Source organism: Anomaloglossus baeobatrachus, chromosome 7, assembly GCF_048569485.1.
Source record: "Anomaloglossus baeobatrachus isolate aAnoBae1 chromosome 7, aAnoBae1.hap1, whole genome shotgun sequence".
Lineage (NCBI taxonomy): Eukaryota > Metazoa > Chordata > Amphibia > Anura > Aromobatidae > Anomaloglossus > Anomaloglossus baeobatrachus.
The window spans coordinates 16,981,432-17,053,520 of record NC_134359.1 but is presented as its reverse complement, the minus strand read 5'-3'; the positions used below and the strand labels follow the sequence as shown (position 1 = coordinate 17,053,520).

General features: G+C 48.0%; 1 protein-coding gene across 1 annotated transcript; it reads right to left on the bottom strand.

The window, feature by feature from the left end:
• Positions 1 to 19,032: 19,032 nt before the first annotated feature.
• WNT10A (Wnt family member 10A) lies at positions 19,033 to 63,063 on the bottom strand. Its single transcript, XM_075318728.1, has 4 exons — positions 63,005 to 63,063; positions 62,607 to 62,869; positions 47,648 to 48,021; positions 19,033 to 19,522 (listed from the first exon to the last, which is right to left on the bottom strand). Exons 1-4 carry the CDS (start codon positions 63,061 to 63,063, stop codon positions 19,046 to 19,048), a joined length of 1,173 nt encoding a protein of 390 aa, XP_075174843.1. The 3' UTR covers positions 19,033 to 19,045.
• Positions 63,064 to 72,089: the final 9,026 nt, after the last annotated feature.

The window sequence follows — 72,089 nt, the reverse complement described above, 5'->3', positions numbered from 1 at the left end:
GACCTCACATCCAGCCTATATTACTGGGAGAGACAGACAGACCTCACATCCAGCCTATATTACTGGGAGAGACACACAGACCTCACATCCAGCCTATATTACTGGGAGAGACACACAGACCTCACATCCAGCCTATATTACTGGGAGAGACAGACAGACCTCACATCCAGTCTATATTACTGGGAGAGACACACAGAGCTCACATCCAGCCTATATTACCGGGAGAGACACACAGAGCTCACATCCAGCCTATATTACTGGGAGAGACACACAGAGCTCACATCCAGCCTATATTACTGGGAGAGACACAGAGACCTCACATCCAATCTATATTACTGAGAGACACACAGACCTCACATCCAGCCTATATTACTGGGAGAGACACACAGACCTCACATCCAGCCTATATTACTGGGAGAGACACACAGACCTCACATCCAGCCTATATTACTGGGAGAGACACACAGACCTAACATCCAGCCTATATTACTGGGAGAGACACACAGACCTCACATCCAGTCTATATTACTGGGAGAGACACAGAGACCTCACATCCAGTCTATATTACTGAGAGACACACAGACCTCACATCCAGTCTATATTACTGGGAGAGACACACAGACCTCACATCCAGCCTATATTACTGGGAGAGACACACAGACCTCACATCCAGCCTATATTACTGGGAGAGACACACAGAGCTCACATCCAGCCTATATTACTGGGAGGGACACACAGAGCTCACATCCAGCCTATATTACTGGGAGAGACACACAGACCTCACATCCAGCCTATATTACTGGGAGAGACACACAGAGCTCACATCCGGCCTATATTACTGGGAGAGACACACAGAACTCACATCCAGCCTATATTACTGGGAGAGACACACAGACCTCACATCCAGCCTATATTACTGGGAGAGACACACAGACCTCACATCCAGCCTATATTACTGGGAGAGACACACAGACCTCACATCCAGCCTATATTACTGGGAGAGACACACAGACCTCACATCCAGCCTATATTACTGGGAGAGACACACAGACCTCACATCCAGCCTATATTACTGGGAGAGACAGACAGACCTCACATCCAGCCTATATTACTGGGAGAGACACACAGAGCTCACATCCAGCCTATATTACTGGGAGAGACAGACAGAGCTCACATCCAGCCTATATTACTGGGAGAGACACACAGACCTCACATCCAGCCTATATTACTGGGAGAGACACACAGACCTCACATCCAGCCTATATTACTGGGAGAGATACACAGACCTCTCATCCAGCCTATATTACTGGGAGAGACACACAGACCTCACATCCAGCCTATATTACTGGGAGAGACACACAGACTACACATCCAGCCTATATTACTGGGAGAGACACACAGAGCTCACATCCAGCCTATATTACTGGGAGAGACAGACAGAGCTCACATCCAGCCTATATTACTGGCAGACACACAGACCTCTCATCCAGCCTATATTACTGGGAGAGACAGACAGAGCTCACATCCAGCCTATATTACTGGCAGACACACAGACCTCTCATCCAGCCTATATTACTGGGAGAGACACACAGACCTCACATCCAGCCTATATTACTGGGAGACACACACAAAGCTCACATCCAGCCTATATTACTGGGAGAGACACACAAAGCTCACATCCAGCCTATATTACTGGGAGGGACATTCCCACATGAGTAAAATCTGAAACTTGGATTAGGCTTCAATCTGTGTATTAATGGGAATCTGAAACTGAATGAATGTAGAAAGATTACAGATTGAAATTTAGTGGACTTTTATTAATATATAAATATTTTTATTTTTGAAAGGTGTCCAGAGCCTTTAAGGAACAGTAAATGGAGAATCTCTGTGTTGTGCGCTGTCCCTTTAATAGCTGCTCACTGTATGTAGGAGTTTTCTAGGACAATATCATTAAAAAAATTATAATTTGTAATTGGACTTTTAGGAAACATTTGGTGCAATGTAACAATAATTTTATTCATTTATATAGTGCTAACATATTCCGCAGCGCTTTACATACATTGGCAACACTGTCCCCATTGGGGCTCACAATCTAAATTCCCTATCTGTATGTCTTTGGAGTGTGGGAGGAAACCGGAGAACCCGGAGGAAACCCACGCAAACACGGGGAGAACATACAAACGCCTTGCAGATGGTGTCCTTGGTGGGATTTGAACCAAGGACTCTAGTGCCGGAAGACTGCAGTGCTAACCACTGAGCCACAAGACTGCAGTGCTAACCACTGAGCCACCACAAAACTGCAGTGCTAACCACTGAGCCACCACACGACTGCAGTGCTAACCACTGAGCCACAAGACTGCAGTGCTAACCACTGAGCCACCACAAAACTGCAGTGCTAACCACTGAGCCACCGTGTCGCCCAAAGCAAGTGAAAAACAGAAAGAAACATATCCAAAACAAGGTGTCTGCAGAGTCTCTGCCCGGACTCCAGGCCTTGAACGCCTTTTCTTCTAGAGATGCATCACTCTGCAAGACAGGAGGGCAGACAGACGGATAAATGAGCAGTGTGCACAGATCAATGGACAGGTGCATGGGACATGGCGGATCTGAGACCTGCTCCACCAGCAGAGCTCAGCGCCAGGTGCACGACTGGAAATCCCAGCTGATTATCCTCCAGGAGAAAAAAGGCTCTGGGGCGGGGGGTAATCACCAGCTTCTTTGAAGGAGTTAATTGCTGTTTGATGTAGCTCTGAAATCGCACCCATCTCTACAAGGCCCGAGCCGCTGAGATACACAGTATAAAAGGTGATAATATAGAATTACGTATGGACGCACCATCGCGTAATGAAAAATCTCTTGTGTTTAATTTTTTTTTCAAAACCTTTTTGGCTGTCAATGAATGGAAACAGAATCCTTTCCACAGCTGAAGGTTTGCTACAATAGAATGAAGTCTAGGAAACCCTCTGTCACCTAAATAGTCAGGGGGACTCCAGACTGATACATTTCAGTTCACATATCTCGTAATTATCTGTTGGAACAGATCCAGCAGCAATCCGTTGGCCAAAATTGTGCAGACACAACTTTTTGTCCGTTTTGAAAATGTTGATTTTTTTCAGGATCCATTTTTTTTAAGCTAAACCACAAAAAGAAGAATTATCCCCCAAAAATTCAGAAAAAAATCACAGCAAAAAAGGGCAACATTGTTTACCTGCCCAGGCCTCAGAAATAAATGCACTCACAGGATGCAGCAAAACCCCTTAAGGCTACATTCACATGACAGTTCCGTTATTGTGGTCCGCAAAAAACGGTCCTGTTTTTCCATGGATACATCTGTGTGACAACCGTTTCGTTCCATATATGGTCCATGTGTCATCCATGTGACTTCCGTCTTTTTTTGCAGACCACTAAAAAACCGGAAGGAGCGCTACATACTGTCCACGGTATCTGGCCAGATGCTCGTCCCCATATATAGTCTATTGGGAACAGAATCCGGCACAAAGGGGTAGAAGCAAGTGCTACATACTCACCAATCACCGGGCGGCTCACACTGCTCCCACGGCAGCTCTTTTTTCTTCATGAGCCGGCCACTCATTAGGCTCATACATATTCACTGCTTCCCTGAGTCACCGGCGCCTATGATTGGTTGCAGTCAGACTTGCCCCCATGCTGAGTGACAGCTGTCTGACTGCAACCAATCACAACCGCCGGTGTGCGGGTCTATGGCTAGTTTCACACTTGCGTTGAACAGTATCTGTTGCATTGCGTTGTGTGACGGATGCAACGGATGTGTTGCATATAGTGGCTCCACCGTGCGGAGCTGCCGCCCGACCACCGTGCGGAGCTGCCGCCCGACCACCGTGCGGAGCTGCCGCCCGACCACCGTGCGGAGCTGCCGCCCGACCACCGTGCGGAGCTGCCGCCCGACCACCGTGCGGAGCTGCCGCCCGACCTACACCCCACCTATTGTCTCCTCCCCATAATCCTATAGAATGTAAGCCCGCAAGGGTAGGGCCCTCTTCCCTCTGTACTAGTCTGTCTACTGTAACTTGTATACGTATTTTGTATGTAACCCCCTTATGTACAGCACCATGGAATTAATGGTGCTCTATAAATAAATAAATAATAAATAAATAATAATAATGCAACGGATGCTGCAAAACAACGGAATCCGCTTTGATTTTTTTTTTTTTTACAGTCGCCGGGTGATCAGCTGATCGCTCCCCGTAGCCGGCCGCCGGGTGATCATTTGATCGCTCCCAGTAGCCGGCCGCCGGTTGATCAGCTGATTGCTCGGCCGCCGAGAGTGTGTGCGGGGTTGAGTGAGGAGTGGGTCGAGCCGAGCGGGGCCATGGCGCTGAAGACAGGTGAGTGTGCGTGTGTATATGTATATGTGTGTGTGTACATACATGTGGAGTGGAGTGCGGGAGGGGGCGGAGCCATGCGGGGAAGTGTCGGGCTCCCTGCACACGTAGCGAGGGTAACTATCGGCAAAGCACTTTCCTTGGTTACCCGATATTTACCTTGGTTACGGGTGCAGTGAGCCAGAGAGGGCATGTGCAATGAAGTCCAACGGATTGCGCTGCTCAAAAAAAGTTACATGCTGCGTTCCTCCCGCCCGGCACAGCGTCAAAATAACGACGCTGCGTCGTCTAGCGGATGCAACGCTGACACTTGCGTTACAGTGCGTCGTCCATACAAGTCTATGGAGAATAGCGCAGTGCGTTAACGGACTGTGCTATTCTCCATAGTGACGGACTCCGCTGAACGCAAGTGTGAGAGTACCCTATAACGTACAGTAATATAAGTAAATAATTAAAATGACAGCGTGCAATCCCCCCAAATTTGATTACCAGCCAAGCTAGAGCCTCATAGCTGGGAGCTGGTATTCTCAGGCTGGGGAGACCCATATTATTGGGAGCCCCACAGCCTAAAAATATCAGCTAGCAGCCGGCCGGAATTGCCGCATACATTAGATGTGACAGTCCCGGGACTTTACCCAGCTCTTCCTGACTGTTCTGGTACGGTGGCAAACGGAGTACTATATGGGGTTGATACCAGCTGTGTAATGTCACCTGGAATCAAGCCCAGAGGTTGTTTGTGATGTCACGCGTCTATCAGATACCCGACATCACTAACCCAGTCAGTAATAAAAAAAATAGACGACAAACAAATTTGAAAAAACACTCCCCAACACATTCCCTTTTTCACCAATTTATTGGAAAGAAAAATCAAATCCGGGTCCGGCATAATCCAATAAGAAAGTCCCACAACGATCCATACCATAGTCACTGTCCCAGTCAATGAATAACAGAACGTTCCCCATTGGCTAGGAGAGCCGTGCAGTGACTTGAGCTAACATCATTAAGCCAGGTCACTGCAGGGCATGACAAGCGCCGACGTCATGAGGTTAGCGAGGTACAATACCTGGGTGATGAAGTCCGCTGCACTCCTGACGTCAGCGCTCGTCTCTGACTTCCATTGTCCGCCGCGTTCACGAATGAAGTATCGTGAGCAGCTGTGACGTCACCGCTAGTCACAGTCTTGGGCCGCCTGCAAGACTTGATGTGAGAATGGAAGCTAGTGACAAGTGCTGACGTCAGGAGTGCAGCAGAGATCATCACAGCAGGTAATGATGTGAGCTAACCCCCTGACGGCAGCGCACATCATCCCCGCAGCTGTTCACACACTGCAGTGTGAGCAGCTGCGGGGCTGGTGTGGGAGCGGGACACAGACTGCAGGGGCACCCAATGGAAGTGCTTCCGTGTGGCTTCTGAGGATTTTGTGGACCCATTGACTTGTATTATGTCATGGTCTACAATTACGGAACAGAATAGGACATGTCCCATAATAACGGAACGGACATACGGCATCCGATGAGGTTTGTGCAGGAACTAATGCACACGGAAGTGCTTCTATGTGCCATGCAATCCTACACAAAAGATATTGAAAAGATCGTCCTGTCCATGGGTCCGCAAAAAAACAGGAACTGAACAGGACAAACGGAACAGTCGTCTGATGGAGCCGCCATGCACACTCTATCAGTCCATGGAGGGGGTGAAGGCTTAGCATTAAAATTGCACACAAATGGCTTATATAGGGCGCCGTTCACACATGTAGGTGCACAGTGTTGCTCCATCAGTGTTTTGCACCTGTTGCCTCCATCTTTATTAAGTGGTTTGCTGCCTCCTGTCAGTGCACTTGTTTCTGTGGCCTGGGCAGGTAAACACTGTTGCACTTTATTGCTGTGAATTTTTCCAATTGTTTTAACATTGGAAAACAGATCTTCTATTTGAAACTGATCCAGTAGAAAAAAAAAAATTGATCCTTTACAAATGAAACTCTGAAGATAAATAGCGATCAGTTAATGGATCCGTTTTCCATAGAATCCCAGGTTACACCCCCCCCCCATATTCTGCAATAATCAATATTTTCAAAAAGGACAAAACAGTTGTGTTTGCAGAATTTTGGCCAGCGGATGGATCTCTGCTGGATCCACTGTCACGGATGATTCCTGGACGTGTGAACTCAGCTTCACTTGCACATTGTAACAAACTCTCAGGACACAGTAGGGATTTATTTCACAGCATTTATATTTCTGAGGATCTTTTACGCTGGATGCAGTTGTTGCAAACTATGGAGTGTATTAGGGCTCATGCGCACGTAACTGCAGAATATTCTGCAGCGATTTGACAGCACATGTGCGCATCAAATCGCTGCAGAAACACTGCAGAATGGATGCAGTTGTTTTGTAAAAAAAAAAGCCGATTTCCTGCGCTCTGGCCGCTGCCCCCACCATAGACAGAGCGGGAGCTGCATCCAAAGAACACAAATTAATTGACATGCTCATTTTATGAACGCACGGATTTGGGTCAAAATTTTAGCACCCAAATCGCTGCCTTCATAAAAGCACGTCACATGCACGATCTACATTAATTGTGCAGGGTGAGGCTGCTTTCACACATCTGTTTTTTGCCGAGCGGCACAATATGGTGCTCTGCAGAAAAAACGCAAGCATTTTTTTTTGCCGCCTGTTGCGGTTTTTCCCGCATAGACTTGCATTAGCGCCGTATTGTGCCGCATGGCCTTGCGTTGCGTCCGGTTTTCGCCGGATGCGGCATATTTAGCCCATGCGGCGGCCGGATGAAACGTTGCCTGGCATGTTTTTGTGTGTGGCAAAAAACCGCATCCGGCACGATGCGGCGCGATTCACAATGCAAGCCTATGGACGCCGGATGCGGCGTCCTGGGCAAAAACCGCATTTGGCCGCAGGATGCGGTTTTTTGTCCTGCTCATGCTCAGTATCAAGCCGCATCCGTCAAAAACCGGACGGGCCGCATGGGAAAACTTATGCAACGGATCCGTTTTTTTCGCCGCATCCGTTGCATAGGTTTTTGAGCCGGATTGAGCCGCACTGCAAAAACCGGATGTGTGAAAGCAGCCTAAGCAAGACGCATGCATTTACGCTGCAGTGCAATACGCAGCATAAATGCATGCAATTACGCAACGTGCGCACACAGCCGTAGAGGAGGACTGCGCTGACCCTGAAGGAGGCCGCAGGTGAAGGTGCACTCTGCTGCAGAGGCCTCACTGACGTGCGGTTTTGCTGCACATTGGGCTGTCATATTCCTGGGCAATGGCCGCATGGTTTTACAGGTAAACAGCATTTGGACATTATCCATTAGAGGATCCCTGCAGTAAATCCTCCTGTCGATGTGGCTTTCCGTTATCTCTCGCTGTTGTCACCATGTGGTAGATCGGCCCTGTTCATACACCGGGATTCCTACTACCTTTGCTAACCATCCTCGCCCATTCATGTAAAAAATTACACCGGACGGATCCCGTGTGTTGCATACCTTTTTCATTGACTGTAAAGAGAAGTTTGGGAAAATTTATCAGTTGGAGAAAAACAAATCACGCTGATCATAAAAACAGACAAAAATGGAGAAAAATCGCACCCGGCACGCCGGTAAAAATCCAGCGAAGTCACCCTGAGGCCGCGCTCAGAAATCCGTGCATCACGGGCATCTTCTGTTTTTTTCACAGATAGAACTAGCTCCCATTGTAGTCTATGGGACTGTTAACATGTCTTGGCTTTTTATGGACAATGTATCTGCAAAATCCCCTGGAGATATGTCCGTTTTTGATCGGTGTCACGGACATTATTACCCTCGCGGATGGTATCGGCGTGCAGTCCGGGTTTAGTATTGCAGTGGATAGAAGGAGTTTTGCAATTTATATATATTTTAAGATGTGAAATCTACTAATGAAAAACTGATGAAAAAAACTGAAGCACGGACCAAACGCTGGGGAAAATTGGATCCAAGATTGATAACACAATCACAGACGTATGAATGAAGCCTAAGGCCACGTGCAGACAGACACACGAAGACACCGGCATTATAAATGACATATGATAGAGGACGGCACATTATCAATGGCAATTTAACTTGGGGCAGTGATAGTCAAATTGCTCCAAATTTTACAAAATGGTGCAAGTGACATAATAAAAGAAGTGCAAAATTGCTGCATGACAGAGGTGTTACCAGGGGCCCCATCCATGAGGCACTGAAGGAGGAAGAGGAGGCATAAAGAAATGCTGTGATGACGAGTGCCAAGTGCATCTGGGTACTGTGCCTCTGCTACTGGTGGAGACATAGCTCTACTGATATAAGCAATAGGCTGGAATCATACGTATGTATAGCATCTGATGTGATCTGCTAATGACCCTCAGCTCCTGTTGTGCTGCCAGCGTCAGCCAAGTCATGCATCTGTGACCCGATTATGCCGCTGCGGAGGAGAGGAAGGGATTAATCTCCAATCTCCTCCATTGTCAGCTGATGCGATTATTGCACTGCACTCTGATGTCATCCGAGTGCAGTCCGATGTTTCTCTCGCACCCATAGGCTTGTATGGGTACAGGTGACACGTCTCTCACTGACAATCGCTGCATCCAGAATCTAGATGAGAAAAAAGCTGACTCTGCTCTCCCTCATTGACTAACATTGGTCAAGTGCAATACTCGGGATTTCCAGCAGTGGGTAATGATTCAGCACCGGTCGCACAGCAATCCAAAAATAGCTGAAAAGACGCTGGAGAAGTTTGGTAGCATTTGTTAATATATATTTATTATTAGAGCAAAAAACATTAATTTTTTTGCAAAATAAAGAAGAATCTGAAAGTGACTAAAAAGGAAATGGGCAGAGAACGAAATGTAACAATGTGCTCAATATGGTGCCAACATTTAGCACAAAAAAGTGTCACAAGGTAAGAAAGGGAGAGCTTCTCTGGGATCTGTCACTGCAAAGATGGAACCGTGTGTAATAAATCTGGGAAGTTTAATGCCACACAGCGATTATCGTGCGACGGCAATTCATGCAACCAAAGGCTCCCGTGCACCCGTCTGAGACTGTTTACAGCTGTGACTCTTGTAAAATAACGGCCAACCGTCAGATAAGGCCGGCGTCACATTGCGTATGACTCGCACGAGTGCAATGTGAGAAAATCTCGCCTTGCACTCGGACCAATGTTAATCAATGAGGCGGCTCCGATCTGCTGAGATTGCACGAGTATCTCACGTGAGACTCGCCAATGCAAGTCTATGGGTGCGAGAAAAAATGGATGTCACACGGACAGCACACGGACCATCCTAGTGACATCCGATTTTATGGATACAATTCTATCATGTAGCACAGAAAATTGTAAACAGGGGCGTAATGATCGCGTTTGCAGGGTTCGCCACTGCGTCGGGGCCCCCCGAGGCTTCAAAGGGCCCTCAGCACTAGGTTCAGCTGGATGTGAACCTGAGTACCACGTCCGGCTGACATGTATTGCAGCTCTGAGCCCAGTCTGGACCCTGTGCTGCAAACTGCGGCCGAACATGGTCACTGCAGCCGGCTCTGGGGTAACATATGTCCCGCTACTTAAAAAAATGCATATGCACTTCTGTCTCCACCCATAATCCCGCCCACCTCTTTCCACTGAAGCCAGTGCTGAGAGGTGGGCGGGATTATGGGCGGGGAGAGAAGTAATAGCAGACTTTGTGTATCTGCTGGGTGATTGTCTGCTGCTATTAAAGAGAGCGATGTCACTGCTCTGTGCCCACCTGGAAGTCAGTGGATCCCCCACTGCCCTCCCTCCTGTCATCGCTCTGTAGCAGTAGCAGGAGCGGAGGCTCCAGAGGACACATTGCGACCTGAAGTGAGTACTGGAGCTCCCTGAATGATTTCTCTAGCCTCACTAACCTCTTCTATCCTCCTATTTGCCCCTCACAGCTGCACTCTCCTGCCCCTCACAGCTGCACTCTCCTGCCCCTCACAGCTGCACTCTCCTGCCCCTCACAGCTGCACTCTCTTGCCCCCCCGCCACAGCTGCACTCTCTTGCCCCCCCCCCACAGCTGCACTCTCTTGCCCCCCCCCAGATTGCACTCTCCTGCCCCTCACAGCTGCACTCTCCTGCCCCTCACAGCTGCACTCTCTTGCCCCCCCCCACAGCTGCACTCTCTTGCCCCCCCCACAGCTGCACTCTCCTGCCCCCCCCAGATTGCACTCTCCTGCCCCCTCCCCCACTGCCCTGTAGCTGATGATGCCTCATTGCTGTCCTGTGATGGTGGCTGGGCCTCCTCGTCTTCTTGGTTTGCTGTCAGACATCCAACTTTCTTATTTCTTTGTGTATATAGTGTGTTTAAAAATGAAGACATATACAGTATATAACATAAATATATAACAAATATAGTGTGTGTCTGCATTTGTGTGAAGAAGTGACATTTTAGTGATAATTAAAAAGCATAAATTAATACTGAAAGCACCAAAAAACCCTCTAAAAATGGAGATGAGAGGAGACGGTGAGGGGCCCACGTCCAAATTTTGCACTTGGGCCCATTGAACTCGTTACGCCACTGACTGTAAATGGTCCAGTAAATGACTAATAGCTTCCGAGAAAAAAACGGATTTTACACGGACAGCACCTGGATGACAAGTGAGGAAGAATCGTCCTACTCTCCGGCATCAGAATCGGACCGATTAATCCTACGCATGTGTGACGCCGGCCGTAGTCGTATTTCCGTGTGACTTGCACTGACGTTTATGGCTCGTGAGTTGTCTGAGATTTGTGATTGGTGTCAGAAAATCCAACACGTTTGGAAACACTTGTGATTGTGTCGCAGACTCCGGTCACAATACGACATATTAGGAAATCATTAATGCGATGTCACGATTAGATACAGCAATTCCAGTGTCACTTGTCACCGTGCAGCTCTAGACTTAAGGGTGCTTTACACGCTGCGACATCGCTAACGATATATCGTCAGGGTCACGTCGTTAGTGACGCACATCCGGCGCCGTTAGCGACATCGCTAACGATATATCGTCAGGGTCACGTCATTAGTGACGCACATCCGGCGCCGTTAGCGACATCGCAGCGTGTGACACCAAGGAGCGACGATCAACAATCACAAAAACGTCTAAAATCGTCGATCGTTGACACGTCGCTCCTTTTCCAAATATCGTTGGTGGTGCGTGCCGCTGGTTGTTCGTCGCTCCTGCGGCAGCATGCATCGCTGTGTGTGACACCGCAGGAATGATGAACATCTCCTCCTTACCTGCCTCCACCGCCAATGCGGAAGGAAGGAGGTGGGCGGCATGTTCCGGCCGCTCATCTCCGCCCCTCTTCTGCTATTGGGCGGTTGCTTAGTGACGTCGCTATGACACCAAACGCACCTCCCCCTTGAAGGAGGGATTGTTCGGCGGTCACAGCGACGTCGCTGAAAAGGTATGTGCATGTGACACTGCCGTAGCGATAATGTTCGCTATGGCAGCGATCACCAAATGTCGCACGTACGACGGGGGCGGGTGCTATCACTAGCGATGTCGCAGCGTGTAAAGCACCCTTTACTCTTTAAAGGGATGACCCGAAATTTGTTTTTTTATTTCCCTCTAGTTGTAGTTGCTGTCCTGCCGTCCAGTGATGTCTCCCGGGTCAGATTGGACCGATCCGCTGGTGATTCTCCGGCTTCCCATGACGTCCTCAGAGCAGATACTTCTCTTCCGCTCCGCTCTGTGGATGGGGCGTCACTGCCGATGTTGTGTTGATTGACAGCCGGCTCCCCGCTTTCCACATATGAGGGAAATCATGGATATGTGAATGAGGTCTTGTCCGCCCTATTATCTGTACACGGGGCATATACATTTTATTACCCTCCACGTTGCTGAGGTCTTTATAAACAGGAGGAGCGATAACTGGCGTCAGAGCAATACAGCAAAAAACAAGGACACTTCCAAACCAAAGTATATTTCACAACTTTTCACAAGAGAATAATTTACAATATATAATAACAGTATAATATATTACATATAGAACACAATCGGGTGCATTATATACAATGTATAGATCATGATCTGGTTCAGTGGTGGTTATATACAGCACAGGTATCTCATCTGTGTATACGGGGAGGGTCTGGGTGATCGCGGGACGGGGGTACAATCCTCGCTCCGGCACACGTGTCCTGCGCAGTGGACTCCGTAAACTCCACTTTTTTAGCCCATGAATTATTGATCCCGGTATGAGGACATGAATTATTGCGCAGCGTTACGCTTCCTGCACTGACGTCTGTGTCCTGGGGACTTCACTGACACTAATTGTCCTTTAATTCCAGCTGGTCAGAACGGACACATCGGCCTCAGAGGAAATCCCTCCACTTCTACCTAATCTCCATTTACTGTGCGGTTCAATGCAAATTATTGATCTCAGTTATCAGCCACGAGGAAAGGCGAAAATGTAATATTCTCCAATGAGATCTGCCAAGAACATAGCCCCATGATCACTGCTTTATTCCACGGCTCCCCGAACTGACACCCCCAAATACCTCCTCATCCATAATATGGGGCGCTGAGGTCCGTCGCTTGGGATACTCAGATCCTGGTCGGCATTTGCAGATATTTTATACAGTTTCTCCGTTTTGGCTGCAGCGGATCATTCAGGGGCAGTAAAGACGTTCAGCTTCCTCGGGCTTCAACTGACAACCACTTGAGTCAGAAATGTGCGCAGAGACGTTGTCAAACTCTTTTTTTCCCTTAAAGAGGTTGGTCACTACTTAGGATAGGTCATCAATGCCTGATCGGCCGGGGTCTGACACCCGGGCAACCAGCACCCCTGCAAATCAGCCATGTACGATGCTGGGGGCGGCAGCCGGAAATGCTCAGTTCTGGAGCTGCTCCGTCTTCTGATAGAAGCCGCGGCCGGATACTGCACATCCACACCCTATTGATGTGAATGGGAGGCAGTACCTGGCGGCGGCCGCTATCAGTTGATGGAGCAGCTCCAGAACTGAGGATTTCTGTCCACCTTTTACTGGTGCCAAGAACATCTGATTGGCGGGCGTGGCGGGTGTCAGGCCCCGACCGATGGGACACTGACAGCGTATCATTGGGTAGGTCATCAATGTAAAAGTAATAATAATATAGATTTCTGCCGCACACAAGTTCGGGATGAAATAATATCATTTATTTGTAAATTATTTCTGCAAAAGAGCCCCACCGCCGATATTGCCAACGTTTCGGCTCTTAGGCCTAAGACACACGGCATGAAAATCGGTGCAAGTGGAATGCGATAAAACATCACATTCCACTGGGACTAATATTACTCTATGTTTGATTATTTTCTGAGCCCTAAATCGGACCGAGAAAACAATGGCAGCATGCTGCGGGTGCAATAGGATCCTTGTTTCTCTCGCACACATTCAAGTCTATGGGGCGAGAGAAAAATCGCACTGCACTCGCGGCACACCGGTGTACCGCGAGTGCAGGGTGAGAATGGCAATAGCCGGCAACGGAGGAGAGAGGGAGATAAATCCCTCCCTCCCCTCCTCAGCACCGACTCGCCCCTCTTCAGAGCCGGCCCGCCCCTCTTCAGAGCCGGCCCCCCCCCTCCTCAGAGCCGGCCCGCCCGCCCCTTCTCAGAGCCGGCCCCCCCCTCCTCAGAGCCGCCAGAACCTCAGAGCCGCCCCCCACCTCCTCAGAGCCGCCCCCCCCTCCTCAGAGCCGACCCGCCCCCCGTAACTGAGGTCCGATCGCATGATCGGACCTCAGTTGCAGCGACACTCGGCTCTGCTGTGCTGCCAGCGTGAGCAGAGTGTCATGCGAGGATTGCAGTAGTCCCCTGTGTGGCTCTGGCCTAAAAGTAATGGCCAACCACTTTAGCGGCTGAGCAGGGGGCAATAATGAGCAGAAAACAAGCTCCTGTCTACAAAAAGAGAAGATTAAAGGGGTTGTCCACTACTTAAATCAGTGCGAACTTGCTACAGCAGGTTTTCTTACCTGTTAACCACTAAGGTAATCCTGGAAATATAATCTGAGGGGCCATGAGGACGGGATTTTTGGAAACACTGACTTGGGTCATCAATATCAGATTGGTGGGGGTCAAACACCAGACCCCCCCAGCAATCAGCTTTTTGATACGTAGGACTGATGTACGTGCTGTGCATAGCTGAAGTCGCACTGCTTCATACACTATGCAGTGGGCAATCCTGGGTCCTGCAGCGCAGATTATAGTTACTTCAATAGGAGCTGAGCTGCAGGACCCGAGAACGGGCGGTACACCGTGATGGGCGCAGTGGTATTTGGGGGCTGTACACTGTGCACTTCTAAGACTGTAAACCACCGATTGCTGGGGTGCCAGGTGTTGGATTCCCCCAATCTAAGGCGTTGGTTCCACTTGCTTGTGATGCGAGAGCATCGGATGTGATCTGCTAATGACCCTGCAGCGAGCGTCAGCCGAGTGTCATGCGACTGTGATGAGATCTTGCAATTATGGCACGGAATTCAACAAAAAGTTGATTCGAACTTGACAAAACTTTTGCAAACTCCACTTCCATACACCTGAATGCGGCTGGTCGAGAGTCACTCACCTTTTTTTGCGCGATTTTAACATAATTGCGCTCCAGAAAAGTGAACCTAAGAAGCTAATATTGCCTCCACATCAGCGCTCTATAAGCCGGAGATGATAACGCAGATCGCTCAGCTGCACAGACCACCGCCGGAGGCCAGGCAAGTCGTGACTTTCCAGATTGCACTACAAGTCGCAGCATGCCCCGAGCTGAACAACAGCTGGGAAGTCACATGCTATCCGGTAGAATAAATAAAACCGTCACCTATAGACAAACATTATTCTGCGGAAGTATTCCAGGTATGCGGCACAGACGATGTGTCACCCCGTCCTTCAGGAAGACACGAGAATGTATCCAGGAGTCCGCAGGGGATTGCAGCAGGTGTGAAGTTTGGATTTAATCTCAGGTTTACATGTAATGAGCTCGGAGGATCCGCACAACCTTCTAGCTGTCAGCCGGGATAATTGTTTATTACAGCGTATGTGCCAGGTGATATCTGCCGTCTGTTAACCCTTCATTACACTATAAGCTCATGTAGACCACTTTGGGGCCCAAGCCACGGGGGTCCGGCTGTTACCACCGCAATGCACTACCTATATGATCAGATTGGGAAAACACGACTGCCTTCCTCCAGAAACAGCGCCACTCCTGTCCACAGGTTGTTTGTGGTATTGCAGCTTTAGTAAATGGAGATGAGCTGCAATATCAGACCCCATCTGGTGTTTCTAAAGAAAGCAGCCATGTTTATCAAATCTCATACAACGCCTTAAGATCAGTCCTTAAAGGGGTTTTCCGCTCCTTTTTTTTTTAAAGTTACCAAAGAATAGGAAGGCAGATAAAAGAAACAAGCCATAACACCAAAACATCAGAATCTGATCCACCGGGCCACCAGGGACTGCTGCGTTCACTGCGGGTCTGGAGGCCATCACTTCTCATCTTGTGGTGGATTCCTGCAGTAATTGTGGCCTATTTCTTGTATAACCAGCATTACACTCCAAGCATGGACCGCGAGTCTCCTGACAGGAGCTCAGTAGCCTCACATTTGCCTATAAAGCTGTTCAATTCAGGTGATTGCGTACTCCAACCATAAGAAGTGGGGTCTGTACACACAGGGAAATACTCAGCTGACGTCCCTCTGCGGATTTCTGTAGCAGCGCAGTCAATATGATTTTATAAAATCCTGTTCACACTGTCGGGAGTAAAGTCGCCGCGTAAATCGACCAAAATCTGCAGCGGATAAATTATACTGTGGAAACTACCGCGGGTGCAAAGGGTGTAATGTGCCGCAACGCTGCGCCTATCCCACAACGGAGGCGACGTTCAGCGCTGCGGATATCACTGCGGGGATTTCAGTGTGGAAAATCTGAGATTTTATGGAAACGTTCCACAGAGAATCGGCATCAACTCCTGGGAGGAAACGCACGTGACATGGGGATTTGTTGCGGAGTTTGATGCCAATCTGTTGCGGATTTTGCGCTTTGCAAAAGTGGTGAAAATCTATAGAGTAAATTGTATTAGAGTTTTTGGGTGAAGCTCATGCGCTTTGCTGCTGTAATATAATGCAGATTATTGCACAGAAATCCGGAGAGAAAATCAGCCTCATATCTGCCCCGTGAGAACAGACTCTTCTAGTTCCCAAAGGCATTTTTACTCAGCTTTCCCAGGATCCTGAATGATCATTCCACCAGTCTGACATATTCATACCTCACAGATTTCACATTATTGGTGATCGGCCGCCAGATTACCAGAATTACAGAGAACTACATACAGCAGAATGGTTTTGTATCCCTCAGTAAAGTTTTCCTTATTTAACCAAAAACTATTTGGAAGCTTCTTTTCAGAAACTACATTGAGAAATTTCCCTATTATTCCTCCTGGAAATCCATAAATAAATTGCCCATTGTACAACACCATTCATCTCACCTATATACAGTGTGTCCACCCATATCCTGTATACACCGCACCTATATACAGTGTGTCCACCCATATCCTGTATTCACCGCACCTATATACAGCGTGTCCACCCATATCCTGTATACACCGCACCTATATACAGCGGGTCCACCCATATCCTGTATACACCACACCTATATACAGCGTGTCCACCCATATCCTGTATACACCGCACCTATGTACAGCGTGTCCACCCATATCCTGTATACACCGCACCTATATACAGCGTGTCCACCCATATCCTGTCCACCGCACCTATATACAGTGTGTCCACCCATATCCTGTATACACCGCACCTATATACAGTGTGTCCACCCATATCTTGTATACACTGCACCTATATACAGTGTGTCCACCCATATCCTGTATACACTGCACCTATATACAGCGTGTACACCCATATCCTGTATACACCGCACCTATATACAGTGTGTCTACCCATATCCTGTATACACTGCACCTATATACAGCGTGTCCACCCATATCCTGTATACTCCGCACCTATATACAGCGTGTCCACCCATATCCTGTATACACCGCACCTGTATACAGTGTGTCCACCCATATCCTGTATACACCACACCTATATACAGTGTGTCCACCCATATCCTGTATACACCGCACCTATATACAGCGTGTCCACTCATATCCTGTATACACCGCACCTATATACAGCGTGTCCACCCATATCCTGTATACACCGCACCTATATACAGCGTGTCCACCCATATCCTGTATACACCGCACCTATATACAGCGTGTCCACCCATATCCTGTATACACCGCACCTATATACAGCGTGTCCACCCATATCCTGTATACTCCGCACCTATATACAGCGTGTCCACCCATATCCTGTATACACCGCACCTGTATACAGTGTGTCCACCCATATCCTGTCCACCGCCATTAACTTGAGAACGGCGGCAGCTATAGGCATAGAAGTGGTGTCTAGGTATAGTAAAGTATCCATGCGCTACGCACTGAAATCACCTATAGCGCCACCTGTATGCAAGGTGTGGATTCGTATTGAATTGATGATGCCCTGCAACTTTGTAATTCACTTTTTTTCTCTATCTCGTTCCGTTTTCAAGATAAAAAAGCTAACTCCGTTGTTTTCTACCAGGTGGCGCTATAGGTGGTTTCATTGCGTAGCGCATGGCTACTTTACTATACCTAGACACCACTTCTTTGCCTATAGCTGTCGCGGTTCTCAAGTTAATGGCAGTGGACAGGATATGTGTGGACACACTGTATATAGGTGCGGTGTATACAGGATATGTGTGGTGTATACAGGATATGTGTGGACACACTGTATATAGGTGCGGTGTATACAGGATATGGGTGGACACACTGTATATAGGTGCGGTGTATACAGGATATGGGTGGACACACTGTATATAGGTGCGGTGTATACAGGATATGGGTGGACACACTGTATATAGGTGCAGTGTATACAGGATATGGGTGGACACACTGTATAGTCTGACACATCAATATTGGATCAGGTTCTGCATGGAGTCTTTCTACTGACAATGGGAATGGTAATGACCAAATATAAATACAGTTAGGCATTTCCAGGAGGAATAACAGAGGGACATCACAATGCGGATTTTTAAAGTGATAATGCTCCAGTATCGTTATTGATGGGGAATGCAGGTATTATGTAAACAGTGGAGGGGATGGTTCCTCTATAAGTCTTTAGTAGCACATTATATCAGTTGTATTGACCCATAATACGGGGGCAATAGAATGTATAGGGTCCCACTCTGCCTCTGTCTTCTCCATATGTGTCATGCCCTATTAGAAGCTGTAATATGGGAATGGAGGAGCCATATGGCGATACATGATATGGAAATGTGCCGCCATATAGGATCTTTGCATACAGCTCTGCCGAGAGACTATGTACGGAGATATCATTGGTGCAACCTGTGCGGTCACACAGGGGCCCGAGAGGTCAGGGGGCCACATCCGGCTCCAGAGAAGGAATGGTGCATTGCAATGAGCTATTGGACTGTAAAGGGCCCATATCTTGTTCTTGCACCGGGGCCCTTTTCTGTCTCTAGAGACTTTATGACTGATGGAGCCATTTACACACACATATGTCCCAGTTAACCCTTTGATGATCATGCTCGCAGTCGTTCCGCCATGATGGCGTTCGCCCTCGCCTGCTTCCTCTGGTGGTTTTGGCACATGGTGGCGGTATTTGGCCTCTACTTGCACACGCTCACCCACTCCGTGATCTGACACTCCTCGCACACCACGTAGCAGCACCAGTGGAATTTACAGTTACACCGCTCGTTGCGCGTCTGTCGCAGGATATTGTGGCCGCGGCCGCAGCACAGGCTCTCGCAGTTGTCCATGCCTGGGCTGGTTTTGTTGCATATCCGCCCCTGCGTCCCCGCCGAGTCCAAATGGAGCTCCTGCTCGCAAAAATCCGGGGACTTCTCAAAATAGACCAAGTCTGTGATCCCGGCCCGTCTCCTGTACGGAGCGTGCGTCTGGTCCAGCTGACCCAGCTGTCCGTTATTACGGTTATGGGGCCGGATCAGGGTGGCGATCGCAAACCTCTCCTTCAAGAGCGAGCCAATCATCCGAAATTCAGGAGTCACCTGCCAACAGGTCTTCAGCTGGCAGCTGCCGGAGGTGCCGTGACATTTACACTTCCTCTTCATGTTCTCCATCACAACCTGCGAAATCAGCAAAAGAAATAGATCACATTAATGCCAAGAATTCTGCTCCAGAAACCCACTGAATACAGCTCTCAGCTGTGTCACTATTGTATCCAATCTACAAAATGCCCTGTGAGCCAATCACATCGCCCCCTGCTCTGACCGTGTGACACAATGTATCAGTCCAGGGTCTGCTCAGGTCATGGACACTGGATACAATATTAGGAACCTCCAGCGGCGCAGAGAGTAACCTTACACCGGGATCAGGAGGGGTTTATACGACATTACACCATTTACACTGGACATTCTTTATCAATTCATTTTAAATCAGTTATAAAAATAATATTTTCTGCCACATGGAAACTGTCAGCAGGCAGCCATCCACAGGTCTATTCTTAATTATCTGAAGTTCATAAATGGGTAAAACTGCAAAGTGATTGTTAAAACAAGAAACTCTGCTCGTTATCTCGTTACAAATCCTCTCTGTTCTCTGACATGGAGGGATTGTTCGGTTTCCAGTGTACAGTTCCGTGCACAGATCACCTAGGCAAGGAGCGCGTGGCTGTGAGCATGCTCTGTGCTTTACGGCCTGGGAGCGCTGCTCTGAAGCTTCAGCCGCCCTGCGTTTTTCCCTTGCTGCAAAGGCAAACTAGGCTGCTTTCACACCTCCGGTTTCTGCAATGCAGCACAATCCGGCACTTTGCAGGAAAATCGCAACCGTTTTTTTTTGCTGCCGGTTGCGTTTTTTCTGCATAGACTTTAATTAGTGCCGCATTGTGCCGCATGGCCTTGCGTTCCATCCGGTTTTTGCTGCATGCGGCAGATTTAGCCGATGCGGCGGCCGGATGGAACGTTGCCTGGCACGTTTTTTCGTGCGGCAAAAAAAAACCGCATTGCACCGCATTCAGCCGATGCACCGCATTTTTCAATGCATGCCTATGGCAGCCGGATGCGGCGCGATGCGGCAAAAAACGCATCCGGCCGCCACATGCGGTTTTTGCCACTGCGCATGCTCAGTAGCATGCTGCAAGCGTCAAAAACCAGACGGCCCGCATGGGAAAAACTTAGGCTACTTTCACACATCCGGTTTTTGCTCTGCGGCACAATACGGCACTCTGCAGAAAAACCGCAACCGTTTTTTTTGCCGCCGGTTGCGTTTTTTTTTGCATAGACTTACATTAGTGCCGTATTGTGCCGCATGGGCTTGCGTTCGGTCTGGTTTTTGCCGCATGCGGCAGATTTAGCCGATGCCGCGGCCGGATGGAACATTGCCTGCAACGTTTTTTGGTCCGGCAAAAAACCGCATCGCGCCGCATCCGGCCGCTGCGGCGCATTTTTCAATGCATGCCTATGGACGCCGGATGTGGCGCGATGCGGAAAAAAACGCATCTGGCCGCCGCATGCGGTTTCTTCCACTGCACATGCTCAGTAGCATGCCGCAATCGGAAAAAAACGGACGGGCCGCATGTAAAATCTTATGCAAAGGATGCGGTGTTTTCGCCGCATCCGTTGCATAGGTTTCACAGCCGGATTGAGCCGCACAGCTCAAGCCGGATGTGTGAAAGCAGCCTAATAGAGCTAAAAAACAGAAGTGCTAATAGGGTTTTACCAGATAAACAACAGGTTAGTATATAAAATTAAACACTCACCGATTGTGGTTGTGAAGGGTCACAACCACCATAGATAGCATAAGATAATCGCGGCTGCCGCGGTCCCACGTGAAGATGTCTTCAGAGTAGGAGAAAAAGGGGTTAATCCCGCACAATCCGCCAAATAAGATGTAGAAATGTTGATAAATGAATCACTCTTTTATTCCATATGTCTACGCGTTTCGAGGTGTAAAAACCTCTTCCTCAGGACCAGAATATCATATTCTGGTCCTGAGGAAGAGGTTTTTACACCTCGAAACGTGTAGACCTATGGAATAAAAGAGTGATTAATTTATCAACATTTCTACATCTTATTTGGCGGATTGCGTGGGATTAACCCCTTTTTCTCCTCCTACTCTGAAGGCAAAGGCAAAGCTGTGAGAGAGAAGCTCGGATCCACAGTGACACTCGTCTCAACAGCCTTCATAAATACACTCCTCCCAACAATGCAGGAGGCCAGCGGCTGGGGTCAGTGCGCACCTGAAAATGCAACCTGAGAAAAACCCTTTAGGCTGTGTGCGCACGCTGCATTTTTTATGTGTTTTTCATGTGTTTTCTCATCATGAGAATCCTGACTTGCTGTGCACGTTGCTTCTTTTTTCCTTGCAGCTCTGGGTTCAGAAACAAGCAGCAGCATATCAATTGTTGGTGCGTTTTTTGTGAGAGTATGTGTGCACTCGGCGTTTTTTACCGAGTTTTTGTGCGTTTTTGGGCTCAAAAGTGGTGACTTTGCTTTCCCAGCAAAGTCTATGACTTTTCATTTTTGCTGTCCGCACACAGCTTCTTTTTAAAGCTGCGTTTTTGAAGTAAAAAAAAAAAAATGGATATGTCAATTCTTTTCTGCGTTTTGCTGCGTTTTTCACCCATCCAATGCATTGGAAAAACGTAGCAAAACGCAGTGGTCAAAAGGTGCAGAATTTGGTGCAGAAAATTTCTACAAAAAAACTCAGCGTGTGGACATACTCTTAAGGGACTTTTTTTGTACTTAAATGCATGTGTTTTGGATTAATAATCACTTCTGCACTTAAAGATTTTGCACAAGTTCTCTTTTTCCATATTCATTTCTGGCTTCAAAATGAGTTAACTGTGGATCTTTCGGAGAGCTCGTTCTGATGGGAGAGTTTGTGACTCTTGTCTTTTCTGAGATGAACTATGACCACGTGAAAGTTGAGCTGAACTTTGTTGTGATCACCAAGAAGCTTGAGTGCTCGGTACTCGAATCGAGCAGGTTGGATGCTCGGACGGGCGCGACTCGAGTGCTGAGTATAATGGAAGTCAATGAAATACTCGTCTGGAAAAATAGTTGCATTCCCCATTGACTTCCATTATACTCATTAATGGAGTTCAGCCCATCCGAGTGTCCCACCTTCTCGTTTTGAGTACTGAGCACTCGAGCTTCTTAATGCTCGATCATCATCATCACTAGCGCTCACAAATCATTGTCAACTCGGCTCAGAAAAAGAGTTGCAAGCAAGAAGCTCCCTGACAGATTCTCAGTTAACTCAAAGCAGAGATTTTGGAAGTGATGAGGAGTCAAAACAAATTTCATTAGAAAGTTGAGGAGTTTTATTATCCAATGACTGAGCTTCAGTCACTTAAAACTAGGCGGCGTTTCAGGGGTTAACAATATATATATTTTTTTGCTACGACTGTCAATATCAGACTTGGTGAATAAAAGGAAGGCTTAAAGATTTATGGAAACAAGCCTGGAGCAAATTGGTATGAAAGCTTAAAGCTCTCCTGACAAGTTGTTTTCTGAAAAGTGGTGCGCGCCCCGCAGGTGACGGTGGAGGTCACAGGTAGGTCAGGCAGGAGAGGGGTTAAAGGTCGCACTTCAGTTAGGCTCCGACTCGCTTGCTCTGGGGCACCGCGAGCGTCTGGAGTCTCTGACAGTGATTACACCGGCGTAATAACACAATGAAGACAATGACGTGCCCGTAACCGCGTGCGCCATGTGCTATTATTCTGAAAGAGGAGGCGCCAACTACAGATTTTATTGTTTTTCTGTTTTGAACCAGAAACTCGATGCACAGATTGTCATGTTCTAGTTGTAAACTTTATATTCTATGGTAAGTGAGAAAAATATAAGTAAATATTAAATTTATAGAAAAAAATAAATAAAAGCGGCCATGTGCATATGTATTCACCCCTTTTGCTATGATGCCCCTAAAAATTTCTGGTACAGCAATTACCTTAATAAGACCCATGCTTAGTGACAGGAAGTCCCCCTGTGTGCAATCCAAGTGTCACGAGGCCCTCTGTATATACACACCTTTTCTTAAAGGCCACAGAGGCTACAACACTTAAGCAAGAGGCTCCACAAAGCAAACAACACCATGAAGACCAAGGAGATCTCCAAACAAGACCACGAAGACAAAGGAGATCTCCAACCAAGACCATGAAGACCAAGGAGATCTCCAAACAACACCATGAAGACCAAGGAGATCTCTAAACAACACCACGAAGACCAAGGAGATCTCCAAACAACATAACGAAGACCAAGGAGATCTCCAAACAACACCACGAAGACCAAGGAGATCTCCAAACAACACCATGAAGACCAAGGAGATCGCCAAACAACATAACGAAGACCAAGGAGATCTCCAAATAACACCACAAAGACCAAGAAGGTCTCCGAACTACACCATGAAGACCAAGGAGATCTCCAAACAAGACCACGAAGACAAAGGAGATCTCCAAACAAGACCACGAAGACCAAGGAGATCTCCAAACAACACCACGAAGACCAAGGAGATCTCCAAACAACATAACGAAGACCAAGGAGATCTCCAAATAACACCACAAAGACCAAGAAGGTCTCCGAACTACACCATGAAGACCAAGTAGATCTCTAAACTTCACCATAAAGACCAAGGAAATCTCCAAACAACACTGTGAAGACCAGTTAGATCTCCAAATAACACCAAGAAGACCAAGGAGATCTCCAAACAACACTATGAAGACCATGTAGATCTCTAAAGTTCACCATAAAGACTAAGGAGATCTCCAAACAACACTATGAAGACCAAGTAGATCTCCAAACAACATTGGGAAGACCAAGGAGATGTCCAAACAAGTCAGAGACATACTTGTGAGAAGGACAAGTCAGGGTTGGGTTCTACTAAAATATTCCAATCTCTGATGATTCCCCGGAGCACCATCAAAACATTATCATCAAATGGAAAGAACAAGATACCACAACAAACCTGCCACGAGAGGGCCGGTCACCAAAACTCTTAGCTCAGGCAATGAGGGCATTAATCAGAGAGGCAGCACAGAGACCAAAGGTGACCTGAAGAGCTGCAGATTTCCCAAGTAGAGACTGGATTATCTGTACATACGACCATAATAAGCCGTACATTCCATAGAGCTGGCCTTTATGTAAGAGCAGCCAGAAAAAAAGCCTTTACTTACAGCAAAAAACTGGAAGGCTAATTTTGATTTTGCCAAAACATAAGTGGGAGACTCCTCAAATGTCTGGAGGAAGGTGCTGTGGTCAGATGAGACCAAAACTTAACTTTTTGGCCAGAAAGGTAAACGCTATGTCTGGTGTCAAAACAGCACAACTCATCACCCCATGAACTCCATCCCCACAGTGAAGCATGGTGGTGGTAGCATTGTGCTGTGTGGAAGTTTTCGGCAGCAGAGATAGGGAAAATGGTCCAAGTCCAGGGGAAGATGGATGGTGCGAAATACTGGGATATTCTTGAACAAAACCTGTTTCATTCTGTCAGTGATCTGAGACTGGGATGAAGGTTCATCTTCCAACAATACAATGACCCAAAGCTACTGCTAAAGCAACCCTCGAGTGGTGTCAGATCCGTCCTGCACACATCGGCCGCTCATTGTTCGCCGTGTTTACATAACAGCGGTCGCACTTGTCATTTCGTGGAGAAGATTTCAGGATCAAAGAGCTTCGCACAACGTTATTCAGCGGTTTGAAACTTTTTAGCCATTTTGGAAAATCAGGAAGTTCTTTTGGCAGCAATTTCTAGTCCGCATGTGATGGGAGAGGTCACTGATTTTGGCTTCTTCACCTTGGCAAACAATTATATTTGTTTCTCCTATAGTTACGTGCAGGGGTGTAACTATAGTAAGTGCAGGGGGTGCAATCTCACCCGGGCCCTGGACCCTAAGGGGCTCAATAACTCCTTCTGGCAAATATGAAAAGACCAATCCTATAAGAGATTTGCAATAATTGGGAGCCCCGTTGTAACTTTTGCATTGGGGTCCATAAGATTCAATTGCTAAGTGGCTGCAGCCCCTGCGCAGGTCTATGTGTATCCATGGTAACAGACAACAAACAGAACCTGTGTAGTCTGATGCTCCTTCTGTCTGTCCTCTACTTTTTACATTTGGTAAATTAGCAAAAAGTAGGAAGCAAATAAATGGGAATCTGACTGTGGGATCGGACGACGCGGGGATTGTTTGTAATCTGCAACCAAGGAGACACATAGGTCTGCACGGGAGCTGCAGACAACAATCGTAGGATAGTTTTAATAAAGGCCATTTGCAAAACTACTTTATCTTTTATTTCAGCTGCAATAAACAGTAAAGAATGGAAACCATTGCCACTGACATGTCGAATTAGGAGCGGCCTCTATTGAGCCCAGTGAAGACCCCCAGCGCCGATTCTTCTTGTGATACAGTTTGAAATATGAGACGTTCTGGGAATATTTGCCAAAAACTTCTTAATTTTCATAACAGCGCCTCTTTGGTCAAGTGGCTGAGTCTGGTATTGCAGCAATGTAGTCACATCAATGACTGCGATACCAGATACTGTCCATCATCAAAGGTCGCGCTGTCTAATCCTGGACAAGCCCCTTAGAACAGTCACTTACTATATAGTGTCTATCTCTGGTGATGATGGAGCCATGATGAGAACTTTTAGGTGACTTTTTGACACTGGGTATTTTTTTGCTGAGTCAAAAATGCAGCGTCTTTCAATTCCAGAAACGTGGATGGATTTTTAGGAATCGCTGCCCACTCAGCTTCATTTTTACTCGGCGTACACTGACCCGCGCTGTGAGTTTCAAATCCGCAAAATATCCATTTGTCTTGCAGGATCGCTGGGTTTTCCGTGCAGATTTTCCCCCATAAGATGTGCATTAGATGTGGAAAATCCACGAGTAAAAAACGCTCATGCAGTGGAATAAGTTGTAATAAGAGTCAGGGGTCCATGGATGGGGCGGTGGTCCCAATTTGGAGCTTTGATATGGGCCCCTGGATTTCCATATACACTCCTGCTGCCCACTGCATTGTGAAAGGTTCTTCGCATGAAAAAGGAGGGTGGGTCTTCTGATCCTGAAAGTCTTGTGGAGTGGGGAATGTCAGTCATTATACCCTCATTCGAGAGGTCCACCTGTGAGCCGGTGATCAACCTTCAGCCTAACCACTAGACTGTCACATGTCACACTAATAAGTGTTGAGAAGCACAAGCAGGGTTGGGTTCTACAAAAATATGCCAATATGTGGTGATCCTGCAGAGAACCATCAAATCCATTACCATCAAATGGAAAGTAGATCTCCAAACTACACTATAAAGACCAAGGAGATCTCTAAACTACACCAGGAAGACCAAGGAGCTTTCCAAACAACACCACAAAGACCAATTACATCTCCAAACAACACCACGAAGACCAAGGAGCTCTCCAAACAACACCACAAAGTACAAGGAGCTCTCCAAACAACACCACGAAGACCAAGGAGCTCTCCAAACAACACCATGAAGTACAAGGAGCTCTCTAAACAACACCACGAAGACCAAGGAGCTCTCCAAACAACACCACAAAGTACAAGGAGCTCTCCAAACAACACCACGAAGACCAAGGAGCTCGCCAAACAACACCACGAAGACCAAGGAAATCTCCAAACAACACCATGATGATCAAGGAGATCTCCAAACAACACCACGAAGACCAAGGAGCTCTCCAAACAACACCATGAAGTACAAGGAGCTCTCTAAACAACACCACGAAGACCAAGGAGCTCTCCAAACAACACCACAAAGTACAAGGAGCTCTCCAAACAACACCACGAAGACCAAGGAGCTCGCCAAACAACACCACGAAGACCAAGGAAATCTCCAAACAACACCATGATGATCAAGGAGATCTCCAAACAACACTACGAAGACCAAGGAGATCTCCAAACAACACCATGATGACCAAGGAGTTCTCCAAACAACACAATGAAGACCAAGGAGCTCGCCAAACAACACCACAAAGTACAAGGAGCTCTCCAAACAACACCACGAAGACCAAGGAGCTCTCCAAACAACACCACGAAGACCAAGGAGATTTCCAAACAACACCACAAAGACCAAGGAGTTCTCCAAACAACACTACAAAGACCAAGGAGCTTGCCAAACAACACCACGAAGACCAAGGAAATCTCCAAACAACACTACAAAGACCAAGGAGCTCTCCAAACAACACTACAAAGACCAAGGAGATCTCCAAACAACACTACAAAGACCAAGGAAATCTCCAAACAACACTACAAAGACCAAGGAGCTCTCCAAACAACACTACAAAGACCAAGGAGATCTCCAAACAACACCATGAAGTACAAGGAGCTCTCTAAACAACACCACGAAGACCAAGGAGCTCTCCAAACAACACCATTGGCATGCTCCCCGGGTCCTCGGATCCCCTCCCCGGGTCCCCTGCTCCGATCCCCGGGTCCTCAGCTCCGCTCCCCGGCTCACCTGCCACGCTCCCCGCTCTCCAGCCTCCGGTGCCCGCACTTCCCAGGCCCCCTGGTCTCCGCTCCCGGCGCCTGACGGCTTCCCAGTTCCTGGCCGGCTCCCCTGCGTCCTCCCTTCAGCTTCCTGCCCTGGCTTCTGGCACCCGGGCTGCGCGCACGCGCATTAGGGCGCGCGCGCGGTCACTGAACCTTTCTTAAAGGGCCAGTGTCAATTAACAGGAAATCATGCACTCAGGTACAGGGTATATAGGGGGTTAATGTCCAAGGGAGCGGGGCCTGTTCTTCGTGTTTTCCCAAGCTAGGAGTCAGGTCTCCTTGTGTTCTATGAGATACTTACCTCTCTGTCTTCTAGAGCCGACCCTGCATCGCCATCCGGTCCTGCGGTACCTCGAACCCCGAACGCTGCCCATCTGCCATCCTGACAGTCCGTACCATCTCTGATCCCTGCGGTGACCCGTCATCTCGCTCCAACGGTTCCGGACCCCGCCTGACACCATCACGGCTTCCGAACCTGAGCTCCGTCACCCGGACCACCATCAGTGACCTCGTGGTCCCAGGGACTTCTCCATTTGCTCTCAGTGCACGGACTGTCCTGCTACCTACAGTGCTCCGGCTACCGGACTCCTTTCCCTCATCCGGGAGTTCGGCCCAGTGGATCCACCTCCAGGGTCTACCCGTCCATCTGGCCCTAACAGTAACAACAGGCCATGGATCCCGCCGAAGCACTAGCGGCCTTGCATGAGGAACTCCAATGCCAGCGTGAAGTCCAGACCCGCATGCTGAACTTTATGACTTCCGTGGACACCCGCCTGACCACGCTACAAGCGGCAGTCACGTCTTCGACATCCCGAGCCTCCACTAGTCAAGCCACGACCCCCGCTCCCGTGGCCGCCTCTTCGGATGCTTCCAGACTGCGTTTGGCCTCACCACCCCGGTACACTGGAGATCCCAAGACCTGCAGGGGGTTTATAAACCAATGCTCCCTCCATTTCACGCAGCTGCCACATCTGTTTGCCTCCGACCAAGCCAAGGTCGCCTTCATCATGTCTCACCTAGAGGGCGAGGCACTGGCGTGGATGAACCCCTTGTGGGAGAAGGAGGAACCTATGACCAAGAACCTCCAGGAGTTCCTGCAGGCCTTTCGCAGCACTTTTGACGAACCCGGACGCGCCTCCGCGTCTGCGTCTTCACTTCTCCGGTTACCTCAGGGAACACTGACGGTGGGTCAATACGCCATCCGTTTCCGCACCTTGGCTTCAGAACTCGGGTGGAATAACGAGGCCCTAACCGCCGCCTTCTGGGAAGGACTATCGGGTCGAATCAAAGATGAGCTGGCTGGACGTGATGTACCGTCCACTCTGGACGCCCTGATTACCCTAGCGACTCGAGTGGACATACGCTTTCAGGAGCGGTCCAAAGAACTGTCCCGTGAGAGACGTCCGGTAAGGCATTCCTCTCCTCCACCGAAGCCCACCGTACTCCAGTCAACGGCCTCTGGTGTCTCCGTCCATGAGCCCATGCAGATCGACCGTGTGCGACAGTCGGAACAACGTTGAGCAGAGCGGCTCGCCAAGGGTCTCTGCTTTTACTGCGGAGAGGGCACACACCTGCTACGCGCCTGTCCAGAGAGGCCGGGAAACTCCAAAGCCTAGGGTTGGTAGGAGAGGCCACCCTAGGTGCTGGAACTCTCTCAGACCCAGTTCCATGGACTGTGCAAGTGACAACGGGAGAGACGCGGTTTACGGCTGAGGCGTACCTCGATTCTGGGGCAGCAGGCAATTTCATCCAGCAGGCCACGGTGGACAAGTACCAGGTGCCTGTTACTCCACTCGACAAGCCCCTAGTGATTGCCTCTGTGGATGGGAGACTCCTCTCTGACACCATCTCCTGGATCACCAAGCCGCTTGAACTGCGTATCGGTGCTCTGCACACCGAGAACATCGCTCTCTACGTCCTCCCACACATGTCACATCAAATCCTGCTGGGACTTCCCTGGTTGCGGACACACGAGCCTTCAGTCAGCTGGGGCACTGGCGATATCACTCGATGGGGGTCTTCTTGCCATGAGAGATGTCTGAAGACCATACAACCCATCCGGCGACCTCCGGTTCCCGAGTCCCTACCGGGACTGCCCTCAGCCTATTGGTCCTTCGTGGACGTCTTTGATAAGAAGGAGTCCGAAGTACTCCCGCCACATCGTCCTTACGATTGTGCCATTGACCTGCTCCCGGGAACTACACCACCTCGAGGACGGATATATCCACTATCTCCAGCCGAAACAAGGGCTATGTCTACGTACATCACAGAGAGCCTGGCTAAGGGATTCATCCGGAGATCCTCCTCTCCTGCTGGAGCAGGCTTCTTCTTCGTAAAGAAGAAAGAGGGCGACCTACGCCCATGCATAGACTACCGGGGATTGAACCTAATCACCGTGAAAAACAAGTACCCCCTGCCGCTCATCCCCGAATTGTTTGATCGGCTCAGAGGAGCTCGTGTGTTTACCAAGTTGGATCTTCGGGGTGCCTACAACCTGGTCCGTATCCGTTCAGGGGATGAATGGAAGACCGCGTTCAACACTCGTGATGGGCACTATGAATACTGCGTGATGCCCTTCGGCCTGTGCAACGCACCAGCAGTCTTCCAAGAATTAGTGAACGATGTGTTTCGGGACCTTCTCTACGTCTGTGTGGTGGTATATCTGGATGACATCCTTGTCTTCTCTCCGGACCTCCAGACCCACCGAGAGAACGTGCAACTGGTTCTACAACGACTGAGAGAGAATCGTCTGTACGCCAAGTACGAGAAGTGTGTCTTCGAACAGTCTTCTCTCCCCTTCCTGGGGTACCTCATCACCGATACCGGACTGCAGATGGATCCCAAGAAGGTCTCCTCCATTCTCAACTGGCCTCCTCCTTCTGGACTGAAGGCAATCCAACGTTTTCTGGGATTCGCTAACTATTACCGCCAGTTCATTCCTCACTTCTCGGCTCTGACTGCTCCTCTCTCCGCCTTGACCAAGAAGGGGGCTAATCCAAAGGACTGGTCACCTGCAGCCGACGCCGCGTTTGGCGCTCTAAAGCGAGCCTTTGCCTCCTCTCCTGTACTCCACCGTCCAGAGTTAAACCGCCAGTTCACCTTGGAGGTGGATGCCTCCTCCTCGGGAGCCGGAGCAGTGCTCATGCAGAAGTCCTCCTCCGGGAAGATGGTGACGTGCGGTTTCTTCTCCAAGAGCTTCTCCGCGCCTGAACGCAATTACACCATCGGTGACCGAGAGCTATTAGCGGTCAAACTGGCTCTGGAGGAATGGCGCTATCTTCTGGAAGGAGCAGTGTACCCTGTCATTGTTTACACGGACCACAAAAACCTGGAATACCTGCGGACTGCTCAGCGACTGAACCCACGGCAAGCCAGGTGGTCCTTGTTCTTTGCCCGGTTCGACTTCCAGCTTCATTTCCGACCCGCGAACAAGAATGTACGCGCTGATGCCTTGTCTAGGTCTTTCGTGCCCCTGGAACAGGAGGAAGAGACATCTCAACCCATCATCTGTCCAAGTAAGATTATTCCGGTGGCTCCTGTCACCCTGGCCCAGATACCACCTGGGAAGACTTATGTCTCTGAGGCTGACAGGCAAAAAGTGTTACACTGGGGCCATGCCTCGAAAACAGCCGGTCATGCAGGTCAGAAGAAAACATGGAGCGCTATTGTACGTCATTACTGGTGGCCATCCCTGCGCACGGACGTCGCCTCTTTTGTCTCTGCCTGCTCCTCCTGTGCCAGGAACAAGACACCCAAACACCTGCCATACGGCCGTCTTCTGCCTCTGCCCATACCCTCAGTTCCCTGGCAACACATAGCGATGGACTTTATTACGGACTTGCCATTATCCTCCGGACACACAGTCATATGGGTCGTGGTGGATCGGTTCTCTAAAATGGCCCATTTCGTTCCTATGGCTGGACTGCCCTCTGCTCAGGACTCGCGGACGCCTATATACAGCACATCTTCCGCTTGCATGGCTTTCCATCACACATAGTGTCCGACAGAGGAACCCAGTTCACCTCCCGCTTCTGGAGGGCTCTCTGCAAACATCTGGGAGTGACTCTGGACTTCTCCTCAGCCTACCATCCTCAGTCGAATGGCCAAGTGGAACGGATCAATCAGATATTGACCTCTTTCTTGCGTCACTACGTGAACGCCCATCATGACGATTGGTCCACGCTTCTTCCTTGGGCTGAATTCTCCCATAATCACCACGTCAGTGAGTCCTCCTCCAGTTCTCCCTTCCATGTCGTCTACGGACTTCAGCCGTCTGTCCCATTGCCTGTATCCTCTTCCTCGGACATCCCTGCTGCTGATGCAGTACTCCGTGACTTTACATCCATTTGGGACTCAGTTAAGGCCTCCCTTGCACGTGCCTCCCTGCGGATGAAGAGACATGCGGACAAGAGACGTCTGGATCCTCCGTGTTTCTCTCCGGGAGATCTCGTCTGGCTTGCTTCCAAATACATCCGACTGAAGATTCCATCCTACAAGCTGGGACCTCGCTACATCGGACCATTTAAAGTCCTCGGCAAGATCAATGAGGTCTCCTACAAACTGCAGCTCCCGGCCACGATGAGAATACCCAACTCCTTTCACGTCTCTCTGCTCAAGCCGGTTGTCCTTGGTCCCTTCTCCGCTGCCGCCAGTCCGGCCCCTCCTCCTATTGCTGAGGACGACATCTATGCGGTAAGAGATATCGTGGCCATGAAGACCGTACGTGGTCGACAGTTTTTCCTGGTGGACTGGGAAGGGTATGGTCCTGAGGATAGATCCTGGGAGCCCAGGGAGAACGTGGGCACTCCTCTGATCCGTGCCTTCCTGTCCCGGTTGCGGGGAGGGGGGCGTGGGGGGGGTACTGTCACGCTCCCCGGGTCCTCGGATCCCCTCCCCGGGTCCCCTGCTCCGATCCCCGGGTCCTCAGCTCTGCTCCCCGGCTCACCTGCCACGCTCCCCGCTCTCCAGCCTCCGGTGCCCGCACTTCCCAGGCCCCCTGGTCTCCGCTCCCGGCGCCCGACGGCTTCCCAGTTCCTGGCCGGCTCCCCTGCGTCCTCCCTTCAGCTTCCTGCCCTGGCTTCTGGCACCCGGGCTGCGCGTACGCGCATTAGGGCGCGCGCGCGGTCACTGAACCTTTCTTAAAGGGCCAGTGTCAATTAACAGGAAATCATGCACTCAGGTACAGGGTATATAGGGGGTTAATGTCCAAGGGAGCGGGGCCTGTTCTTCGTGTTTTCCCAAGCTAGGAGTCAGGTCTCCTTGTGTTCTATGAGATACTTACCTCTCTGTCTTCTAGAGCCGACCCTGCATCGCCATCCGGTCCTGCGGTACCTCGAACCCCGAACGCTGCCCATCTGCCATCCTGACAGTCCGTACCATCTCTGATCCCTGCGGTGACCCGTCATCTCGCTCCAACGGTTCCGGACCCCGCCTGACACCATCACGGCTTCCGAACCTGAGCTCCGTCACCCGGACCACCATCAGTGACCTCGTGGTCCCAGGGACTTCTCCATTTGCTCTCAGTGCACGGACTGTCCTGCTACCTACAGTGCTCCGGCTACCGGACTCCTTTCCCTCATCCGGGAGTTCGGCCCAGTGGATCCACCTCCAGGGTCTACCCGTCCATCTGGCCCTAACAACCATGAAGTACAAGGAGCTCTCTAAACAACACCACGAAGACCAAGGAGCTCTCTAAACAACACCACGAAGACCAAGGAGCTCTCCAAACAACACCACGAAGACCAAGGAGATCTCCAAACAAGACCACGAAAACCAAGGAAATCTCCAAACAACACCATGATGACCAAGGAGATCTCCAAACAACACTACGAAGACCAAGGAGCTCTCCAAACAACATCTTGAAGACCAAGGAGCTCTCCAAACAACACCACGAGCACCAAGGAGATCTCCAAAAAAAGTCAGAGACAACGTTGTGAGAACTACAAGTCAGGGTTGGGTTCTTCAAAAATATCCCAGTCTCTGATGGTCCCCTGGAGCACCATCAAATCCATTATAATCAAATGGAAAGAACAAGATGCCACAACAAACCTGCCAAGAGAGGACCGGCCACCAAAACTATCAGCCCGGGTAAGGAGGGCATTAATCAGATAGGTAGCACAGAGACCAAGGGTAACCCTGAAGGAGCTGCAGAGTTCCCAAGCAGAGACTGGAGGATCTGTACATATGACCACAATATACCATATACTCCAGAGCCAGCCTTTATGTAAGAGCAGCCAGAAAAAGCCTTAAGGCTATGTGCGCACGTTGCGTAAATACATGCAGTTACGCTGTGCTTTGTAGCGCAGCGTAACTGCATGCGTCCTGCGTCCCCTGCACAGTCTATGGAGATTGTGCATGGGCCGTGCGCACGTGGCGTTTTAGAGCGCAGTGCTTCGGCTACTGCCGAAGCGCTGCGTAAAAAGAAGTGACATGTCACTTCTTTCCTGCGCTTTGCCGGCAGCTCCTGCTCTGTCTATGGGAGGAGCTGCAGGCAGAGCGCATGGAATCGGCTTCACTATGGACATTTCTGCAGCGATTTAAAGCGCACATGTGCTCTTCAGATCGCTGCAGAAATTTCTGCAGTGAACTGTACGCAACGTGCGCACATAGCCTTACTCACAGCCAAAAATTGGAGGCTCACTTTAATTTTGCCAAAACACATGTGGTCGACTCCCCAAATGTCTGGAGGAAGGTGCTGTCGTCAGATGAGACCAAAACTAAACTTTGTGGCTACGAGGTTAAATGCTATGTTTGGTGCCAAAACAGCACAACTCATCACCCCAAGAACACCATCCCCACAGTGAAGCGTAGTGGAGGAAGCATCATGTTGTGGTGAATGTTTATCAGCAGCAGGGACAGGGAAAATAGTCCGAGTTGAGAGGAAGATGGATGTGGAGAAATACAGGGATATTCTTGAGCAAACCTGTTTCCGTCTGCCAGTGATTTCAGGCTGGGACTATAATGTTACCTCTTTTGCATTTCCGAGAACTTAAAGGGTATGTCCACCTTTACAACCAATTGTTAATTGTTCCAGTGAATCTAGGATAAAAAAGATAGTAAAAAAACAAGTGGAAAAACCTGACATTGCACCGCCAGCCAAAGCTGTGCAAAAAAATATTGTAGCGTTCATGAATCTCTTCCCTACATGTGAAAAATTGTTGTCTTTTTTTGGAATGAAAATCTGATGATTTTTTTTTATACACTCGTGTGAATTTAGCCTAATAGAATATCTGGACAGGACGGAGATGCTGCAGATCTGCAGATGGAGAATCTTCTGTGGATTACATGAGGATCTGCAGATGGAGAATCTTCTGTGGATTACATGAGGATCTGCAGATGGAGAATCTTCTGTGGATTACATGAGGATCTGCAGATGGAGAATCTTCTGTGGATTACATGAGGATCTGCAGATGGAGAATCTTCTGTGGATTACATGAGGATCTGCAGATGGAGAATCTTCTGTGGATTACATGAGGATCTGCAGATGGAGAATCTTCTGTGGATTACATGAGGATCTGCACATGGAAAATCTCCTGTGGATTACATGAGGATCTGCACATGGAAAATCTCCTGTGGATTACATGAGGATCTGCAGATGGAGAATCTTCTGTGGATTACATGAGGATCTGCAGATGGAGAATCTTCTGTGGATTACATGAGGATCTGCAGATAGAGAATCTTCTGTGGATTACATGAGGATCTGCACATGGAAAATCTCCTGTGGATTGCATGAGGATCTGCAGATGGAGAATCTTCTGTGGATTACATGAGGATCTGCAGATGGAGAATCTTCTGTGGATTACATGAGGATCTGCAGATGGAGAATCTTCTGTGGATTACATGAGGATCTGCAGATGGAGAATCTTCTGTGGATTACATGAGGATCTGCAGATGGAGAATCTTCTGTGGATTACATGAGGATCTGCAGATGGAGAATCTCCTGTGGATTACATGAGGATCTGCAGATGGAGAATCTTCTGTGGATTACATGAGGATCTGCAGATGGAGAATCTTCTGTGGATTACATGAGGATCTGCAGATGGAGAATCTTCTGTGGATTACATGAGGATCTGCAGATGGAGAATCTTCTGTGGATTACATAAGGATCTGCACATGGAGAATCTCCTGTGGATTACATAAGGATCTGCACATGGAGAATCTTCTGTGGATTACATGAGGATCTGCACATGGAGAATCTTCTGTGGATTACATGAGGATCTGCATATGAAGACTTCTGTGGATTACATGAGGATCTGCAGATGGACAATCTCCTGTGGATTACATGAGGATCTGCACATGGAGAATCTCCTGTGGATTACATGAGGATCTGCACATGGAGAATCTCCTGTGGATTACATGAGGATCTGCACATGGAGAATCTCCTGTGGATTACATAAGGATCTGCACATGGAGAATCTCCTGTGGATTACATGAGGATCTGCAGATAGAGAATCTCCTGTGGATTACATGAGGATCTGCACATGGATCTTCTGTGGATTACATGAGGATCTGCACATGGAAAATCTCCTGTGGATTACATGAGGATCTGCACATGGAGAATCTCCTGTGGATTACATGAGGATCTGCACATGGAGAATCTCCTGTGGATTACATGAGGATCTGCACATGGAGAATCTCCTGTGGATTACATGAGGATCTGCACATGGAGAATCTCCTGTGGATTACATGAGGATCTGCACATGGAGAATCTCCTGTGGATTACATGAGGATCTGCACATGGATCTTCTGTGGATTACATGAGGATCTGCACATGGATCTTCTGTGGATTACATGAGGATCTGCACATGGAGAATCTCCTATGGATTACATGAGGATCTGCACATGGAGAATCTCCTGTGGATTACATGAGGATCTGCACATGGAGAATCTCCTGTGGATTACATGAGGATCTGCACATGGAGAATCTCCTGTGGATTACATGAGGATCTGCACATGGATCTTCTGTGGATTACATGAGGATCTGCACATGGATCTTCTGTGGATTACATGAGGATCTGCACATGGAGAATCTCCTGTGGATTACATGAGGATCTGCACATGGAGATTCTCCTGTGGATTACATGAGGATCTGCACATGGAGAATCTCCTGTGGATTACATGAGGATCTGCACATGGAGAATCTCCTGTGGATTACATGAGGACCTGCACATGGAGAATCTCCTGTGGATTACATGAGGATCTGCACATGGAGAATCTCCTGTGGATTACATGAGGATCTGCACATGGAGAATCACCTGTGGATTACATGAGGATCTGCACATGGAAATCTCCTGTGGATTACATGAGGATCTACACATGGATCTTCTGTGGATTACATGAGGATCTGCACATGGAGAATCTCCTGTGAATTACATGAGGATCTGCACATGGATCTTCTGTGGATTACATGAGGATCTGCACATGGAGAATCTCCTGTGGATTACATGAGGATCTGCACATGGAGAATCTCCTGTGGATTACATGAGGATCTGCACATGGAGAATCTCCTGTGGATTACATGAGGATCTGCACATGGAGAATCACCTGTGGATTACATGAGGTTCTGCACATGGAAATCTCCTGTGGATTACATGAGGATCTGCACATGGATCTTCTGTGGATTACATGAGGATCTGCACATGGATCTTCTGTGGATTACATGAGGATCTGCACATGGATCTTCTGTGGATTACATGAGGATCTGCACATGGAGAATCTCCTGTGGATTACATGAGGATCTGCACATGGAGAATCTCCTGTGGATTACATGAGGATCTGCACATGGAGAATCTTCTGTGGATTACATGAGGATCTGCACATGGATCTTCTGTGGATTACATGAGGATCTGCACATGGATCTTCTGTGGATTACATGAGGATCTGCACATGGAGAATCTCCTGTGGATTACATGAGGATCTGCACATGGGGAATCTCCTGTGGATTACATGAGGATCTGCACATGGATCTTCTGTGGATTACATGAGGATCTGCACATGGGGAATCTCCTGTGGATTACATGAGGATCTGCACATGGAGAATCTCCTGTGGATTACATGAGGATCTGCACATGGGGAATCTCCTGTGGATTACATGAGGATCTGCACATGGATCTTCTGTGGATTACATGAGGATCTGCACATGGGGAATCTCCTGTGGATTACATGAGGATCTGCACATGGAGAATCTCCTGTGGATTACATGAGGATCTGCACATGGAGAATCTCCTGTGGATTACAGTGAAGCTGTGACTTTTTTCTCCATGGATAATGGCACGTACTCGTAGTGCGGATTTCTGAATCCGGAGCAATTTCTGGTGCGGATTTTCTCTGCAGATTACACATCTTTGATGTAGAGGGGTTTAATCCTCAGTGTACGGATTTTCTCACGTGGATGTGAAATTGCGGGTGGTTTTGCCTTGGGGGTCTTGGCCGCCTCGCACACTTCTCCTCTGGTAATGTGGGAATTCCGGCCCAGCTCCGGGTCCGCATTGTATTAATGAAGCCGTCCCCTGTATGGGGCGCGAGCTGTGTGACACCAGGTGACGTCATTATGTTGGTGCTGTGATGTCATCACCTCATTGTCCGCCTACTTCTGCCGCTTGTTTCCGGCCGCCATGCTGTGGGGGTCTTCTCTGATTGCGGCCCTATGACTGTGCTGCTGGTCGCACCACCATGCACCTGTGTGGGAGCTTTCATGTCCCTATTGTGCGGGGTAATGCTGGGCGATCACAGCTTCTACCAGGAGCTTGTGCAGGTGATTTGTGTCATTACAGAAGATGATCATTAACATCAAACACAGCAAAAAGAACAAGAGAGGAGCGAAGATCAGAGGCGAAGGCTTCACCCCCCGAGCCCAGGACCGCGAGGAAGATGAGGGGGATAATCTGCGGCAGCCTCACAAGGGTCTGCATCTGATAGATCCAATATCCACAGACACAACAAACTGCAGCTCCAGGATCATCAATACCAGGCCGGGGAGGGAAACAGGCACTACAACTCCCAGCATCACCGGATATGAGCACAATGCAGAGCTATTATACTGTCTGCACAGGCACTACAACTCCCAGCATCACCGGATATCAGCACAATGCAGAGCTATTATACTGTCTGCACAGGCACTACAACTCCCAGCATCACCGGATATCAGCACAATGCAGAGCTATTATACTGTCTGCACAGGCACTACAACTCCCAGCATCACCGGATATCAGCACAATGCAGAGCTATTATACTGTCTGCACAGGCACTACAACTCCCAGCATCACCGGATATCAGCACAATGCAGAGCTATTATACTGTCTGCACAGGCACTACAACTCCCAGCATCACCGGATATGAGCACAATGCAGAGCTATTATACTATCTGCACAGGCACTACAACTCCCAGCATCACCGGATATCAGCACAATGCACAGATATTATACTGTCTGCACAGGCACTACAACTCCCAGCATCACCGGATATCAGCACAATGCAGAGCTATTATACTGTCTGCACAGGCACTACAACTCCCAGCATCACCGGATATCAGCACAATGCAGAGCTATTATACTGTCTGCACAGGCACTACAACTCCCAGCATCACCGGATATATGAGCACAATGCAGAGCTATTATACTGTCTGCACAGGCACTACAACTCCCAGCATCACCGGATATGAGCACAATGCAGAGCTATTATACTGTCTGCACAGGCACTACAACTCCCAGCATCACCGGATATCAGCACAATGCAGAGCTATTATACTGTCTGCACAGGCACTACAACTCCCAGCATCACCGGATATATGAGCACAATGCAGAGCTATTATACTGTCTGCACAGGCACTACAACTCCCAGCATCACCGGATATATGAGCACAATGCAGAGCTATTATACTATCTGCACAGGCACTACAACTCCCAGCATCACCGGATATCAGCACAATGCAGAGCTATTATACTGTCTGCACAGGCACTACAACTCCCAGCATCACCGGATATGAGCACAATGCAGAGCTATTATACTGTCTGCACAGGCACTACAACTCCCAGCATCACCGGATATATGAGCACAATGCAGAGCTATTATACTGTCTGCACAGGCACTACAACTCCCAGCATCACCGGATATCAGCACAATGCACAGATATTATACTATATGCACAGGCACTACAACTCCCAGCATCACCGGATATATGAGCACAATGCAGAGCTATTATACTGTCTGCACAGGCACTACAACTCCCAGCATCACCGGATATATGAGCACAATGCAGAGCTATTATACTGTCCGCACAGGCACTACAACTCCCAGCATCACCGGATATCAGCACAATGCAGAGCTATTATACTGTCCGCACAGGCACTACAACTCCCAGCATCACCGGATATCAGCACAATGCAGAGCTATTATACTGTCTGCACAGGCACTACAACTCCCAGCATCACCGGATATCAGCACAATGCAGAACTATTATACTATATGCACAGGCACTACAACTCCCAGCATCACCGGATATGAGCACAATGCAGAGATATTATACTGTCTGCACAGGCACTACAACTCCCAGCATCACCGGATATGAGCACAATGCAGAGCTATTATACTGTCTGCACAGGCACTACAACTCCCAGCATCACCGGATATCAGCACAATGCAGAGCTATTATACTGTCTGCACAGGCACTACAACTCCCAGCATCACCGGATATCAGCACAATGCAGAGCTATTATACTGTCTGCACAGGCACTACAACTCCCAGCATCACCGGATATGAGCACAATGCAGAGCTATTATACTGTCTGCACAGGCACTACAACTCCCAGCATCACCGGATATGAGCACAATGCAGAGCTATTATACTGTCCGCACAGGCACTACAACTCCCAGCATCACCGGATATCAGCACAATGCAGAGCTATTATACTGTCCGCACAGGCACTACAACTCCCAGCATCACCGGATATGAGCACAATGCAGAGCTATTATACTGTCTGCACAGGCACTACAACTCCCAGCATCACCGGATATGAGCACAATGCAGAGCTATTATACTGTCTGCACAGGCACTACAACTCCCAGCATCACCGGATATCAGCACAATGCAGAGCTATTATACTGTCTGCACAGGCACTACAACTCCCAGCATCACCGGATATGAGCACAATGCAGAGCTATTATACTGTCCGCACAGGCACTACAACTCCCAGCATCACCGGATATATGAGCACAATGCAGAGCTATTATACTGTCTGCACAGGCACTACAACTCCCAGCATCACCGGATATGAGCACAATGCACAGATATTATACTGTCTGCACAGGCACTACAACTCCCAGCATCACCGGATATGAGCACAATGCAGAGCTATTATACTGTCTGCACAGGCACTACAACTCCCAGCATCACCGGATATCAGCACAATGCAGAGCTATTATACTGTCCGCACAGGCACTACAACTCCCAGCATCACCGGATATGAGCACAATGCAGAGCTATTATACTGTCTGCACAGGCACTACAACTCCCAGCATCACCGGATATCAGCACAATGCAGAGCTATTATACTGTCTGCACAGGCACTACAACTCCCAGCATCACCGGATATCAGCACAATGCAGAGCTATTATACTGTCTGCACAGGCACTACAACTCCCAGCATCACCGGATATGAGCACAATGCAGAGCTATTATACTGTCTGCACAGGCACTACAACTCCCAGCATCACCGGATATGAGCACAATGCAGAGCTATTATACTATCTGCACAGGCACTACAACTCCCAGCATCACCGGATATGAGCACAATGCACAGATATTATACTGTCCGGACAGGCACTACAACTCCCAGCATCACCGGATATGAGCATAATGCAGAGCTATTATACTGTCCGCACAGGCACTACAACTCCCAGCATCACCGGATATATGAGCACAATGCAGAGCTATTATACTGTCTGCACAGGCACTACAACTCCCAGCATCACCGGATATGAGCACAATGCAGAGCTATTATACTGTCTGCATAGGCACTACAACTCCCAGCATCACCGGATATGAGCACAATGCAGAGCTATTATACTGTCCGCACAGGCACTACAACTCCCAGCATCACCGGATATGAGCACAATGCAGAGCTATTATACTGTCTGCACAGGCACTACAACTCCCAGCATCACCGGATATCAGCACAATGCAGAGCTATTATACTGTCTGCACAGGCACTACAACTCCCAGCATCACCGGATATCAGCACAATGCAGAGCTATTATACTGTCTGCACAGGCACTACAACTCCCAGCATCACCGGATATGAGCACAATACAGAGCTATTATACTGTCCGCACAGGCACTACAACTCCCAGCATCACCGGATATCAGCACAATGCAGAGCTATTATACTGTCCGCACAGGCACTACAACTCCCAGCATCACCGGATAAGAGCACAATGCAAAGCTATTATACTGTCCGCACAGGCACTACAACTCCCAGCATCACCGGATATGAGCACAATGCAGAGCTATTATACTGTCCGCACAGGCACTACAACTCCCAGCATCACCGGATATATGAGCACAATGCAGAGCTATTATACTGTCTGCACAGGCACTACAACTCCCAGCATCACCGGATATGAGCACAATGCAGAGCTATTATACTGTCCGCACAGGCACTACAACTCCCAGCATCACCGGATATCAGCACAATGCAGAGCTATTATACTGTCTGCACAGGCACTACAACTCCCAGCATCACCGGATATGAGCACAATGCAGAGCTATTATACTGTCCGCACAGGCACTACAACTCCCAGCATCACCGGATATCAGCACAATGCAGAGCTATTATACTGTCTGCACAGGCACTACAACTCCCAGCATCACCGGATATGAGCACTATGCAGAGCTATTATACTGTCCGCACAGGCACTACAACTCCCAGCATCACCGGATATGAGCACAATGCAGAGCTATTATACTGTCCGCACAGGCACTACAACTCCCAGCATCACCGGATATCAGCACAATGCAGAGCTATTATACTGTCTGCACAGGCACTACAACTCCCAGCATCACCGGATATGAGCATAATGCAGAGCTATTATACTGTCCGCACAGGCACTACAACTCCCAGCATCACCGGATATATGAGCACAATGCAGAGCTATTATACTGTCTGCACAGGCACTACAACTCCCAGCATCACCGGATATATGAGCACAATGCAGAGCTATTATACTGTCTGCACAGGCACTACAACTCCCAGCATCACCGGATATGAGCACAATGCAGAGCTATTATACTGTCTGCACAGGCACTACAACTCCCAGCATCACCGGATATGAGCACAATGCAGAGCTATTATACTGTCCGCACAGGCACTACAACTCCCAGCATCACCGGATATGAGCACAATGCAGAGCTATTATACTGTCCGCACAGGCACTACAACTCCCAGCATCACCGGATATCAGCTCAATGCAGAGCTATTATACTATCTGCACAGGCACTACAACTCCCAGCATCACCGGATATGAGCACAATGCAGAGCTATTATACTGTCTGCACAGGCACTACAACTCCCAGCATCACCGGATATGAGCACAATGCAGAGCTATTATACTGTCCGCACAGGCACTACAACTCCCAGCATCACCGGATATGAGCACAATGCAGAGCTATTATACTGTCTGCACAGGCACTACAACTCCCAGCATCACCGGATAACAGCACAATGCAGAGCTATTATACTGTCTGCACAGGCACTACAACTCCCAGCATCACCGGATATCAGCACAATGCAGAGCTATTATACTATATGCACAGGCACTACAACTCCCAGCATCACCGGATATGAGCACAATGCAGAGCTATTATACTGTCTGCACAGGCACTACAACTCCCAGCATCACCGGATATCAGCACAATGCAGAGCTATTATACTGTCCGCACAGGCACTACAACTCCCAGCATCACCGGATATGAGCACAATGCAGAGCTATTATACTGTCCGCACAGGCACTACAACTCCCAGCATCACCGGATATGAGCACAATGCAGAGCTATTATACTGTCCGCACAGGCACTACAACTCCCAGCATCACCGGATATGAGCACAATGCAGAGCTATTATACTGTCTGCACAGGCACTACAACTCCCAGCATCACCGGATATCAGTACAATGCAGAGCTATTATACTGTCTGCACAGGCACTACAACTCCCAGCATCACCGGATATCAGCACAATGCAGAGCTATTATACTGTCTGCACAGGCACTACAACTCCCAGCATCACCGGATATCAGCACAATGCAGAGCTATTATACTGTCTGCACAGGCACTACAACTCCCAGCATCACCGGATATGAGCACAATGCAGAGCTATTATACTGTCTGCACAGGCACTACAACTCCCAGCATCACCGGATATGAGCACAATGCAGAGCTATTATACTGTCTGCACAGGCACTACAACTCCCAGCATCACCGGATATGAGCACAATGCAGAGCTATTATACTGTCTGCACAGGCACTACAACTCCCAGCATCACCGGATATATGAGCACAATGCAGAGCTATTATACTGTCCGCACAGGCACTACAACTCCCAGCATCACCGGATATCAGCACAATGCAGAGATATTATACTGTCTGCACAGGCACTACAACTCCCAGCATCACCGGATATGAGCACAATGCAGAGCTATTATACTGTCTGCACAGGCACTACAACTCCCAGCATCACCGGATATGAGCATAATGCAGAGCTATTATACTGTCCGCACAGGCACTACAACTCCCAGCATCACCGGATATCAGCACAATGCAGAGCTATTATACTGTCTGCACAGGCACTACAACTCCCAGCATCACCGGATATGAGCACAATGCAGAGCTATTATACTGTCTGCACAGGCACTACAACTCCCAGCATCACCGGATATCAGCACAATGCAGAGCTATTATACTGTCTGCACAGGCACTACAACTCCCAGCATCACCGGATATCAGCACAATGCAGAGCTATTATACTGTCTGCACAGGCACTACAACTCCCAGCATCACCGGATATCAGCACAATGCAGAGCTATTATACTGTCTGCACAGGAACTACAACTCCCAGCATCACCGGATATGAGCACAATGCAGAGCTATTATACTGTCCGCACAGGCACTACAACTCCCAGCATCACCGGATATGAGCACAATGCAGAGCTATTATACTGTCTGCACAGGCACTACAACTCCCAGCATCACCAGATATCAGCACAATGCAGAGCTATTATACTGTCTGCACAGGCACTACAACTCCCAGCATCACCGGATATCAGCACAATGCAGAGATATTATACTGTCTGCACAGGCACTGCAACTCCCAGCATCACCGGATATCAGCACAATGCAGAGCTATTATACTGTCTGCACAGGCACTACAACTCCCAGCATCACCGGATATCAGCACAATGCAGAGATATTATACTGTCTGCACAGGCACTACAACTCCCAGCATCACCGGATATCAGCACAATGCAGAGCTATTATACTGTCTGCACAGGCACTACAACTCCCAGCATCACCGGATATCAGCACAATGCAGAGCTATTATACTGTCTGCACAGGCACTACAACTCCCAGCATCACCGGATATATGAGCACAATGCAGAGCTATTATACTGTCCGCACAGGCACTACAACTCCCAGCATCACCGGATATGAGCACAAAGCAGAACTATTATACTGTCTGCACAGGCACTACAACTCCCAGCATCACCGGATATGAGCACAAAGCAGAACTATTATACTGTCTGCACAGGCACTACAACTCCCAGCATCACCGGATATATGAGCACAATGCAGAGCTATTATACTGTCTGCACAGGCACTACAACTCCCAGCATCACCGGATATGAGCACAATGCAGAGCTATTATACTGTCTGCACAGGCACTACAACTCCCAGCATCACCGGATATGAGCACAATGCAGAGCTATTATACTGTCTGCACAGGCACTACAACTCCCATCATCACCGGATATCAGCACAATGCAGAGCTATTATACTGTCTGCACAGGAACTACAACTCCCAGCATCACCGGATATCAGCACAATGCAGAGCTATTATACTGTCTGCACAGGCACTACAACTCCCAGCATCACCGGATATCAGCACAATGCAGAGCTATTATACTGTCTGCACAGGCACTACAACTCCCAGCATCACCGGATATGAGCACAATGCAGAGCTATTATACTGTCTGCACAGGCACTACAACTCCCAGCATCACCGGATATGAGCACAATGCAGAGCTATTATACTGTCTGCACAGGCACTACAACTCCCAGCATCACCGGATATGAGCACAATGCAGAGCTATTATACTGTCTGCACAGGCACTACAACTCCCAGCATCACCGGATATATGAGCACAATGCAGAGCTATTATACTGTCTGCACAGGCACTACAACTCCCAGCATCACCGGATATCAGCACAATGCAGAGCTATTATACTGTCTGCACAGGCACTACAACTCCCAGCATCACCGGATATCAGCACAATGCAGAGCTATTATACTGTCTGCACAGGCACTACAACTCCCAGCATCACCGGATATGAGCACAATGCAGAGCTATTATACTGTCTGCACAGGCACTACAACTCCCAGCATCACCGGATATGAGCACAATGCAGAGCTATTATACTGTCTGCACAGGCACTACAACTCCCAGCATCACCGGATATGAGCACAATGCAGAGCTATTATACTGTCCGCACAGGCACTACAACTCCCAGCATCACCGGATATGAGCACAATGCAGAGCTATTATACTGTCTGCACAGGCACTACAACTCCCAGCATCACCGGATATGAGCACAATGCAGAGCTATTATACTGTCTGCACAGGCACTACAACTCCCAGCATCACCGGATATGAGCACAATGCAGAGCTATTATACTGTCTGCACAGGCACTACAACTCCCAGCATCACCGGATATGAGCACAATGCAGAGCTATTATACTGTCTGCACAGGCACCACAACTCCCAGCATCACCGACCTCTGAACATGATCACAATACAGTTCTATTATACTCCATACATAAAACACTACAACTCCCAGCATGCTCCAACCACTAGACTGTACAATAACTCGATTATGACATAGTCTATACATAAAATATGAACCGACCCCTTCATGTAACCAGAATAAAATTCTATTATACTCTATATTATACATAGTGTATTGCACGTCCCAACATGACGCAGCCATGACACAAATCTATTATACACTACACATAGAGGACTACTACCCCCAATCAAGACCCAGCCACTGGACACGGCCATAGTACATCTCTGCTATACACTCTGCATAGAACACTACAACCCCCACCGGACAATAATACCATTCTATTACTCTGTGCACTTTTCCACTTTTGGTGCAGAGAACATTTCATTATCAGAGCTCCTCTTTTCATTGATAATTTGGACTTCCTGCAGCCGCCACTAGAGGGAGCTGTCTGCACACCATTGATCTCCCTGATAAACCTGCTTGCAGTGAGCTCCCCCTAGTGGTGGCAGTGGGCAGCCAGAATGTTACCTCTTCTCTAGGCAGCAGCTCAGCTCTTGTTACATGGCTATATTATAGAGTGACTGCTATTAGTGCACAGTTTTGGATCTAAAATGACCTGGATCTAGGAGGTTCAAGGGGTATGATCCAGGTTCGGTCTGCCCCATCCCCAGGCAGTTATGGTAGGGGGCGCACTCACCTGCCGGCCCACCCTGTTGTTGTGCAGCCTCATACGGGCATGAATGTCTCTGTACAGCTCCCGAGAATCCAGGAACTCCCGGGAGAAGCGTTCTCCATATTCCACATCCGGACTACATCCGCCCCACTCCCATGAGTCCTGGGGTCCGGGTGCCTCCGCCGGCATGTGCTCCATGACCCCATGCACCATGCCCTTCCCACGGTTCATGGCTTCCATCTGAAGTCTGTGGAGTTTCGCTCTGAAGGCCTCCTCGTCTCCTCTCCTCTTATCATCGCAGCCGCACGACTTCAATTTACCCATAGAGCAGGCATTGGAGACGGCGTGCACCACTCCGGCCGCAGCAATGGCGTAAGCATAGGCGCTCTCTCTGAAGCCTGGGGAAGAAAGAAGGACACGTGTCAGCTGGATGCAACTGTAGCAAACCCTCAGCTCTGGAAGTACGAAACCTGCACAGGCTGTGGATTTAAATAGCAATGTTCCCATTCACTGACAGCAAGCAGAGAAATAGAAAATGGCGAAAATCCTCAGCCAGCGCGTTCTGCTCCTAGAAGCCACATGCATTAAAGGGCTTGTCCCATCTTGTACATTTACAGCACATCCACCGCCGGGGCCTCATCGCGACTCCGCTATCCATGGAGTGGCGCATGTGCGACCATTCATTTCTACAGGGACCGATCTATTATACAAAGTAATGCACAGAGCGACGGCCTCCGCTCCATCCCAGGAGGAGACAATGGGGCCCGTTCTTACCATGGATGCTGGTCCCAGAAGAAGGACCCTCATCTGTCAGACGTTTATAGCAGATGTCATAGAAGACTAAGATGGGACAATCTCATAATACATTGTGGCCATACACCGCTATAGCTGCAGCTCGTGCATCGGACCCCTATTCCTCATATCCTATGTATGTGCATGCTCAGCTTACTGAGTGTGCATGTGTTTTCAGTGGAGAGAGTGGGATAAGCCGCTGCCAGAGGCGTCTCACCTCCTCTGAGAATATAGGATCAGGCATGCTGAAATTCTACATGTCAGCTCCATTTTCTCAAACTCTGCTGAATTTCATCCCTACAATACACATTAATTGGTTGCCTGGTCCTGCTGAAATTTGAGGGGTGTAAATGCACCTTTAAGGTTGTGTATAGTAAATGGAAAGGGGTATTACGTTTTGGAAAACCCCTGTCCCCCAGCTGCAGTGTGCTTTTAAATAAGTTGGCTTTACTCACCCTCCCCAGGTCCAGTGTTGAGTCCCCCCCAACAGCTCCCGGTGTCTGTTATTGTCTGCAGAGCCGACATCCCATTGAGAGTGCTGCACCAAATCACTGAGCTCAGCGTTGGACCCGGGGAGGGTGAGGAAAGCAAACTTTTTTTATATATATTTATACATACTGCAGATGGGGAACAAGGCTTTTCTGAAAGCAAAAAACCCCTTTAATGAGAGCATTCATACATCAACCTGTCGGCAGTAAATTTCACAGTCCAAGTATGGACCATATACTGTGAATACACTCTGAAGTATATGGACACATTTGGTGGCATTATTTCACTTATTTTATTCCCCACTTTTAAAGGATTATCCAGAGACGCTGACCTCCACATCATAAGTGATCCGGTACTGATGACGTTACGACAACGCACACCTGTCCAGATGAGTGCCTGATATCTGACGGGAAGATTGTGCAAAGACAAGTGCACGAAACCTTCCAGGACGATTGCACTAAACCTGCCAGGATGAGTGCACAATATCAGCTAGGAAGAGTGCACAATACCTGCTAGGACGAGTGCACGATACTTACCAGGACGAGTGCACGATACCTGCCAGGATGAGTACACGAAGCCTGCCAGGATGAGTGCATGAAACCTGCCAGGACGAGTGCACAATACCTGCCAGGATGAGTACACGAATCCTGCCAGGACGAGTGCATGATACCTGCCAGGACGAGTGCACGATACCTGCCAGGAAGAGTGCACGATACCTGCCAGGAAGAGTGCACAAAACCTGTCAAGATGAGTGCGCAATATCTTCTAGGATGAGTGCATGAAGCCTGCAGGACGAGTGCACAATACCTGCCAGGACGAGTGCGCGATACCTGCCAGGACGAGTGCACGATACCTGCCACAACAGGTGCACGGTACCTGCCAGGACGAGTGCACGATACCTGCCAGGACGAGTGCACGATACCTGCCAGGATGAGTACACGAATCCTGCCAGGACGAGTGCATGATACCTGCCAGGACGAGTGCATGATACCTGCCAGAACGAGTGCACAAAACCTGTCAAGATGAGTGCGCAATATCTTCTAGGATGAGTGCATGAAGCCTGCCAGGACGAGTGCACAATACCTGCCAGGATGAGTACACGAATCCTGCCAGGACGAGTGCATGATACCTGCCAGGACGAGTGCACGATACCTGCCAGGACGAGTGCACGATAATTGCCAGAATGAGTGCACGATATCTGCTACTCATATAAGCTTCTTGGCAGGTGTGCGAGGTCATGACATCATCAGCACCACTCCCTTTTGATGTGGAGGTGAATTGGATGGCGCCAGATATCCCGACCAATCCTGACAATAGAGCTCTGAATGAAGCGATGTCTGCTCCATGTTAAGGGACAGGGACCAGGGGCGGAAATATCATTGGTGCAGCCACATAGGGGTCCAAGAGGTGAGGGACCCCATTTCTACCTCCAAAACAGGTGACATTGTGTATTTCTGCCGCGCTCCCATATATTGTTCTTGCACGGCGCCCTCTTCTGTCTATATCCGCCAGTGACAGGGACAAGATGTCCCCCGAGTTACACCCCATGCACCATTCTAGCACAGTTTGCGCCCTTTTCTCCGGTTCCGGCCTATTGATGAATCTCCCATCTCTCTGATTCCAGGAGCGCTGATGGTTATTACAGGTCAGGTGCTAATAACGGGGCCAGATTTGTGTAAACGGTTTAATTAGTGAATGGGCCCGAGGTGTTAATAAGTTTCCATGTGAATTCCTTCCCTGACATTATATTAACAGCTGTCAGCCGCCCTCAGATCTGCAGCTGCTGCCGGCTCCGAGATGTTATCGGGAGGGTTCGTGTTGGAGCAGATCGTCTCCAGCGTTCCTCCATGTTGGATGTGTTATGATACTGGAGCGCTATTGTCTCTGGTGGTCGCTCCTCTCGTCTCGTGTTTTTTTCTCGGCAGGTTTGGCGGCTCCTTACGATACATTCTTTACATTAATCCTCTTTATCGGCTCTTCTGTTTACCAACCTTCCTGCGCAAAGTGATTGGAGCGAGAGCCAATGCCGTCCCTCCTCGTGCCTCTCCGCAGGACCGGCCCGGACATGTCTCCCCTATCCAACCAACACATAACCCCCCACCTCCCTCTCCGCCATCCAAACTCCACCTAAACTGAGGGTGAACCTGCCTCGGCTCAAAACCAACCACATATCCCAACTTGTCGCAATTCATCCAAACACCTTCTGTCTCCTGCACACACAAATCCGGAGTGTGACGAGTAAAGAAAACTAGATTGTGGAATTTCTGCGGATTCGTGTCTGACGGCAGGTCACGTCCGGGGGTAACACATCCCGGATTGTGTCCTATCGGGGCGCATTTATCAGACGGGTCTATACTGCCCGGAGCAAAGCTGATTGCTATGGGCAGCAAAGTTACCGAAAATCTGCCCCTATGTTGGAGTATATAAATAGACAGACATAAAAGGGTTAACTCCCAAGGAAATGGGATAACTTACAGATTGTTGGGGGACCGAGGATCCCGGGAACAGGTCCGTGTGATTGAATCGGAGGTCGAGCACAGGCAGTATCACTCCATCGATTGTCTATGAGACTCCTGGAGATTGCCCGGCACAGCTTCACTCTTTTTGGCAGTCCCATAGGCAATGAATGGAGTCAAATCAGAGGCAGACAGATCATTGGTGCAATCTGCGTGGCCGCAAAGGGGCCCAAGAGGTGAGGAGGCCCGATTCTAACCCCAAAGCAGGCGCAATTTTGCATTTTTATGAGCTCTTGGGCTCAAAACGGCCACATATTGTTCTTGCATGGGGTCCATCCTCTGTCTGTGGTCACCAGTGACGGGCACTATCACTCCATCCTTTGTCAATGGGACTTCCAGAGATTGCCCAGCACAGCACAGGTCCACTATTTTTGGCAGTGCCATAGGCAATGAATGGAGTAAAATCAAAGGCAGATATATCATTGGTGCAACTGTCGCGGGCGGGGGCGCAGACCACGGCAGGGGGGGCTACTCGAAACGCTCGGATCTGGGATTGTGGCTGTGGCTCAAGTGGCAGCCAGATCCGGGGCTCGTCGCCCACAACTCAATAAAGGGGTTATTTACAGGGGAGAGTGTGTCAGTGACGCCACCCGTGGGTTGCGGTGATTGTTGGTGACACCGCCGCTGCCTTGGTATGGGGCACCCGGGGCTGATGGAGCGGGGCAGCAGGATGGAATCCCCTCCACGGGTAGGGGAGGTGTTGTCCCGGGGCCCAGGTGTAGATGGAGTAGAGTGCTGGGACGCAGTCTGCAGGCTGGACCAGATGACACTGGTGTACTCACTGTTTGTGAATAATTCACACAGAGTCCATACAGTAAACCAAGTGCCGGATACCGGTAGCCTCCAGAGAGGTGTGCTCAGGTCCCACACACCGGTGAACAGAACAGGGGCCCTTCCTCCTGCACTCTAGTTTGGTGTCTCGTGTGTTGACTAGTCCGCATGGAACGGGAAAAGTCCCCTCCCGGTGTCTTTTCTGTGGGAGCTGTGGCCCGCGAGATCTGACCCTTGGGATTTTTGCAGGCACTTGCAGACGCCCTATCCCCCACGTTTGGCTTCCGTCTCGCTCTATCTGGGCTGCTAGTGGGACGAGACTTGGAATCTTGTCCCCTGCTGGTTAATTGGAAAGATGCTTGAAGCTGTCCTCGCCCTGGGGTCCAGGTACCCCGACTGTGCACGTCCTCCGGACCGGATTCCCGCTATTGGCACTGGCGGGCTACAACCCTACCCCGGTCCACTTAAGGTCTCCCTCGACTGGATCTCCGTCACCTGTGGCCCTGCTCTGCCGTCTGCCACCTAGTCAGCTTAGGTAGTCCGGTAGTCCAGGAGCTACAACCCCCGACTACCACTTCACTCCTCTCACTTCCACTGCTCAACTCTAAGGCTGCTTTCACACATCCGGTTTTTGCAGTGCGGCATAATACGGCACTTTGCAGAGAAAACGCAACCGTTTTTTTTGCCGCCGGTTGCGTTTTTTCCGCATAGACTTGCATTAGCGCCGTATTGTGCCTCATGGCCTTGCGTTGCGTCCTTTTTTTGCCGGATGCGGCATATTTAGCCCATGCGGCGGCCGGATGGAACGTTGCCTGGCACGTTTTTTTGGGCGGCGAAAAAAAACGCATCTCGCCAGATCCGTCGAGATGCGGCGCGATTTACAATGCAAGCCTATGGACGCCGGATGCGGCGTCCTGCGGCAAAAACCGCATCCGCCCGCCGGATGCGTTTTTTTGAACTGCACATGCTTAGTATCAAGCTGCATCCGTCAAAAAACGGACGGGCCGCATGGAAAAACGTATGCAACGGATCCGTTTTTTCGCCGCATCCGTTGCATATGTTTTTGAGCCGGATTGAGCCGCACTGCAAAAACCGGATGTGTGAAAGCAGCCTTACTGACGTATTCCCTCCCCTGACACCTCAGAACCCCTACGTGGGCGTCACCATCTGCCTGGCCCCGCCCACTGGTGTGTCCTTATTGTCCTGGGGGGTGGCTAGGCTTTTGTGGCTGGTGTTTGTACCTGTGTGTGGGGTTGTGTTGGAAGGCCAAAGGGAAGGGAATCCTGTATCTGGAAGATGGATGCAGTGTCTTGTGACAACCTGATTTTGTCAGGGCGTCCCACAACCACACCGGGGCCCAAGAGGTAAGGGGCCCATTTCTACCTCCAAGTAAGTGCAATTTTGTATTTTTATGAACTATTGGGCTGCAAAGGGCCCTTTTCTGTCTGTGACTCCATCCATTGTTCTATGGCAGTTCCGGAGATTGCGCGGCACAGCACAGCTCCACTTTTTTGGCAGTCCCATAGTCAATGACTGGAGCAGAGTTGCATGTCATCGACCTCTTCTCTGTTCAGAAGAGCCCTGTCCGTCATTCTGAAGATCGCTGGAGGTCCTAGAGGATGGATCCTGACCGATCAATTCAAGATGGCATCAATGTATACGATGGAAATCAGTGCTGGCGGAGGGACACAGGAGTGATTGACCTGGGGGAAGTCTTCGTAACGTAAAAAAGTACATGTCCCCGAATTCTCGCAAGATGCTCCTGATCTCTGGGGGAAGCACCATTATGATAGCAGCGTCCACATGACGTGGATACAGCCGATCCTGTGGTAGATCAGGTCACAAGTCTCCATTCTGTACGTGGCCGGCTGCTTTTTTCCTACGCCCATTAGTGTTCACGATGCAAGTGCCGCAATTATATCACTGTGTTACGTCGCCTATATAGGCCGGCTCTGTGTACAGGTGGGGGATCAGTAGAATTAGGATTTTTTTTGCAGGATTTACCATGAAGGTGACATTATTACTTTTGGAGCGGGCACTCAGAATGCAGCATTACTTTGAAGGCACTTATACTTTCTAAAGGGGGCCCACTTATACTTTCTAAAGGGGGCCCACTTATACTTTCTAAAGGGGGCCCACTTATACTTTCTAAAGGGGGCCCTCATGGGGCATTATTTGTTTTTACGAGGCAATCATGAGTTATTATTTCCGTTTTGGGGAACATTAATACTTTTTTTTGCCCTGGGACGCTGCTCTACTGATGGAAGGTTCCCTTTAATGCCGCTTTTTTTGGAGATTGATCAATTGATATGTAACAAGTTACTGGAGCGCTCCGTTCTACGCAGCGTCGCCAACTTGACTTTTTCATTTTTCTGGCGTCATCAAAAAATGACAGATTGACAATTTTATTTTTTTTTCCGGACAGATTAGAAAACCACAATAAATTATTGAGATTATAAGTGAGATTTATCCACAACTGATAATTCTGATATGAGACATCGGCCGCCTTCACTATAAACTGCAAAATGCTGGGAATCACAGAATAATCTGCAGAAGTTTCAACAGTTTCAAAAAAAATCACGGACGCCTTCTATTTTTTTTTTTTACGGAGAGGACAAATAAATGGACCACTTTTTCCAGGCGGTCCTGGAATTTGTGCCCCTACGTCTGCGCTCTCGCAGTACACGGAGCGTGGAGGATTTACTTTCTTCTGTGTGTATAAATATCCGAGCCACAAATTATTCAGCAGCGGCCACACGCACTGCTGGGCTGATGTGAGAAGTGGGAAAACCGGATTAAATATTGACGAGACCTTGTCACTTCTGATTTGGGCTGATGACCTCACCGGCACATTTTGTACAGAAGCCGTCGTCCCCGGAGGAGCAGAGAGCCATTACCGAGGGCTCCCCGGCATCCGTGTGCCGCTAAGTGTGAGCACGCGGATAAAGCCGAACGGTGTCTCTGTTCACACCTCTGGGCCTCTCCTCCGCTGACCCCCTCAGATATCCGCGCTCCATCTCCACTAATCCCATGTTAGGGGAATTATGGATATCATTTTTAAAGGCAAATGCTGCCTAATGTCAAAGGAGAGGTTTAAAGGGATATTTCCATCCCGGGAAGTAACAGCGTGATCGTCAACTGTACGGAATATTGCTGGGACTGTCCCAAATATTCAGCCAAAATTCTGGAAAACAGGACTTCGAAGGCTGAAAAATGGGGGGTGATTATATAAACCCCGTCCAAAAGTGGTCATCCTGGGAGGGTAGGGGCATTATTCCCACCCCAGAATTGGGTGAACCCTTTTCCTCCCCAACACTAATGCTGTTGGTACATATTTCATGGCATTGGGGGCAGTACCTGGGGTCTTCGTAGGCCCATTTGAAAAGACCAAAACTATTAAACTATTAATACTATTGATCTTGCAGTGAGACCCCCACTAATAATTCACAGCCCATCCTCAGATAAGAGTAATCCGTTTCACATTGTACATGATTCTAATGTTTGGACGGTCACTGACTCCAATCTCCTTCCATTGTCTACTAGAATCTATGGTCATCCAAGTCTTGGACCCCCATGCTTTACCCTGCAGCTCTGCTTGGAAGGATTGGCTACTCTGTATGAGTGTGGAAGTCAGTGAATTATACACTGCATGAATCAAAACAACCAGAGCTTCAATATGGGGGTCCCTAAAGATCAGACTTAAGTGAAATTAACCCTTACATTTGGCTTCTTTCCTGCATGGCATATGATTGGGGTGAGAATTGTGCAGACAATTAAATCACTAAAGTCAGAGAGGTGATAGAAAAAGCAGCACAAAGTATTTCAGGAAAGGAGCAGACTGGGGATGCCAGTAACATACAAGGTGGGAGTTTAGGGTCAGGGGGGATTCTGTTTATTCCAGATGTCTTCACTAGAATAGAAGTTATTGCCACCACAGTTTATATCACAAGTCGCCACTTCCCGTGAACTGAGCGCTTATATTTGTAAAACAATTTTTATGGAGTCAGCAAAAGGGTAAAACTTTCCATGTCGGAGCCTCGTTGAAAGCGAAAATAAGGGGCCAGATTTACAGAAGGTAAAAAAAACCATTTGTATGAAAAGGAACAATTTTTCCGAACGTTTAGACAACAAAAGCTAACATCCAAAGATAGCGCTGAAAAAGTGACACCTCCAGAGCAGCGCTCCAACATACAGTAATTGCCAAAAGTGATAGCACCCTTGAAATTGTTCCAGAAAATGAAGTATTTCTCTCAAAATATTATTGCAATAACACGTTTTGTTATACACTTGTTTATTTCCTTTTTGCATTGGAACAACACAAAAAAAGGCAAATGGACATAATATCACACAAAACTCTAAAAATGGTCCACACACAATTGTTGTCCCTCCTTTTAATATTTGGTGATGCCCTTTACCGTTTGTAATAAATCCCTTCCATCAGTCGCCTCCTGTCCCCGTCCACAGCTTCTTCCTCCTCTCACCTGGAATCTCAGACTCTTCCTTATAAACGTCTCCAGGTCTCTCATATCTGAAGGTGTCTTCTCTACTCTCCTCTACTCTCCTCTTCTCTCTCCTCTCCTCTTCTCTCCTCCCCTCTCCTCTTCTCTCCTCTTCTCTTCTCTCAACAGCAATTTTCAGATCTCTCTTCAAGTGTCAATGGGGTTTAGATCTGGACTCATTGTCGCCACTTCAGATCTCTCCAGGGCTTTGTTTCCATCCATTTCTGGGGCTTCTTGAAGTGTTTGGGGTCATTGTCCTGCTGGAAGACCCCTGACCTAGGACTATACCCAGCTTTCTGACAGTGGACTCTACATTGCCATCCAAAATCCTTTGGTAAACTTCAGATTTCATAATGTCTTACACATAGCAAAGACCCCCAGTGCCAGAGGCAGCAAAACAACCCCAAAACATCTCTGAGCTCCACCATGTTTGACTGTAGGTGCTGTATTCTTTACTTTGGAGGCCTCATTCCATTTTTGGTAAACAGTAGAATGATGTGCTTTACCATAAAACTCTATCTAAGCATCCACAAGATGCTTTTCCAGAAGGATTTTGGTTATTCGTGTACATTTTGGCTTTTTTATGTCTTGTCAGCAGTGGGGTCATTCTGGGTCGCCTCCATAACGTTTCATGACATTCAGATGTGGACGGATAGTTCGCACTGACACTGATGCTCCTGAGCTGCAGGACGGCTTGAATTTCTCTGGACCTTGATTGGGGCTTATCCACATCTGGACCTTCCTGCGGTGCAACCTTTCATCAATTTTTCTCTGCCATACAAAATCCATGGAGATTAGCTACAGTGCCATGGGTTGTAAACATCTTCATTATGTTACGCATCGTGGACAAAGAAACATCAAGATCTCTGGAGTTGGACTTGTAACCTTGAGATTGTTGATAGTTTTCAACAATTTTAGCTCTCAAGTCCTCAGACAGTTCTCCTCTCCTCCTCTCCTCTTTCTGTTCTCCATGCTTAGTGCGGCACACACACACACACAATGCAAAGATAGAGGCAACTTCTCCCCTTTTTATCTGGTTTCAGATGTGATTTTCATATTGCCCACACCTGTAACTTGCCACAGATGAGTTTGAACGAGCATCACATGCTGGAAACAAAGTTGTTTACCCCAATTTTGGAAAGGTGACAACAATTTTGTCCGGCCCATTTTCGTGGTTTTGTGTGAAATTATGTCCAATTTACCTTTTTTTTCCAGTTGTTTTTTATTTTGTGTTGTTCCAATACACAAAGGAAATAAACTTGTGTACAGTGGGGAAAATAAGTATTTGATACACTGTTTTTTTGCAAGATTTTTCACCTACAAAGAATGGAGAGGTCTGTAATTTTTATTGTAGGTAACTTCAACTCTGAGAGACAGAATAACAAATAATCCAGAATATCCCATTGTAAGATTGCATTCTATTGAATAAAATAAGTATTTTATCACCGAACAACCAGCAAGAATTCTGCTCTCACAGACATGTTATTTTTTCTTCTACTCTGCACTCATTACCTGTATTAATTGCCCCTGTGTAAACTTGTTACCTGTTTATAAGACACCTGTCCAAAAATCAATCACACTCCAACCTCTTCACCATGGACAAGATGAAAGAGCTGTCCAAGAACACCAGGGACAACATTGTAGATGGGCTACAAGATGATAGGCAAGCAGCTTGGTGAGAAGGCAACAACTGTTGGTGCAATTATTAGAAAATGGAAGAAACACAAGATGACTGTCATTCTTACTCAGTCTGTAGTTCCATGAGGGATCTCGCCTTGTGGGGTAAGGATGATTCTGAGAGAGGTCAGGAATCAGCCCTGAAATATAATGAAGGACCTGATCAATGACCTGAAGAGAGCTGGGACCACAGTCTCAAAGATTACCATTAGTAAAACTACTTCATAATGGAAAAAATCCTGCAGGACACACAACGTCCCTCTGCTCATGCCAGTACATGTCCAGGCCTGTTTGAAGTTCACAGTGACCATCTGGATGATCCAGAGGAAGAATGCGAGAAGGTCATGTGGTCAGATGAGACCAAAGTAGAACTTTTTGCTATCAAGAAGAAGAATGAGTACAACCTCAAGAACACCGTTCCAACCATGGAGCATGGGGGTGTAAACATCATATTCTGGGGGGGGCTTTTTCTGCAAAGGGGACATGATGTCTGTATCATATTGAAAGGAGGATGGATGGGGTCTTGTATTGTGAGATTTTGACCAACAACCTCCTTCCCTCCTTCCCGTTGAAGATGTGTCGTGGCTGGGTCTTCCAGCATGACAATGACCTGAAAAACACAGCCAGGGCAACTAAGGAGCAGCTCCATAAGAAGCATTTCAAGGTCCTGGAGTTGCCTAGCCAGTCTCCAGACCTGAACCCGATAGAACATCTCTGGAGGAGCTGAAACCCAATGTTACCCAGTGACAGATCTGGAGAAGATCTGTATGGAGGAGTGACCTGAAAGATCTGGAGAAGATCTGTATGGAGGAGTGACCTGAAAAATCTGTAGAAGATCTGTATGGAGGAGTGGCCTGAAAGATCTGGAGAAAATCTGTATGGAGGAGTGACCTGAAAGATCTGGAGAAGATCTGTATGGAGTAGTGACCTGAAAGATCTGGAGAAGATCTGTATGGAGGAGTGACCTGAAAGATCTGGAGAAGATCTGTATGGAGGAGTGACCTGAAAAATCTGGAGAAGATCTGTATGGAGAAGTGACCTGAAAGATCTGGAGAAGATCTGTATGGAGGAGTGACCTGAAAAATCTGTAGAAGATCTGTATGGAGGAGTGACCTGAAAGATCTGAAGAAGATCTGTATGGAGGAGTGACCTGAAAAATCTGTAGAAGATCTGTATGGAGGAGTGACCTAAAAGATCTGAAGAAGATCTGTATGGAGGAGTGACCTGAAAAATCTGTAGAAGATCTGTATGGAGGAGTGACCTGAAAGATCTGGAGAAGATCTGTATGGAGGAGTGACCTGAAAGATCTGTAGAAGATCTGTATGGAGGAGTGGCCTGAAAGATCTGGAGAAGATCTGTATGGAGGAGTGGCTTGAAAGATGAGGAGAAGATCTGTATGGAGGAGTAACCTGAAAGATCCGGAGAAGATCTGTTTGGAGAAGTGACCTGAAAGATCTGGAGAAGATCTGTATGGAGGAGTGACCTGAAAGATCTGGAGAAGATCTGTATGGAGGAGTGACCTGAAAGATCTGAAGAAGATCTGTATGGAAGAGTCACCTGAAAGATCTGAAGAAGATCTGTATAGAGGAGACCTGAAAGATCTGGAGAAGATCTGTATGGAGGAGTGACCTGAAAAATCTGTAGAAGATCTGTATGGAGGAGTGGCCTGAAAGATCTGGAGAAGATCTGTATGGAGGAGTGGCTTGATAGATGAGGAGAAGATCTGTATGGAGGAGTAACCTGAAAGATCCGGAGAAGATCTGTATAGCGGAGACCTGAAAGATCTGGAGAAGATCTGTATGGAGGAGTGACCTGAAAGATCTGGAGAAGATCTGTATGGAGGAGTGACCTGAAAGATCTGAAGAAGATCTGTATGGAGGAGTGACCTGAAATATCTGTAGAAGATCTGTATGGAGGAGTGGCCTGAAAGATCTGAAGAAGATCTGTATGGAAGAGTCACCTGAAAGATCTGAAGAAGATCTGTATAGAGGAGACCTGAAAGATCTGGAGAAGATCTGTATGGAGGAGTGACCTGAAAAATCTGTAGAAGATCTGTATGGAGGAGTGGCCTGAAAGATCTGGAGAAGATCTGTATGGAGGAGTGGCTTGATAGATGAGGAGAAGATCTGTATGGAGGAGTAACCTGAAAGATCCGGAGAAGATCTGTATAGCGGAGACCTGAAAGATCTGGAGAAGATCTGTATGGAGGAGTGACCTGAAAGATCTGGAGAAGATCTGTATGAAGGAGTGACCTGAAAGATCTGGAGAAGATCTGTAAGGAGGAGTGACCTGAAAGATCTGGAGAAGATCTGTATGGAGGAGCGACCTGACAGATCTGGAGATCTATATGGAGGAGTTGCCAAAACCCCTGCTGCAGTGTGTGCGAACCTGGTCAAGATCTACCGTAACCGTCCAACCTCTGTAACTACAAACAAAGGTTTCTGCCAAATATTAAGTTCTGTTTACTTATTTCATGCAATAAAATGCAAAGTAATTATTTATAAATCATACAATGGGATTTTCTGGATTTTTTTTTATTCTGTCACAGTTGAAGTTACCTACAATAAAAATTACAGCCCTCTCCATTCTCTGTAGGGGGGAAACCTTCAAAATCGTCAGAGTATCAAATACTTATTTTCCCCACTTTAGATCAAACGTGTAATTGCAATAATTTTCTGGGACAAATATTTCATTTTCTGCAGCAATTTCAAGGGTGCCAACACTTTTGGCCATGACTGTACATATGTATATATTAAATATTCAAGTGAATCTACAAATCACCGACCACCATAAGAATTAGTAGTAACTAGATACCGAAACTGAACCTCATAGACAAAGTATGGGGCGACTACTGGGGTACAGGGTAATGACCCACTGTCCAGCCTTGAACAACTCCTGGGCCCCAAAGCAAAATCTGCATCGGGACCCACTTACTATGTGCCATGTATGAGATTGATGGTGTCCTAGGTGGATGCAACCTGTGCACCTCCTGCATCCAGGACCCAATTTCCACAGCTCCGCCTTCTGTAAGTCACAAGCTCAGTTTTCACCATTTCACTAGACTTTAAAGGAGTTGTCCATGATAAGAACTCCATGACTACTTACTTGCTTCCATAAACAGCACCACACATGTCTGTCGGTTGTGTGCAGTATGACAGAGCAGCCCTGTTCGTTGCAATGGAGCCAAGCTGCAATACTAGACGTGGACAGGTGTGGCGCTGCTTCTGTGTTACGTCACCACCGGAGTCCGCTCCAGCGACTTCTGCTCCGATCGCCAAGTGACGCCGTGTACCTGCCGTGGATGGTGCTGGTGATGGAAGAGGAGTCGATGCCAGCGGCACCAGTGGGCGCAGGCTCCGATCATCCACAGGGCTGGGTTATCTTGGGATCTGCACTACCGCTGGCTGACTGTGGGTGGCGTGCTTCTTTCAGCTAAAGTTGCCAGCGTTCAGCTACAGCCAATGGGAAGACACCACACCCTTCTTAGTTCCCCTCCTGTCTGCTGACCTCTGCCAGAGATAGTTCTGATTTCCTGGCTCCTGGTCCGCCCTGTTCTGTTTTGTGATTCCTGTGTGCTGACTTCTGCATGTTATCTGACTACCCTTCTGCCTGCTGTTTTTGTACCTCGCTGCCCGATCCGGATTTGACCTCTGCTACGTTTTCTGGTTACGTCCTTGCCTGCCGATTCTGTCCCTGTTCTGCTATTCCTGGTTTGACCCTGCCTGACGACTACTCTCATCGGACAGCAGCCTTCCACAGGTAGTGATCACCGGGGCCCTGTGTAATTCCAAATCCCTGTACAGAGGTTAAAGGGTTTCAGGGTTCTGGGGGTCCTGCTTGGCGAGTGGCTTCCCTCTAGCCTCCCCATTACATCTCATCTGAGTCTGTGGATCCAGGCAGGTGTTACATTCTGGAAGGAAACATTTTCTAAGCTATGAAGCCACTGTTTTCTTTAGGCGATCCATCAATCTTTGGAGGAAGCTGTCAGCGAGCGTTTAATTTCTCCTCAGCACCCCCACAGGAAAAAACTAAGCATTGCATGATGCCTACTGCAATCAACGGGCTGACCGTGTATTGCACGGATGTGCTCGATCCTCCAGAGCTGATCCCTCAGGTATTAGATAGGTTCTTTGAACCCCATTTTGCAGGCTGCCCTGACACTGGTGGTTATGGAGGATCTCTTCATCCCACAGAATGTGTCATTTGGCGCCACGCTGTGGTTGACCATGCTGGACTCACCTCTGCTGAACACGGCGCTCTCGTACGGGATCTTGTTCTTGGTCTCCAGGCTTGAGCAGTTCCATCGGTGATCCCGAAACTGGTGCTGGCATTCGTGGATGGCGATCTGTATCCCCTGTATGGCTGACGCTGCCACGTCCGGATGCCGCATGCAGACGTCCATCTGTCGTCGGGTCAAGCCTGGTAACGTCAGGCACACAGTATTGGCGTTCAGCACCGGCTCTGGCGGTATCTTCAGGCCCAGAATCTCATTGGTCAGTGATCTGGAAAAAAAAAATAACAAAAATTGTAGGAAAAGCGGATTATGTATAGAGCACTGCCCCAATTATGAGTTTATATAGCTGCGCTGAGCGAGCGCCGTGATTGACAGGCCATGGCGGTAAGCACGCCCGTCTCACCTGACAGTATTAAACGCAAACACCTGGCGGTAAGAATCGAGCCATTGTGTACAAGTCATTATTGATGGCTGAACAAATGAGGAGATACAGGGACCTGAATGAGGTCACATGAAACGCGTGGTGTCTTTACTTCACCCTCCGTGAGCTTAGCTCCTACTTACCTGGAATGTTTAGTCAATCTCCTATCAATCCCGCAGCTTTACCTGTCCCTGCCTGACATTGTGCAGACATCTCTGGCTTTTATCTACACAAGCCCCAAGGTGTGTTCTCCTCAAGTGCTGCCTCTGCGCCATTAAAATAATTATGTCTCTTTCAGTCGGGATTCTCGGCTTGACGGATGTTCGACACGTTATGGTGAAAAGACGCAGGTGCCGGGAGAAAAGACAGCAGTGATGAGCCCCCCGGACAATCGCCAGCAATGATGCCATACTTCACATACTTCACGGCTTCTCTGTGACTGATTGTGAAAAATCACAAAAATATTCCCTAAAATAACAGAGAATGGCAGCATTAACGATAATGATGTCTGCCGCTGTGACCTGAAGGTGCCGGGCGCTTCACTTACACTCATCCTCTTCTGATGAAATGTGATATATTGTGTTCAGCCATCGGGTGGAGGGTGACACTAATCTGAGTGTCCAAACAGCGCCGGAGAGGTGGGCACCGCGAATCCCAGGGTCCCGAATAGCTCAGGAGTATTGTATTCTCAGCCTTATATACCAAGCAGATGAATATTTTGGTCACAGCAAATTTGTGCTGTCCACTTTGTACAAACCCGGCCCCCAAATGGACATTTCCATCAGGATTGGGGCACAAGGAAGAGAAAAAAAGTGTCTCTAAACTCTAAGGGGTTCTTTGCACGTTGCGACATCGCTACTGTGAATTGTCGGGGTCAAATCGAAAGTGACGCACATCCGGCGCTGGTAACGATGTCGCAACGCGTAAAGCCTAGATGCGCCGATAAACGATCGCAAAAGCGTCGTAAATCGGCGATCTGTGTAGCATCGGTCATTTCCATACTGTCTACTGATCCAGTGTATCCAAGCCTACATGTGGGATACTATTTACTAATCCATTGTATCTAAGCCTTCATAAATGATTAAGTCTACTGATCCAGTTATCCAAACCTTCATGAGCGATACTGTCTACTGATCCAGTGTATCTAAGCCTTCAAATGTAATACTATGTATTGATCCAGTGTATCTAAGCCTTTATGTGTGATATTGTCTACTGATCCAGTGTATCCAAGCATACATGAGGGATGCTATTTACTAATCTATTGTATCTAAGCCTTCATAAATAATAAAGTCTACTGATCCAGTGTACCGAAGCCTTCATGAGCGATACTGTCACCTTCTCCAGTGTATCTAAGCCTTAATATGTAATACTGTGTATTGATCCAGTGTATCTAAGCCTTCATAAGTGATACTGTCTACTGATTCAGTGTATGCAAGCCTTCATGTGGGATACTATTTACTAATCCAGTGTATCTAAGCCTTCAGAAGTGATTCTGTCTACTGATACACTGTATCATCTAAGCTTTCAGAGCTGTCAATCACAGTGAAGGAGGCGGAGCTGCTAAACCAGTGGCAGACTGGTGCAATAGGCCAATTAGCATTTGCGATTAAACTTCACTTTCTGCAGCTCGGAGGCTGCGACTACAGCACTAAATGTGTGTTTATTTTTTATTTTTTTGGGGCTATGGTCTTTGATTATGCTGTTAGTTTGGGCCTTTAAAGGATGGATTAAATCATGTGTCAATTGTTCTATGATGTATCAAATATTAACATATGTAAAACTGTAACATGTGCATTTAAGTTTGTAACATATTACACTGTGACATATGTATCTAATCCTTTGATAGATGATACTGTCTGATGGCCAGTGTATCATATGTAATATTGTAATACTGTAAGTTTATGCAAACTCACCATATGTGATATTGTAATATATGTATCCAAGTCTATGTCTTATGTTGTCTGATCGCCCGATGTATCTTAGTCAATTATATGTGATACAGTAGTACAATATTACAGAACGATCTGGATAAGATGTCAGAATGGGCAGATACTTGGCAAATGAGATTTAATGTTGATAAATGTAAAGTACTGCACCAAGGACAGAGTAATCCTATAGCTGCATATACATTACATGAAAGTAAACTCAGGACTACAGAACAGGAGAAAGAGCGGGGGATTCTGGGTACAAGTCACTGAGCAGCAGCATCAATGTCAGGCAGCAGCTGCAAAAGCAAACAAGATTCTAGGGTGTATAAAAAGAGAGATTAGATCCCGCGATCCCAACGTATTGTTACCCCTCTATAAATCACTTGTAAGGCCACATCTGGAATATGGGATCCAGTTTTGGGCTCCACATTTTAAAAAGGACATTCAGAAGTTAGAGTCAGTTCAAAGGCGGCAACTAGATTATTACAAGGAATGGAGGCCGCCCGTATGATGAGTAATGGAGGCTGACCGTATGTTGAGTAATTGAGGCCTCCCGTATGATGAGTAATGGAGGCCGCCCGTATGATGAGTAATGGAGGCTGCCCGTATGATGAGTAATGGAGGCTGCCCGTATGATGAGTAATGGAGGCCGCCCGTATGATGAGTAATGGAGGCCGCCCGTATGATGAGTAATGGAGGCTGACCGTATGTTGAGTAATTGAGGCCTCCCGTATGATGAGTAATGGAGGCCGCCCGTATGATGAGTAATGGAGGCTGCCCGTATGATGAGTAATGGAGGCTGCCCGTATGATGAGTAATGGAGGCTGCCCGTATGTTGAGTAATGGAGGCTGCCCGTATGTTGAGTAATGGAGGCCGGCCATATGACGAGTAATGGAGGCCGGCCATATGATGAGTAATGGAGGCTGCCCGTATGATGAGAGGAGGAAAAAAGACGTCTCAGAAGAGATCTCATTTATATATATAAATACATGTGTGGTCAATAGAAAGGACGGCACAGGACGTATTCCTCCTAAAGACAATACTAAGGACCAGGGGGCACTCACTGCGAGTGATAGAAAAGAGATTCCGGCAGCTAAATAGGAAAGGGTTCTTTACAGTTAGAGCAGTCAGACTGAGGGGCACTGTAGCCAAAATTTGGGATGCTGCCACCTGACTGCAGGCCCCCTATGCTAATGCTAGGTGGTTTCTCCTCCTGGAAAGACTTACCAGCTACCCCCGGCTCCTGTGGTATGACCTGATCGGTTATAGGTCACTGCGTTGCCCAGCTTCCGGTCTCTTTGTTCCTGGACCCGGACCTGTTTGGGCGGCCGGTGGCGTATACCCGCTTCGGAAGGCGGTAAGAGAGCTATCAGCAGGGAGGGAGAGTTTTGCCCACGGTGCTTTAGCTATGAGCGGCTCCCTCCCTGCTGAGGGAAAAGTGACATGTGCCGGCGAGCGGTGTTTTCAGGGAAATACCCGCCCGCCGGTCCGCCTGTGCTCGCCGTCCATCGCAAATCCCCCATCAGCAGGGAGGAAGCGTCCTACTCACAGCGCTGTTAGTTGTGAGCGGCTTCCTCCCTGCTGAGGCTCCAGCTAGGTGTGCCGGCGAGCGGCGTTCTGAGTGAACTACCCGCCCGCCGGTCAGCTGGAGCCCGCCCCTCATTTTGAAAAGAGCGCGAAAGCGCTCTTTGGTTATGGTGCCGGCCGCCCGCCGTCCTGCCTCTGCCAGAGGTGGGGGCAAGTGCAGGCTGTGAGCCGGGCGGTCCCTGATGCAGCGCAGGTGGAAGCGCTGCAGCGGAGGAACCGCCGGCTTTTGTGTGAATAAAAAACCCCGTGCCCCTGCTCCCTCCACTGCCCTGTCACAGCCAGTACAGGGGAGCGGGGAGAATGCGGGGGCAGGCTGTGGATGGGCACAGCCTCTGATGCAGCTCGGATTGGAGGTGCTGCATTGGTGTCTGTGCTGATTGCAGAAGTCAGCAGGATCCACCCATCCCCCCCCAGACAAGTTAAAATAAATAAATAAATAAATTATAAAAAATAAATAAATAAATTAAAAATAAAAAAATAAATAAATTAAGTAATTAAATTATAAATAAAATAAATAAATAAATTGAATAAATAAATTATAAATAAAAAAAAAAGCTGTTAGTCATGAAGGAGCTAGGGGTCATCTGGGTATCCCGGCCAGTGGGGTGAATTACGGGGTGTGGTCAGGCCTCACTCCAACTGTGCAGGGTGGGGGGGGAGGTAAGCTGTGACATGTGTATTGTACAACCCTCACTCACTGGTATAATGCCCTACCTCCCCTTCTGTGGGTAGCGGCTTGGATAGGACTCTGTCCCCCTCCCCCCACCTGGGGATATGCACGGGCGTTGGGGCCCCGGGCACATGAGTCACATGTAGATTTAGACCCCCCTTTTTTCTTCAGACTAACCCCTGGTGGGGTCCCGCGGCGGGATGATGAGCATCAGGGTGTACATTGGTCTGGACAGCGGAGGCTGTTGGAATTGGGCAGGAACATCCGGAGTCCGGCCGCCCCCTTTTTATTCTGCACATTATGGCAAGTACCGTTACGTGGGATTGCGGGGTGGAATAAGCGCCCGGGGGGGGGGTCACGTGATGTCACCAGGCAACAGGTTTTCCTCCCTATTCAACATTATTTAATTAAGTTATGTTGACCGACACTATAGGTGTACTGAGGAAATCATACACCCGCCTTAATAGGCGCTATAGTAGCTGCCATTACTACCTCTTGTGGTCGGCATTCCGCAGTCTGATTGCTTTTACTGTAAAGAACCCTTCACATTTAGCTGCGGTAGGAGGAAGTAATGTTCCAGTCCTTTATAGTGACCACACACGATTTATGCAAAAAAAAAAAAAAATGGAATCTCCTCCTCCATTCCTCGCAATAATCTAGTTGTCTTCTTGAACCGACTAATCTCAGAATGTCCCCCACAGCCTTTTTTGATAAATAAATAAAAAAAAATAATAAAAAAAAAATTTGAGAAAAACTGGATCCCAGATTTTAGATGTGGCCTGTCAAGTGAGTTATAGGTTACATTATGTTGGGCGCACAGGATATCACCTCTCCTTGGTATACACTCTAACTTAGGGCTGTAGTTAACAAGGCGTAAGCTATGTTCGTCACTGATAACTTTATGGTAATAGCAAAGTGTATTTCTGTGCATTTTCGTGTTGGAGTTTCAGTTCAACAGACGAAAATGAACATGTGAGATGCAAAAATGGTCATTTTATGTAAGTGCATAATTATGCCCGCTAATATTTCCTGAGCAATTAGGTCCACATAAATAGCCTCAAAAAAAAAAAAAAACAAATTACACAATTTTAGTTTAGGTCTTAGAGGTGCACAACTGACAAGTGCTTTCCCATGTGTTAGTAGACAACAATCATTCTAATACTAGACTATAGAGGGTGTCAAGTAGCTTTATTATTTGAAGCACCTATTGTGAATTATAAAAAAAAAAAAAAAAAAAATTATGGAAAAGCCCTTCCCTTTGGGTTTGACTTTTGTTTTGGAAGGTTTTGCCACATGAAAATAGCGTTTATCGGCTTTTACCCATCATATGGAGGTTTATCTTTCGGCCCCTGCGGTTCCATAGGTATGAACTTCAACTTTGCGGTTAAGGTCATTTCTATTGCTGTCATTGTTTCCAAGGCGCCTTTCCTAGGCTTCCGGTGTAGGACTAAGCGGCAGGATCACGTTGCCCGGTATCGGTACATTGGTCCAACCCTAGGTGCGGTAAGATTAAACTTTATTTTCCGCTACATGGAATCAGGCACCTGAAAAGGAGGAACTGATTGGGTAGCTGAATTTTTCTTTAAGCTTCAACGGCTACATTCGCTTCAAGAGCAGTAACGGCTGAACCGATAGGGGGTGTATTTAACAGCAGCAGGTTTGGCTGTTTGGGTTTGCTTTCAACACAACGTTTTTTAAAAAAAAACAAAAAACAAAAAACAACAAGTGGTATTATCAGTTGGTTACCAAGCCCGGGGGAAAAACCCGTCTAACCACCTGTTCACGACTTTCCTTATCAGTAGTGGGCTGTTTAGGCTTTTCGGTTTTTAGAATGCGCATAAGTTAACGAAAGGTTAAAGTCATACCAGGTATCCAGTTGCCGTGATAGGATTGTTTACTCCCTATTGATTTTCCAATTCCAGGTATCCTCCTTAACTCCATCCGCTGGCAGGTCCAAAGGGTTTTGATTCCTTAAATTCGTAGTGGTATTCCCATCGAAAGGAGGCCGATGACCCGGCCTCTCGTTAAAACACAGACATGATGGGCCTATAGTAAGGTATGCAGCGAGGGGGGTTTACCAGGCGGGTGAAAAGCATGATGATTTTCAAGCGATCCCTTGCTAATGTATAACCGGCAGTATTTAGTGTTTCTACTTCACCAACGGGTACCACTTTTTCCTGTTGTGAGCAAACTGGTATGGGGTTTTTGCCCTGCAATTCTTTAGTTGCGAAACTGGACCTGCGTGACCAAGGCCTAGTGGGACCCACGGTATGGAATGGGTAGTGGTTTAGCGGCAGGTGGGTGGATGTCAGGAGGCCTAATACTCCTGGCTGTTTGTCGATCTTATAAGGTGCCGGGTCGGGTGGTTACGCCCATTGTGGTTTTGATCTTAAAGCTTAGTCACACAGGCTGAAGAAAGGCCTAGGTCTATCTAGCCAAGCCTGTCTTTCCTCACAGTTTTGGGATCTTTTTCCCCACCTCTGGTTGGTATGCCTAAGGTGTTAGTGATAGCCCTCAGACGAACAGGGATGACGGTGAGCATCTTTTAACCAGGAAGAATTTTTCCCATATTTGGCGGACAATTTCATGGCGGTAAATTGGTGATGGTTGTTATTGTGGGTGCGCTAGTCGCAGTACCTGGGATGTAAACACCCCTCCCTCCCCCCCCCCCAGAACTGGGGTGCTGCTGAAGCTTTGGGGCAAGTGTGTATGAGCGTGGTTTCAATGGGATGTGTTTGGCAAAGCAAATGCATTTTGAGAAACGTCCGTACCGAGTTTGTTTTATAAACCGTCACTAGTAGAAGGGCAAGAGGCTACTGACTGTCATATAGGCTAGCGTAACATTACATACGTTCCAGATTTGTGTATTGATAAAAAAAAAAACGCGAGTTTTTGCCAAATCACCCCAAGGGAAAGGGGGTCTGCTGGTTAAGAGAATTTTGATGGTTTCGAGAGAGTTTTTCCTTTCTGACAATGTTTTCCTTTTCAGATGTAAGTCGGCCTAGGTTTCAAGCTTAGGTCATGCCCATACTTTTCGGGCAGCGGGAAAAGGTGATCCTCGCCCTGCTGGTTGGTCCGTGGTTTCCATTGGCCTGGATGTGATTGGAGAAGTTGCCGGGAGCTGGTTGAGCTGAGTGTGCTACCTGAGGTGTTCAGGATTGGTGAGCCGCCCTCCACAGTTGACTTGGCGACACAAGTAGATGTCACAGATTTGGTCTCCTGCAACCTAGCTGCGCTTTGCCTTGTACCCTCATCCGGTCAGAGATGGTTAAACTTTTCCTGTTATTTTCCTAATTTAAGATGGGCAAGGCAGAGGTGATTTTCAGCTCATATTGGAACGTATCCAAGGAAGGATGTATTACGGGGCTGTCCTTGGTGCACGGGCAACCAGTGCCTACCTAAGTTGATTGTGTAAAATATATATATATATATAATTAAAAAAAAAATGGTGTGGTACCGCCAGCTGGAAGGTATTAACTTTGTTGTCCTTATAAGGGAGCGGGTGCATCTTCAATGATGCGGTTTCGGATGGGTTGATAGTGGGAATGTGCGAGGAGATGGCTCAGGTATTGTGGTTTTTGGGGGGGTCGCAGCTTGCTAGCGCTGTACTGCTCCTTGGCGGAAGGGGTAGGAAAAGTGGTGGTGAAATACCCGCACCGGACGGCCGGTGGCGGAAAATTTCCCAAAACCCCATGGTGTTGGCTGGTAATGCCTAATTTGAAAGCTGCGACCATAATTTACGCCAAAGTAAAAGATGAGAGTGTTTTTTCCCTATGCCTCTCCATAAGTGAAAATAAAAGTAATTTAACTTATAATGAACTGTGTGGTGTCTTTCTAGGGGGGAAAAGGTGGTGTTTGGGTCCTGGCAGTCTGTGGAACGCCAACAACAAGAGGTAGTAATGGCAGACACTATAACAGCTTTATATCAGGGCCGGATGATTTCCTCAGCACACAACATTGTGGCATTAATGTATAATTGGTGGAGGAAGGTTGAACTAGATGGACCGGGGGCTTTTTTTCAACCTAAGTAACTATGTATACTGTAACAAATGTATCCAAGATTACCATATATGATAATGTAATAGGTGTATCCAAACCTATCTGTGATCAGCGAATCTGTCATATTTAATAATATACTTAAAATGATTATATGGAATAATTACCAGGTGTATTTAATTATATTTTGTATCTAAGGCTAGGAATACATGGGGACGTATGTCACGGATATCGCAGCGACACATTGCGACATTGGATAGAAAGCTTTCCTATAGTGTGGCGATGTATTCTATGACACGCTGCTGGCTGTGTTGTATTTTCTGTGGTTGGTTGCGAGTTCTAAGTCGCTCGTGTCCTGTCTGTAACTGGCTATTATTATATTATATTATATTACAGCAAACTCGGAGCCATAAAATAGTCGTGTGACAGCTAGTCGCAGAAATGTTTTTGTTGCGTGATTTTTATAAGGGTTATTATCACACTACGTGGCATCATGTCTCCATAGTCTAATCTAACAATGTAAAAGTGTAACATAATTTATTAAGAAAAAACACCAAAAAAACTGTATCAAAAGGAAAAAAAAAAGTGTAACATGCATCTAACAATGTAAAAGTGTAACATGCATCTAACAATGTAAAAGTGTAATATGCATCTAACAATGTAAAAGTGTAACATGCATCTAACAATGTAAAAGTGTAACATGCATCTAACAATGTAAAAGTGTAACATGCATCTAACAATGTGAAAGTGTAACATGCATCTAACAATGTAAAAGTGTAACATGTATCTAACAATGTAAAAGTGTAACATGTATCTAACAATGTAAAAGTGTAACATGCATCTAACAATGTAAAAGTGTAACATGTATCTAACAATGTAAAAGTG

Coding starts and splice junctions, on each gene's coding strand:
- WNT10A (XM_075318728.1), bottom strand. CDS start 63,063: ATGACTTGTACACAATGGCTCGATTCTTACCGCCAGGTGTTTGCGTTT. Junction 62,870..63,004: donor TTTGCGTTTAATACTGTCAG/GTGAGACGGGCG, acceptor TTTTTTTTCCAG/ATCACTGACCAATGAGATTC. Junction 19,523..47,647: donor ACAACAGGGTGGGCCGGCAG/GTGAGTGCGCCC, acceptor CTGATTTCGCAG/GTTGTGATGGAGAACATGAA.